Source organism: Pristiophorus japonicus, chromosome Y (assembly GCF_044704955.1).
Source record: "Pristiophorus japonicus isolate sPriJap1 chromosome Y, sPriJap1.hap1, whole genome shotgun sequence".
In the NCBI taxonomy this organism is placed as follows: Eukaryota; Metazoa; Chordata; class Chondrichthyes; family Pristiophoridae; genus Pristiophorus; species Pristiophorus japonicus.
The window spans coordinates 1,964,345-2,036,433 of record NC_092011.1 but is presented as its reverse complement, the minus strand read 5'-3'; positions in this window follow the sequence as shown (position 1 = coordinate 2,036,433).

Genomic DNA, 72,089 nt, shown 5'->3' with positions numbered 1-72,089 from the left:
AAATATACCAGAAACACAGAGGGTAAATACAATCGTAACACTGGGAGAGTAAGTAAACTGGGAATACTAGGGGAGTAAACGCACTGGGAGAACTCGGAAAGAGAATATATGCTGGGAACACCGGATGACATTAAATGTACCGCGAAAGCTCTGAGAGTTAATACACTGGGAGTCAGTAAGTATATTGGGAACACTGAAAAAGTAAATACACTAGGCACACTGGGAGGGAAGAAATAGACTGGGAACACTGGGAGAATAAATAAACTTGGAACCGTGGGAGAGAGGAAACGCACTGGGAACACTGGGAGAGCAAATACACTGGGCACAATGTGACAGCAAATATAATGGGAACGCTGGAAGATTAATTGGGAACAAAGGGAGGTTAATTACACTGGAAACATCGGGAGAGAGTAAATATGCTGGGAACATGGAATAAATACACTGAAAACACTGGGGGAGAGTAAATACACTGGGAAAACTGGGAGAGAGTAAATGCACTTGGAAAACTGAGAGTATAAATATATTGGGAAAACTGGAGAGCAAATACAAATGGAACACTGGGAGAATAAAATTCAGTGGGAGCACTGGGGGCATAAATAAACTGGGAACATTCGGAGAGTAAATACACTGGGAATACTGGGAGAGTAAATATACTGGGTACACTGGGAGAGTAAATATACTGGGAACTCTGGGAGAGTAAATTGAATGGGAACACTGAGAGAGAAAATGCACTGGAAACACTGAGAGAGAGTGAATACACTCGCAACACCGCCAGAGTAAATGCACTGGGAACAGTGGGAGAATATAAATACACTGGGAACAGAGGGTGAGAAAATACACTGGAACACTGGGAGAGTAAATAAACTGGGAAACTGGGAGCGAGTAAATACACTGGGAACATAAATCGGGTAACTATGCTGGCTACACAAGGTGAATAATTATGATGAAAACACGAGAACATTAAATACATTGGGAACACTGGGAGAGTAAATATGCTGGGAACATTGGGAGAATAAATATGATGGATACAGTGGATCAGACAATTCACTGAGAACACTGCGAGAGTAAATGCATTGGAAAAACTACTAGAGAGTAATACTCTGGGAAACACGGGAGACAGTATATACACTGGAAACAATGGGAGAATAAATACACTGGGATCATTGGGAGCGCAAATGCACTGGCAACAGTGGAACAGAGTAAATACACTAGGAACACAGCGAGAGTAAATATACTGGGAGAACTAGGAGTGTAAATACAACTGGAATACTTGGAGAATAAATACACAGGGAAAACTGGGAGAGTAATTACAATGGGAACACTGGGAGAGTAAATAAACTGGGGACATTGGGAGAGAGTAAATACATTGGGAACAATGGGAGAGTAAATAGACTGGGATCACTGGGAAAGCAAATACTCTGGGAACACTGGGAGAATAGATCCACTGGGAACACTGGGAGAGTAAATTGATTGGGAACACTGGGAGAGCAAATACACTGGGATCACTGAGAGAGAGTAAATAGACTCGCAACACTGGGGGATTAAATACACTGGGAACACTGGGAGAGAGGAAATACACTGGGAACAATGGGAGAGTTAATAGACTGGGATCACTGGGAGAGCAAATACTCTGGGAACACTGGGAGAATAGATCCACTGGGAACACTGGGAGAGTAAATTGATTGAGAACACTGGGAGAGCAAATGCACTGGGAACACTGAGAGATAGTAAATACACTCGCAACACTGGGGGATTAAATACACTGGGAACAGAGGGAGAGTGTAAATATACTGGGAACACTGGGAGAACAAATAAACTGCGTAGACTAGGAGAATGAATACACTGGGAAACTGGGAGCGAGTAAATACACTAGGAACACAGAGAAGGTAACTACGCTGGCAACATAAGGTGAATAATTACGGTGGAAACACTGGAACATTAAATACATTGGGAACACTGGGAGAGTAAATACATTGCGAAAATAGGAGAGAGTAAAACTGTGGGAACAGTGGGACAGAGTTATACACTGGGAACATTGAAAGTGTAAATACACTGCAATCATTGGGAGTGCAAATAGAGTGGCAACATTGGGAGAGAGTAAATGCAATGGCAACACTGGCACAGAATAAATGCACTGGCAACTGGGAGAGTAAATATACTGGGAACACTGGGAGAATTATTAAACTGGGGATACTAGGACAGTAAATACACTGGGAACACTGGGAGAGAGTAAATACACTGGGTACACTGGGAGAAATTAAATGCACTGGGCAAACTGGGAGAGTAAATACGATGTAGACAGTAATTAAACTGGGAACATGTTGAGCGCAAATACACTAGGAACACTGGGAGAGTAAATACACTGGGAACACTTGGAAAGTAAAGACAATGGGTCGACTAGGAGGAAGTAAATACAATGGGAACTCAGGGAGAGTAAACATTCTGGGAGGGAGAAAATGCACTGAGAACACTGGGAGAGTAAATACACTGTGAGAGTAGATATACTGGGAAAACTGGTAGATTAAATACATTGGGAACACAGGGAAAATAAATATACTGGGAAAACTAGGAGAGTAAATGCACCTTGAACACTGGGTGAATAAATACACAGGGAAAACTGGGAGTGTAAATATACTGGGAACATTGGGAGAGTAAATAAACTGGGGACACTGGGAGAGAGTAAATAAACTGGGAACACTGGAAGAGGAAATACATTGGGAACATGGACAGTAAGTACACTGGGAGCATTGGAGAAGGAAACACACTGGGAATACTGGCAGAGTAAATCAACTGGGAACTCTGGGAGAGAGGACATTCACTGGGAACAATGGGAGAGTAAATAAACAGGGATCACTAGCAGAGCAAATACTCTGGGAACACTGGGAGAATAAAGCCACTGGGAACAATGGGAGAGTAAATTGATTTGGAACACTGGGAGAGTAAAAACACTGGGAACACTGAGAGAGAGTAAATAAACATTGAACACTGGGAGAATAATTAAACTGGGGATAGTAGGACAGTAAATACGCTGGGAACACTGGGAGAGAGTGAATACACTGGGAACACTGGGAGAAATTAAATGCACTGGGCAACGTGGGAGAGTAAACAAAGTGTAGACAGTAATTACACTGGGAACATGTTGAGCATTAATACACTGGAAACACTGGGAGAGTAAATACACTGGTAACACTGGGAGAGTAAATGCACTGCAAACACTGCGAGAGAGTAAATGTACTGGGAATACTTGGAAGTAAAGACAATGGGTAGACTAGGAGGGAGTAAATACAGCTGGAACTTTGGGAGAGTGAACATTCTGGGAGGGAGAAAATGCACTGAGAACACTGGGAGAGTAAATACACTGGGAACACTGGGAGAGAGCAGATACACTGGGAGTACAGGGAAAGTAAAAACGATGGAACACTGGGAGAGTACCTACACTGGGAACACTGCGAGAGTAAATACACTGGGAACACTGGGAGATTAAATAGACTTGGAACACTGTGAGAGTAGGTAAACTGGGAACACCGGGAGAGTAAATAAACTGGGAACACTGGGAGAGTAATTACAATGGGAGCATGGGGAGAGTAAATATACCAGGAACACAGAGAGTAAATACAATCGTAACACTGGGAGAGTAAGTAAACTGAGAACACTATGTGAGTAAACGCACTGGGAGAACTCGGAAAGAGTAAATACGCTGGGGACACTGGATGACATTAAATGTACCGGGAAAGCTGTGAGAGTTAATACACTGGGAAAAAGTAAGTACACTGGGGACAGTATGTACACTGGGAGAGTAAATGCATTGGAAAACTCGGAGAAGGTAAATACACTCGGAACATTGTAAATTAAAAACATTGGAAAAACTGGGAGAATAAATACACAGTGAGCACGAGCAGAAAGTAAATGTAACGGGAACACTGGGAGAGTAAATCCTCTAGAAACACTGGGATGGAGTAAAACACTGGGAATTCTGGGGGAGAGAGGAAGTACACTAGGAGAGAGTGGAAACATTGAGCTTACTGGGTGAGTGGATATACTGGGAACACTGGGAGAGTAAATACGAGTAAAACACTGAGCATTAAATACACAGTGAACACTCAGCGAGTAAATACACTGGAAAAACTAGGAGGAAAAGTACACTGGGAACACAGAGACAAAATACACAAGGAACAATGGGAGAATAAATACACTGGGAACACTGGGAGAGTAAACACACAGGGAACACTGTGCGCGTAAATGCACTTGGAAGACAGGGAGAGTAAATACATTGGGAACACAGGGAAAGTAAATATACTGGGAAAACTAGGAGAGTAAATGCACCTTGAACACTGGGTGAATAAATACACAGGGAAAACTGGGAGTGTAAATATACTGGGAACACTGGGAGGATAAATAAACTGGGGACACTGGGAGAGAGTAAATAAACTGGGAACACTGGAAGAGTAAATACATTGGGGACATGGACAGTAAGTACACTGGGAGCATTGCAGAAGGAAACATACTGGGAATACTGGCAGAGCAAATCAACTGGGAACTCTGGGAGAGAGGACATTCACTGGGAACAATGGGAGAGTAAATAAACAGGGATCACTATGAGAGCAAATACTCTGGGAACACTGGGAGAATAAAGCCACTGGGAACAATGGGAGAGTAAATTGACTGGGAACACTGGGAGAGTAAATACACTGGGAACACTGAGAGAGAGTAAATAAACATGGAACACTGGGAGAATAATTAAACTGGGGATAGTAGGACAGTAAATACACTGGGAACACTGGGAGAGAGTGAATACACTGGGAACACTGGGATAAATTAAATGCACTGGGCAACGTGGGAGAGTAAATAAAGTGTAGACAGCAATTACACTGGGAACATGTTTAGCATTAATACACTGGAAACACTGGGATAGTAAATACACTGGTAACACTGGGAGAGTAAATGCACTGCAAACACTGCGAGAGAGTAAATGTACTGGGAATACTTGGAAGTAAAGACAGTGGGTAGACTAGGAGGGAGTAAATACAGCTGGAACTTTGGGAGAGTGAACATTCTGGGAGGGAGAAAATGCACTGAGAACACTGGGAGAGTAAATACACTGGGAACACTGGGAGAGAGCAGATACACTGGGAGTACAGGGAAAGTAAAAACGGTGGAACACTGGGAGAGTACATACACTGGGAACACTGCGAGAGTAAATACACTGGGAACACTGGGAGATTAAATAGACTTGGAACACTGTGAGAGTAGGTAAACTGGGAACACCGGGAGAGTAAATAAACTGGGAACACTGGGAGAGTAATTACAATGGGAGCATGGGGAGAGTAAATATACCAGGAACACAGAGAGTAAATACAATCGTAACACTGGGAGAGTAAGTTAACTGAGAACACTATGTGAGTAAACGCACTGGGAGAACTCGGAAAGAGTAAATACGCTGGGGACACTGGATGACATTAAATGTACCGGGAAAGCTGTGAGAGTTAATACACTGGGAAAAAGTAAGTATACTGGTGGACAGTATGTACACTGGGAGAGTAAATGCATTGGAAAACTCGGAGAAGGTAAATACACTCGGAACATTGTAAATTAAAAACAATGGAAAAACTGGGAGTGTAAATACACAGTGAGCACGAGCAGAAAGTAAATGTAACGGGAACACTGGGAGAGTAAATCCTCTAGAAACACTGGGATGGAGTAAAACACTGGGAATTCTGGGGGAGAGAGGAAGTACACTAGGAGAGAGTGGAAACATTGAGATTACTGGGTGAGTGGATATACTGGGAACACTGGGAGAGTAAATACGAGTAAAACACTGAGCATTAAATACACAGTGAACACTCAGCAAGTAAATACACTGGAAAAACTAGGAGGATAAGTACACTGGGAACACAGAGACAAAATACACAAGGAACACTTGGAGAATAAATACACTGGGAACACTGGGAGAGTAAACACACAGAGAACACTGTGCGCGTAAATGCACTTGGAAGACAGGGAGAGTAAATACATTGGGAACACAGAGAAAGTAAATATACAGGGAAAACTAGGAGAGTAAATGCACCTTGAACACTGGGTGAATAAATACACAGGGAAAACTGGGAGTGTAAATATACTGGGAACACTGGGAGAGTAAATAAACTGGGGGCACTGGGAGAGAGTAAATAAACTGGGAACACTGGAAGAGTAAATACATTGGGAACATGGACAGTAAGTACACTGGGAGCATTGGAGAAGGAAACACACTGGGACTACTGGCAGAGCAAATCAACTGGGAACTCTGGAAGAGAGGACATTCACTGGGAACAATGGGTGAGTAAATAAACAGGGATCACTAGGAGAGCAAATATTCTGGGAACACTGGGAAAATAAAGCCACTGGGAACAATGGGAGAGTAAATTGACTGGGAACACTGGGAGAGTAAATACACTGGGAACACTGGGAGAGAGTGAATACACTGGGAACACTGGGAGAAATTAAATGCACTGGGCAACGTGGGAGAGTAAATAAAGTGTAGACAGTAATTACACTGGGAACATGTTGAGCATTAATACACTGGAAACACTGGGAGAGTAAATACACTGGTAACACTGGGAGAGTAAATGCACTGCAAACACTGCGAGAGAGTAAATGTACTGGGAATACTTGGAAGTAAAGACAATGGGTAGACTAGGAGGGAGTAAATACAGCTGGAACTTTGGGAGAGTGAACATTCTGGGAGGGAGAAAATGCACTGAGAACACTGCGAGAGTAAATACACTGGGAACACTGGGAGAGAGCAGATACACTGGGAGTACAGGGAAAGTAAAAACGGTGGAACACTGGGAGAGTACATACACTGGGAACACTGCGAGAGTAAATACACTGGGAACACTGGGAGATTAAATAGACTTGGAACACTGTGAGAGTATGTAAACTGGGAACACCGGGAGAGTAAATAAACTGGGAACACTGGGAGAGTAATTACAATGGGAGCATGGGGAGAGTAAATATACCAGGAACACAGAGAGTAAATACAATCGTAACACTGGAAGAGTAAGTAAACTGAGAACACTATGTGAGTAAACGCACTGGGAGAACTCGGAAAGAGTAAATACGCTGGGGACACTGGATGACATTAAATGTACCGGGAAAGCTGTGAGAGTTAATACACTGGGAAAAAGTAAGTACACTGGGGGACAGTATGTACACTGGGAGAGTAAATGCATTGGAAAACTCGGAGAAGGTAAATACACTCGGAACATTGTAAATTAAATACATTGGAAAAACTGGGAGTGTAAATACACAGTGAGCACGAGCAGAAAGTAAATGTAACGGGAACACTGGGAGAGTAAATCCTCTAGAAACACTGGGATGGAGTAAAACACTGGGAATTCTGGGGGAGAGAGGAAGTACACTAGGAGAGAGTGGAAACATTGAGATTACTGGGTGAGTGGATATACTGGGAACACTGGGAGAGTAAATACGAGTAAAACACTGAGCATTAAATACACAGTGAACACTCAGCAAGTAAATACACTGGAAAAACTAGGAGGATAAGTACACTGGGAACACAGAGACAAAATACACAAGGAACACTTGGAGAATAAATACACTGGGAACACTGGGAGAGTAAACACACAGAGAACACTGTGCGCGTAAATGCACTTGGAAGACAGGGAGAGTAAATACATTGGGAACACAGGGAAAGTAAATATACTGGGAAAACTAGGAGAGTAAATGCACCTTGAACACTGGGTGAATAAATACACAGGGAAAACTGGGAGTGTAAATATACTGGGAACACTGGGAGAGTAAATAAACTGGGGACACTGGGAGAGAGTAAATAAACTGGGAACACTGGAAGAGTAAATACATTGGGAACATGGACAGTAAGTATACTGGGAGCATTGGAGAAGGAAACACACTGGGACTACTGGCAGAGCAAATCAACTGGGAACTCTGGAAGAGAGGACATTCACTGGGAACAATGGGTGAGTAAATAAACAGGGATCACTAGGAGAGCAAATACTCTGGGAACACTGGGAAAATAAAGCCACTGGGAACAATGGGAGAGTAAATTGACTGGGAACACTGGGAGAGTAAATACACTGGGAACACTGGGAGAGAGTGAATACACTGGGAACACTGGGAGAAATTAAATGCACTGGGCAACGTGGGAGAGTAAATAAAGTGTAGACAGTAATTACACTGGGAACATGTTGAGCATTAATACACTGGAAACACTGGGAGAGTAAATACACTGGTAACACTGGGAGAGTAAATGCACTGCAAACACTGCGAGAGAGTAAATGTACTGGGAATACTTGGAAGTAAAGACAATGGGTAGACTAGGAGGGAGTAAATACAGCTGGAACTTTGGGAGAGTGAACATTCTGGGAGGGAGAAAATGCACTGAGAACACTGCGAGAGTAAATACACTGGGAACACTGGGAGAGAGCAGATACACTGGGTGTACAGGGAAAGTAAAAACGGTGGAACACTGGGAGAGTACATACACTGGGAACACTGCGAGAGTAAATACACTGGGAACACTGGGAGATTAAATAGACTTGGAACACTGTGAGAGTAGGTAAACTGGGAACACCGGGAGAGTAAATAAACTGGGATCACTGGGAGAGTAATTACAATGGGAGCATGGGGAGAGTAAATATACCAGGAACACAGAGAGTAAATACAATCGTAACACTGGGAGAGTAAGTAAACTGAGAACACTATGTGAGTAAACGCACTGGGAGAACTCGGAAAGAGTAAATACGCTGGGGACACTGGATGACATTAAATGTACCGGGAAAGCTGTGAGAGTTATTACACTGGGAAAAAGTAAGTACACTGGGGGACAGTATGTACACTGGGAGAGTAAATGCATTGGAAAACTCGGAGAAGGTAAATACACTCGGAACATTGTAAATTAAATACATTGGAAAAACTGGGAGTGTAAATACACAGTGAGCACGAGCAGAAAGTAAATGTAACGGGAACACTGGGAGAGTAAATCCTCTAGAAACACTGGGATGGAGTAAAACACTGGGAATTCTGGGAGAGAGAGGAAGTACACTAGGAGAGAGTGGAAACATTGAGAATACTGGGTGAGTGGATATACTGGGTACACTGGGAGAGTAAATACGTGTAAAACATTGAGCATTAAATACACAGTGAACACTCAGCGAGTAAATACACTGGAAAAACTAGGAGGATAAATACACTGGGAACACAGAGACAAAATACACAAGGAACACTTGGAGAATAAATACACTGGGAACACTGGGAGAGTAAACACACAGGGAACACTGTGCGCGTAAATGCACTTGGAAGACAGGGAGAGTAAATACACTGGGAACACTAGAAGAGAAGAAATATATTGGGAGCACTGGGAAAGTAAATATGCTGGAACACTGGGAGAGTACAAACGCTGGGAACACTGGGAGAGTAAATACACTGGGAACTCTGGGACAATAAATACACTGGGAATACTGTGAGAGTAAATGTACTGGGATCACTGGCAGACTATATACATTAGGAACACAAGGAGATTAAATACATTGGGAACACTGGGGAATAAATACACTGGGGACATTGGAAGCGAGCAAAAAACGCAGGAAACACAGAGTAAATACACTGGGATCACTGGCTGAGAGTAAAAACTCTGGCAGCACTGGGAGAGAGTAAATGCACTCGGAAGAGTGTGAGAGGAAATATACTGGGAGAACTGGGGGAGTAACTACAATGGGAACACTGGGAGAGAAAATAAACTGGCAACACTGCGAGAGTAAATAAACTGGGAACACTGGGAGAATAAATACAATGGGAGCATTGGGAGAGTAAATATACCATGAACACAGAGAGTAAATACAATCGTAACACTGGGAGAGTAAGTAAACTGGGAACACTAGGTGTGTAAACGCCATGGGAGAACTCGGAAAGAGTAAATACGCTGGGGACACCGGATGCCATTAAATGTACCGGGAAAGCTCTGAGAGTTAATACACTCGGAGACAGTAAGTAGACTGGGGGACAGTAAGTATATTGGAAAACTCGGAGAGGGTAAATACACTGGGAACATTGTAAATTAAATACATTGGAAACACTGGGAATGTAAATACACAGTGAGCACTAGCAGAAAGTAAATGTAACGGGAACACTGGGAGAGTAAATCCTTTAGAAACACTGGGTTGGAGTAAAACACTGGGAATTCTGGGGGAGAGAGGAAGTACCCTGGGAGAGAGTGGAAACACTGAGAATACTGGGAGAGTAAATAAACTGCGAATACTGGGATAGTAAATACGCTGGGAACACAGAGTGTAAATACACTGGAAACATTGGGAGAAATAAATGCACTGGGAACACTGGGAGAGTAAATACACTGGGAGCGCTGGGAGCATAACTGCACTGGTAAGACTGGGCGAGTAAATGCACAAGGAACACTAGCAGAGTAATTACACTGAGAACACTGGGAGATAGTAAATACACTGGGGACACAGAAAGGGTAAATACGCTGGTAAAACTGCCAGAATAAATACACTGCGAACACTGGGAGAGTAAATACGAGTAAAACACTGAGCATTAAATACACAGTGAACACTCAGCAAGTAAATACACTGGAAAAACTAGGAGGATAAATACACTGGGAACACAGAGACAAAATACACTAGGAACACTGGGAGAATAATTACACTGGGAATATTGGGAGAGTAAATAAACTGGGAACACTGAGCGCATAAATGCACTTGGAAGACAGGGAGAGTAAATTAACTGGGAACACTGGGAGAGAAGAAATACATTGGGAACACTGGGAAAGTAAATATGCTGGAACACTGAGAGAGTACAAACGCTGGGAACACTGGGAGAGTAAATACACTCGGAACCCTGGGACAATAAATACATTGGGAATACTGTGAGAGTAAATATACGGGGTTCACTGGCAGACTAAATACATTGGAACACAGGGAGATTAATATACTGGGATCACTGGGGAATAAATACACTGGGGACATTGGAAGTGAGCAATAACGCAGGAAACACAGAGTAAATAAACTGGGATCAATGGGTGAGAATAAATATTCTGGCAGCACTGGGAGAGAGCAAATGCACTCGGAAGAATGTGAGAGGAAATATACTGGGAGAACTGGGGGAGTAACTACAATGGGAACACTGGGAGAGAAAATAAACTTGGAACACTGGGAGAGTAAATAAACTGGGAACACTGGGAGAGTAAATACAATGGGAGCATTGGGAGAGTAAATAAACTGGGAACACTGTGAGAGTAAATACAATGGAAGCATTGGGAGAGTAAATATACCAGAAACACAGAGGGTAAATACAATCGCAACACTGGGAGAGTAAGTAAACCGGGAACACTAGGGGAATAAACGCACTGGGAGAACTCTGAAAGAGTAAATACGCTGGGGAGACCGGATGACATTAAATGTAACGCGAAAGCTCTGAGAGTTAATACACTGGAAGACAGTAAGTACACTGGGGGACAGTAAGTAGACTGGGAGAGTAACTGCATTGGAAAACTCGGAGAGGGTAAATGCACTGGGAACATTGTAAAGTAAATACATTGGAAACACTGGGAGAGTAAATACACAGTCAGCACTAGCACAAAGTAAATGTAACGGTAACACTGGGAGTGTAAATCCTCTAGAAACACTGGGATGGAGTAAAACACTGGGAATTCTGGGGGAGAGAGGAAGTACACTGGGAGAGAGTGGAAACACTGAGAATACTGGGACAGTAGATACACTGGGAACACTGGGAGAGTAAATAGCCTTGGAACACAGAGTGTAAATACACTGGAAATATTGGGAGAATAAATGCACTGGGAACACTGGGAGAGAAAAATGACACTGTAAAACTGGGAAAGAAAACACGCTAGAACACAAGGAGAGTACATACGCTGGGAACACTGGGAGATTGAATACATTGGGAGTACTGCGAGCATTAATACACTGGCAAGACTGTGAGAGTAAATGTACTGGGAACACTGGTAGATTAAATACATTGGGAACACCTGAAGATTAAATACAATGGCAGCACTGGGGAATAATTGCACTGTGAACATTGGGAGAGAGCTAATAAGCTGGGAACACTGCGTCACCATTTTGTGAACACTGGGAGAGTAAATACACTGGGAACACTAAGAGAGTAAAAAAAACTGGGAATCCTGGGAGATAGTAAATAATCTGGCAACAGTGAAAGAGTAAATATATTGGGACCACAGGGAGAATAAATACACATGGAACACTGGGAGAGTAAATAAACTGCAACCACGGGGAGAGAGTAAAAACTCTGGGAACACTGGGAGGGTTAATACACTGGGAATATTGTGAGAGGAAAAACGCTAGGAACCTCGGAGAGAATAAATAATATCGGAACACTGGGAGAGTAAATCAACTGGGAAAACTGGGAGAGAGTAAATAAACTGGGAACACTGGGAGAGATTAAATCAACTGGGAACACTGGAAGAGTAAATATATTGGGAACACTAAAAAAGTAAATACACTAGGAACACTGGGAGGGAAGAAATAGACTGGGAACACTGGGAGAATAAATAAACTTGGAACCGTGGGAGAGAGGAAACGCACTGGGAACACTGGGAGAGCAAATACACTGGGCACAATGTGAGAGCAAATATAATGGGAACGCTGGAAGATTAATTGGGAACAAAGGGAGGTTAATTACACTGGGAACATCGGGAGAGAGTAAATATGCTGGGAACGTGGAATAAATACACTGGGAACACTGGGGGAGAGTAAATACACTGGGAAAACTGGGAGAGAGTAAATGCACTGGGAAAACTGGGAGTATAAATATATTGGGAAAACTGGAGAGCAAATACAAATCGAACACTGGGAGAATAAATTCAGTGGGAACACTGGGGGCATAAATAAACTGGGAACACTCGGAGAGTAAATACACTGGGAATACTGGGAGAGTAAATATACTGGGAACACTGGGAGAGTAAATATACTGGAAACACTGGGAGAGTAAATTGTCTGGAACACTGAGAGAGAAAATGCACTGGAAACACTGAGAGAGAGTGAATACACTCGCAACACCGCCAGAGTAAATGCACTGGGAACAGTGGGAGAATGTAAATCCACTGGGAACAGAGGGTGAGAAAATACATTGGAACACTGGGAGAGTAAATAAACTGGGAAACTGGGAGCGAGGAAATGCACTGGGAACATAAATCGGGTAACTACGCTGGCAACACAAGGTGAATAATTATGATGAAAACACGAGAACATTAAATACATTGGAAACACTGGGAGAGTAAATATGCTGGGAACACTGGGAGAATAAATATGATGGAAACACTGGATCAGAAAATTCACTGAGAACACTGCGAGAGTAAATGCATTGGAAAAACTACTAGAGAGTAATACTCTGGGAAACACGGGAGACAGTATATACACTGGAAACATTTGGAGAATAAATACACTGGGATCATTGGGAGCGCAAATACACTGGCAACAGTGGAACAGAGTAAATACACTAGGAACACAGCGAGAGTAAATATACTGGGAGAACTAGGGGTGTAAATGCAACTGGAACACTTGGAGAATAAATACACAGGGAAAACTGGGAGAGTAATTACAATGGGAACACTGGGAGAGTAAATAAACTGGGGACATTGGGAGAAAGTAAATAAACTGGGAATACTGGAAGATTAAACATATTTGGAACACGGACAGTAAATACACCTGGAGCATTGGAGAAGGAAACACACTGGGAATACTGGCAGCGTAAATAAACTGGGAACACTGGGAGAGAGGAAATACATTGGGAACAATGGGAGAGTAAATAGACTGGGATCACTGGGAGAGCAAATACTCTGGGAATACTGGGAGAATAGATCCATTGGGAACACTGGGAGAGTAAATTGATTGAGAACACTGGAAGAGCAATACACTGGGAACACTGAGAGAGAGTAAATACACTCGCAACACTGGGGGATTAAATACACTGGGAACAGTGGGAAAGAGTAAATATACTTGGAACACTGGGAGAACAAATACACTGCGTAGACTAGGAGAATAAATACACTTGGAAACTGGGAGCGATTAAATACACTAGGAACACAGAGAAGGTAACTACGCTGGCAACATAAGGTGAATAATTATGGTGGAAACACTGGAACATTAAATACATTGGGAACACTGGGAGAGTAAATACATTGCGAAAATAGGAGAGAGTAAAACTGTGGGAACAGTGGGGCAGAGTTATACACTGGGAACATTGAAATTGTAAATACACTGCGATCATTGGGAGTGCAAATAGAGTGACAACATTGGGAGAGAGAAATGCAATGGCAACACTGGCACAGAATAAATGCACTGGCAACTGGGAGAGTAATATACTGGGAACACTGGGAGAATAATTAAACTGGGGATACTAGGACAGTAAATACACTGGGAACACTGGGAGAGAGTAAATACACTGGGAACACTGGGAGAAATTAAATGCACTGGGCAAACTGGGAGAGTAAATGCGATGTAGACAGTAATTACACTGGGAACATGTTGAGCGTAAATACACTTGGAACACTGGGAGAGTAAATACACTGGGAACACTTGGAAAGTAAAGACAATGGGTCGACTAGGAGGGAGTAAATACATTGCGAACTCAGGGAGAGTAAGCATTCTGGGAGGGAGAAAATGCACTGAGAACACTGGGAGAGTAAATACACTGGGAACACTGAGAGAGAGAATCAATAGACTCTCAACACTTGGAGAGTAAATACACTGGGAACAGTGGAAGAGAGTAACTAAACATGGAACACTGGGAGAATAATTAAACTGGGGATAGTAGGACAGTAATTACACTGGGAACACTGGGAGAGAGTGAATACACTGGAACACTGGGAGAAATTAAATGCACTGGGCAACGTGGGAGAGTAAATAAAGTGTAGACAGTAATTACACTGGGAACATGTTGAACATTAATACACTAGAAACACTGGGAGAGTAAATACGCTGGGAACACTTGGAAAGTAAAGACAATGGGTCGACTGGGAGGAAGTAAATACAATGGGAACTCAGGGAGAGTAAACATTCTGGGAGGGAGAAAATGCACTGAGAACACTGGGAGAGTAAATGCACTGGGAACACTGGGAGAGAGCACATATACTGGAATATTTGGAAAGTAAATACGCTGGAACACTGGGAGGGAACATACGCTGGGAACACTGCGAGAATAAATACACTGGGAACACTGGGAGATTCAATAGTCTGGGAACACTGTGAGAGTAGATATACTGGGAACACTGGTAGATTACATACATTGGGAACAAAGGGAAAGTAAATATACTGGGAAAACTAGGAGAGTAAATGCACCTTGAACACTGGGTGAATAAATGCAAAGGGAAAACTGGGAGAGTAAATACACTGGGAACACTGGGAGAGAGTAAATGTACTGGGAATACTTGGAAGTAAAGACAATGGGTAGACTTGGAGGGAGTAAATACAGCTGGAACTCTGGGAGAGTGAACATTCTGGGAGGGAGAAAATGCACTGAGAACACTGGGAGAGTAAATATACTGAGAACACTGGGAGAGAGCATACACTGGGAATACAGGGAAAGTAAAAACGCTGGAACACTGGGAGAGTACATACACTGGGAACACTGCGAGAGTAAATACACTGGGAATACTGGGAGATTAAATAGTCTGGGAACACTGTGAGAGTAGATAAACTGGGAACACCGGGAGAGTAAATAAACTGGGAACACTGGGAGAGTAAAAACAATGGGAGCATTGGGAGATTAAATATACCAGGAACACAGAGAGTAAATACAATCGTAACACTGGGAGAGTACGTAAAGTGAGAACACTAGGGGAGCAAACGCACTGGGAGAACTCGGAAATAGTAAATACGCTGGGGACACCAGATGACATTAAATATACCGGGAAAGCTGTGAGAGTTAATACACTGGGAAACAGTAAGTACACTGAGAGAGTAAATGCATTGGAAAACTCGGAGAGGGTAAATACACTGGGAACATTGTAAATTAAATACATTGGAAACACTGGGAGAGTAAATACACAGTGAGCACTAGCAGAAAGTAAATGTAACGGCAACACTGGGAGAGTAAATCCTCTGGAAACACTGGGATGAAGTAAAACACTGGGAATTCTGGGGGAGTGAGGAAGTACACTGGTCGAGCGTGGAAACATTGAGAATACTGGGTGAGTGGATACACTGGGAACACTGGGAGAGTAAATATGCTGGGAACACAGAGTGTAAATACACTGGAAACATTGGGTGAATAAATGAACTGGGAACACTGGGAGAGTAAATACACTGGGAGTACTGGGAGCATAACTGCACTGGTAAGACTGGGCGAGTAAATGCACAGGGAACACTAGGAGAGTAATTGCACTGGGAACACTGGGAGATAGTAAATACACTGGGAACACAGAAAGTTTAAATACGCTGGTAAAACTGCCAGAATAAATATACTGCGAACACTGGGAGAGTAAATACGAGTAAAACACTGAGCATTAAATACACAGTGAACACTCAGCGAGTAAATACACTGTAAAAACTAGGAGGATAAATACACTGGGAACACAGAGACAAAATACACAAGGAACACTGGGAGAATAAATACACTGGGAACTCTGGGAGAGTAAATAAACTGGGGACACTGCGAGAGAGTAAATGTACTGGGAATACTTGGAAGTAAAGACAAATGGTAGACTAGGATGGAGTAAATACAGCTGGAACTCTGGGAGATTGAACAGTCTGGGAGGGAGAAATTAAACTGAGAACACTGGGAGAGTAAATATACTGAGAACATCGGGAGAGAGCACATATACTGGGAGTACAAGGAAAGTAAAAACGATGGAACACTGGGAGAGTACATACACTGGGAACACTGCGAGAGTAAATACACTGGGAACACTGGGAGATTAAATAGACTGGGAACACTTGGAAAGTAAAGACAATGGGTCGACTAGGAGGGAGTAAATACATTGCGAACTCAGGGAGAGTAAACATTCTGGGAGGGAGAAAATGCACTGAGAACACTGGGAGAGTAAATACACTGGGAACACTGGGAGAGAGCACATATACTGGAATACTTGGAAAGTAAATACGCTGGTAACACTGGGAGAGTACATACGCTGGGAACACTGGGAGAGTAAATACACTCGGAACCCTGGGACAATAAATACATTGGGAATACTGTGAGAGTAAATATACGGGGTTCACTGGCAGACTAAATACATTGGAACACAGGGAGATTAATATACTGGGATCACTGGGGAATAAATACACTGGGGACATTGGAAGTGAGCAATAACGCAGGAAACACAGAGTAAATAAACTGGGATCAATGGGTGAGAATAAATATTCTGGCAGCACTGGGAGAGAGCAAATGCACTCGGAAGAATGTGAGAGGAAATATACTGGGAGAACTGGGGGAGTAACTACAATGGGAACACTGGGAGAGAAAATAAACTTGGAACACTGGGAGAGTAAATAAACTGGGAACACTGGGAGAGTAAATACAATGGGAGCATTGGGAGAGTAAATAAACTGGGAACACTGTGAGAGTAAATACAATGGAAGCATTGGGAGAGTAAATATACCAGAAACACAGAGGGTAAATACAATCGCAACACTGGGAGAGTAAGTAAACCGGGAACACTAGGGGAATAAACGCACTGGGAGAACTCTGAAAGAGTAAATACGCTGGGGAGACCGGATGACATTAAATGTAACGCGAAAGCTCTGAGAGTTAATACACTGGAAGACAGTAAGTACACTGGGGGACAGTAAGTAGACTGGGAGAGTAACTGCATTGGAAAACTCGGAGAGGGTAAATGCACTGGGAACATTGTAAAGTAAATACATTGGAAACACTGGGAGAGTAAATACACAGTCAGCACTAGCACAAAGTAAATGTAACGGTAACACTGGGAGTGTAAATCCTCTAGAAACACTGGGATGGAGTAAAACACTGGGAATTCTGGGGGAGAGAGGAAGTACACTGGGAGAGAGTGGAAACACTGAGAATACTGGGACAGTAGATACACTGGGAACACTGGGAGAGTAAATAGCCTTGGAACACAGAGTGTAAATACACTGGAAATATTGGGAGAATAAATGCACTGGGAACACTGGGAGAGAAAAATGACACTGTAAAACTGGGAAAGAAAACACGCTAGAACACAAGGAGAGTACATACGCTGGGAACACTGGGAGATTGAATACATTGGGAGTACTGCGAGCATTAATACACTGGCAAGACTGTGAGAGTAAATGTACTGGGAACACTGGTAGATTAAATACATTGGGAACACCTGAAGATTAAATACAATGGCAGCACTGGGGAATAATTGCACTGTGAACATTGGGAGAGAGCTAATAAGCTGGGAACACTGTGTCACCATTTTGTGAACACTGGGAGAGTAAATACACTGGGAACACTAAGAGAGTAAAAAAAACTGGGAATCCTGGGAGATAGTAAATAATCTGGCAACAGTGAAAGAGTAAATATATTGGGACCACAGGGAGAATAAATACACATGGAACACTGGGAGAGTAAATAAACTGCAACCACGGGGAGAGAGTAAAAACTCTGGGAACACTGGGAGGGTTAATACACTGGGAATATTGTGAGAGGAAAAACGCTAGGAACCTCGGAGAGAATAAATAATATCGGAACACTGGGAGAGTAAATCAACTGGGAAAACTGGGAGAGAGTAAATAAACTGGGAACACTGGGAGAGATTAAATCAACTGGGAACACTGGAAGAGTAAATATATTGGGAACACTAAAAAAGTAAATACACTAGGAACACTGGGAGGGAAGAAATAGACTGGGAACACTGGGAGAATAAATAAACTTGGAACCGTGGGAGAGAGGAAACGCACTGGGAACACTGGGAGAGCAAATACACTGGGCACAATGTGAGAGCAAATATAATGGGAACGCTGGAAGATTAATTGGGAACAAAGGGAGGTTAATTACACTGGGAACATCGGGAGAGAGTAAATATGCTGGGAACGTGGAATAAATACACTGGGAACACTGGGGGAGAGTAAATACACTGGGAAAACTGGGAGAGAGTAAATGCACTGGGAAAACTGGGAGTATAAATATATTGGGAAAACTGGAGAGCAAATACAAATCGAACACTGGGAGAATAAATTCAGTGGGAACACTGGGGGCATAAATAAACTGGGAACACTCGGAGAGTAAATACACTGGGAATACTGGGAGAGTAAATATACTGGGAACACTGGGAGAGTAAATATACTGGAAACACTGGGAGAGTAAATTGTCTGGAACACTGAGAGAGAAAATGCACTGGAAACACTGAGAGAGAGTGAATACACTCGCAACACCGCCAGAGTAAATGCACTGGGAACAGTGGGAGAATGTAAATCCACTGGGAACAGAGGGTGAGAAAATACATTGGAACACTGGGAGAGTAAATAAACTGGGAAACTGGGAGCGAGGAAATGCACTGGGAACATAAATCGGGTAACTACGCTGGCAACACAAGGTGAATAATTATGATGAAAACACGAGAACATTAAATACATTGGAAACACTGGGAGAGTAAATATGCTGGGAACACTGGGAGAATAAATATGATGGAAACACTGGATCAGAAAATTCACTGAGAACACTGCGAGAGTAAATGCATTGGAAAAACTACTAGAGAGTAATACTCTGGGAAACACGGGAGACAGTATATACACTGGAAACATTTGGAGAATAAATACACTGGGATCATTGGGAGCGCAAATACACTGGCAACAGTGGAACAGAGTAAATACACTAGGAACACAGCGAGAGTAAATATACTGGGAGAACTAGGGGTGTAAATGCAACTGGAACACTTGGAGAATAAATACACAGGGAAAACTGGGAGAGTAATTACAATGGGAACACTGGGAGAGTAAATAAACTGGGGACATTGGGAGAAAGTAAATAAACTGGGAATACTGGAAGATTAAACATATTTGGAACACGGACAGTAAATACACCTGGAGCATTGGAGAAGGAAACACACTGGGAATACTGGCAGCGTAAATAAACTGGGAACACTGGGAGAGAGGAAATACATTGGGAACAATGGGAGAGTAAATAGACTGGGATCACTGGGAGAGCAAATACTCTGGGAATACTGGGAGAATAGATCCATTGGGAACACTGGGAGAGTAAATTGATTGAGAACACTGGAAGAGCAATACACTGGGAACACTGAGAGAGAGTAAATACACTCGCAACACTGGGGGATTAAATACACTGGGAACAGTGGGAAAGAGTAAATATACTTGGAACACTGGGAGAACAAATACACTGCGTAGACTAGGAGAATAAATACACTTGGAAACTGGGAGCGATTAAATACACTAGGAACACAGAGAAGGTAACTACGCTGGCAACATAAGGTGAATAATTATGGTGGAAACACTGGAACATTAAATACATTGGGAACACTGGGAGAGTAAATACATTGCGAAAATAGGAGATAGTAAAACTGTGGGAACAGTGGGGCAGAGTTATACACTGGGAACATTGAAATTGTAAATACACTGCGATCATTGGGAGTGCAAATAGAGTGACAACATTGGGAGAGAGAAATGCAATGGCAACACTGGCACAGAATAAATGCACTGGCAACTGGGAGAGTAATATACTGGGAACACTGGGAGAATAATTAAACTGGGGATACTAGGACAGTAAATACACTGGGAACACTGGGAGAGAGTAAATACACTGGGAACACTGGGAGAAATTAAATGCACTGGGCAAACTGGGAGAGTAAATGCGATGTAGACAGTAATTACACTGGGAACATGTTGAGCGTAAATACACTTGGAACACTGGGAGAGTAAATACACTGGGAACACTTGGAAAGTAAAGACAATGGGTCGACTAGGAGGGAGTAAATACATTGCGAACTCAGGGAGAGTAAGCATTCTGGGAGGGAGAAAATGCACTGAGAACACTGGGAGAGTAAATACACTGGGAACACTGAGAGAGAGAATCAATAGACTCTCAACACTTGGAGAGTAAATACACTGGGAACAGTGGAAGAGAGTAACTAAACATGGAACACTGGGAGAATAATTAAACTGGGGATAGTAGGACAGTAATTACACTGGGAACACTGGGAGAGAGTGAATACACTGGAACACTGGGAGAAATTAAATGCACTGGGCAACGTGGGAGAGTAAATAAAGTGTAGACAGTAATTACACTGGGAACATGTTGAACATTAATACACTAGAAACACTGGGAGAGTAAATACGCTGGGAACACTTGGAAAGTAAAGACAATGGGTCGACTGGGAGGAAGTAAATACAATGGGAACTCAGGGAGAGTAAACATTCTGGGAGGGAGAAAATGCACTGAGAACACTGGGAGAGTAAATGCACTGGGAACACTGGGAGAGAGCACATATACTGGAATATTTGGAAAGTAAATACGCTGGAACACTGGGAGGGAACATACGCTGGGAACACTGCGAGAATAAATACACTGGGAACACTGGGAGATTCAATAGTCTGGGAACACTGTGAGAGTAGATATACTGGGAACACTGGTAGATTACATACATTGGGAACAAAGGGAAAGTAAATATACTGGGAAAACTAGGAGAGTAAATGCACCTTGAACACTGGGTGAATAAATGCAAAGGGAAAACTGGGAGAGTAAATACACTGGGAACACTGGGAGAGAGTAAATGTACTGGGAATACTTGGAAGTAAAGACAATGGGTAGACTTGGAGGGAGTAAATACAGCTGGAACTCTGGGAGAGTGAACATTCTGGGAGGGAGAAAATGCACTGAGAACACTGGGAGAGTAAATATACTGAGAACACTGGGAGAGAGCATACACTGGGAATACAGGGAAAGTAAAAACGCTGGAACACTGGGAGAGTACATACACTGGGAACACTGCGAGAGTAAATACACTGGGAATACTGGGAGATTAAATAGTCTGGGAACACTGTGAGAGTAGATAAACTGGGAACACCGGGAGAGTAAATAAACTGGGAACACTGGGAGAGTAAAAACAATGGGAGCATTGGGAGATTAAATATACCAGGAACACAGAGAGTAAATACAATCGTAACACTGGGAGAGTACGTAAAGTGAGAACACTAGGGGAGCAAACGCACTGGGAGAACTCGGAAATAGTAAATACGCTGGGGACACCAGATGACATTAAATATACCGGGAAAGCTGTGAGAGTTAATACACTGGGAAACAGTAAGTACACTGAGAGAGTAAATGCATTGGAAAACTCGGAGAGGGTAAATACACTGGGAACATTGTAAATTAAATACATTGGAAACACTGGGAGAGTAAATACACAGTGAGCACTAGCAGAAAGTAAATGTAACGGCAACACTGGGAGAGTAAATCCTCTGGAAACACTGGGATGAAGTAAAACACTGGGAATTCTGGGGGAGTGAGGAAGTACACTGGTCGAGCGTGGAAACATTGAGAATACTGGGTGAGTGGATACACTGGGAACACTGGGAGAGTAAATATGCTGGGAACACAGAGTGTAAATACACTGGAAACATTGGGTGAATAAATGAACTGGGAACACTGGGAGAGTAAATACACTGGGAGTACTGGGAGCATAACTGCACTGGTAAGACTGGGCGAGTAAATGCACAGGGAACACTAGGAGAGTAATTGCACTGGGAACACTGGGAGATAGTAAATACACTGGGAACACAGAAAGTTTAAATACGCTGGTAAAACTGCCAGAATAAATATACTGCGAACACTGGGAGAGTAAATACGAGTAAAACACTGAGCATTAAATACACAGTGAACACTCAGCGAGTAAATACACTGTAAAAACTAGGAGGATAAATACACTGGGAACACAGAGACAAAATACACAAGGAACACTGGGAGAATAAATACACTGGGAACTCTGGGAGAGTAAATAAACTGGGGACACTGCGAGAGAGTAAATGTACTGGGAATACTTGGAAGTAAAGACAAATGGTAGACTAGGATGGAGTAAATACAGCTGGAACTCTGGGAGATTGAACAGTCTGGGAGGGAGAAATTAAACTGAGAACACTGGGAGAGTAAATATACTGAGAACATCGGGAGAGAGCACATATACTGGGAGTACAAGGAAAGTAAAAACGATGGAACACTGGGAGAGTACATACACTGGGAACACTGCGAGAGTAAATACACTGGGAACACTGGGAGATTAAATAGACTGGGAACACTTGGAAAGTAAAGACAATGGGTCGACTAGGAGGGAGTAAATACATTGCGAACTCAGGGAGAGTAAACATTCTGGGAGGGAGAAAATGCACTGAGAACACTGGGAGAGTAAATACACTGGGAACACTGGGAGAGAGCACATATACTGGAATACTTGGAAAGTAAATACGCTGGTAACACTGGGAGAGTACATACGCTGGGAACACTGCGAGAGTAAATACACTGGGAACACTGGGAGATTAAATAGTCTGGGAACACTGTGAGAGTAGATATACTGGGATAACTGGTAGATTAAATACATTGGGAACACAGGGAAAGTAAATATACTGGGAAAACTAGGAGAGTAAATGCACCTTGAACACTGGGTGAATAAATACACAGGGAAACTGGGAGAGTAAATAAACAGGGGACACTGGGCGAGAGTAAATAAACTGGGAACACTGGAAGAGTAAATACATTGGGAACATGGACAGTAAGTACACTGGGAGCATTGGAGAAGGAAATACACTGGGAATACTGGCAGAGTAAATCAACTGGGAATACTGGGAGAGACGACATTCACTGGGAACAATGGGAGAGTAAATTGACTGGGAACACTGGGAGAGTAAATACACTGGGAACACTGAGAGAGAGAATCAATAGACTCTCAACACTGGGAGAGTAAATACACTGGGAACAGTGGATGAGAGCAACTAAACATGGAACACTGGAAGAATAATTAAACTGGGGATAGTAGGACAGTAATTACACTGGGAACACTGGGAGAGAGTGAATATACTGGGAACACTGGGAGAAATTAAATGCACTGGGCAACGTGGGAGAGTAAATAAAGTGTAGACAGTAATTACACTGGGAACATGTTGAGCATTAATACATGGAAACACTGGGAGAGTAAATACACTGGGAACACTTGGAAAGTAAAGACAATGGGTCGACTAGGAGGGAGTAAATATAATGGGAACTCAGGGAGAGTAAACATTCTGGGAGGGAGAAAATGCACTGAGAACACTGAGAGAGTAAATACACTGGGAACACTGGGAGAGAGCACATATACTGGAATATTTGGAAAGTAAATACGCTGGAACACTGGGAGGGAACATACGCTGGGAACACTGCGAGAATAAATACACTGGGTACACTGGGAGATTAAATAGTCTGGGAACACTGTGAGAGTAGATATACTGGGAACACTGGTAGATTAAATACATTGGGAACACAGGGAAAGCAAATATACTGGGAAAACTAGGAGATTAAATGCACCTTGAACATTGGGTGAATAAATGCAAAGGGAAAACTGGGAGAGTAAGTACACTGGGAACACTGGGAGAGAGAAATTGTACTGGGAATACTTGGAAGTAAAGACAATGGGTAGACTAGGAGGGAGTAAATACAGCTGGAACTCTGGGAGAGTGAACATTCTGGGAGGGAGAAAATGCACTGAGAACACTGGGAGAGTAAATATACTGAGAACACTGGGAGAGAGCATACACTGGGAGTACAGGGAATGTAAAAACGCTGGAACACTCGGAGAGTACATACACTGGGAACACTGCGAGAGTAAATACACTGGGAATATTGGGAGATTAAATAGTCTGGGAACAATGTGAGAGTAGATAAACTGGGAACACCGGGAGAGTAAATAAACTGGGAACACTGGGAGAGTAAATACAATGGGAGCATTGGGAGAGTAAATATACCAGGAACACAGAGAGTAAATACAATCGTAACACTGGGAGAGTACGTAAACTGAGAACACTAGGGGAGTAAATGCAATGGGAGAACTCGGAAAGAGTAAATACGCTGGGGCCACCAGATGACATTAAATGTAACGGGAAAGCTGCGAGAATTAATACACTGGGAAACAGTAAGTACACTGAGAGAGTAAATGCATTGGTAAACTCGGAGAGGGTAAATACACTGGGAACATTGTAAATTAAATACATTGGAAACACTGGGAGAGTAAATACACAGTGAGCACTAGCAAAAAGTAAATATAACGGCAACACTGGGAGAGTAAATCCTCTGGAAACACTGGGATGAAGTAAAAACACTGGGAATTCTGGGGGAGAGAGGAAGTACACTGGGCGAGCGTGGAAACATTGAGAATATTGGGTGAGTGGATACAGTGGGAACACTGGGAGAGTAAATACGCTGGGAACACAGAGTGTAAATACACTGGAAACATTGGGTGAATAAATGAACTGGGAACACTGGGAGAGTAAATACACTGGGATTACTGGGAGCTTAACTGCACTGGTAAGACTGGGCGAGTAAATGCACAGGGAACACTAGGAGAGTAATTACACTGGAAACACTGGGAGATAGTACATACACTGGGAACACAGAAAGGTTAAATACGCTGGTAAAACTGCCAGAATAAATACACTGTGAACACTGGGAGAGTAAATACGAGTAAAACACTGAGCATTAAATACACAGTGAACACTCAGCGAGTAAATACACTGTAAAAACTAGGAGGATAAATACACTGGGAACACAGAGACAAAATACACAAGGAACACTGGGAGAATAAATACACTGGGAACTCTGGGAGGGTAAATAAACTGGGGACACTGCGAGAGAGTAAATGTACTGGGAATACTTGGAAGTAAAGACAAATGGTAGACTAGGAGGGAGTAAATACAGCTGGAACTCTGGGAGAGTGAACACACTGGGAGGGAGAAAATGCACTGAGAACACTGGGAGAGTAAATATACTGAGAACATCGGGAGAGAGCACATAAACTGGGAGTACAAGGAAAGTAAAAACGATGGAACACTGGGAGAGTACATACACTGGGAACACTGGGAGATTAAATAGACTGGGAACACTGTGAGAGTAGATAAACTGGGAACACCGGGAGAGTAAATAAACTGGGAACACTGGGAGAATAATTACAATGGGAGCATTGGGAGAGTAAATATACCAGGAACACAGAGAGTAAATACAATCGTAACACTGGGAGAGTAAGTAAACTGAGAACACTATGTGAGTAAACGCACTGGGAGAACTCGGAAAGAGTAAATACGCTGAGGACACCGGATGACATTAAATGTACTGGGAAAGCTGTGAGAGTTAATACACTGGGAAAAAGTAAGTACACTGGGGGACAGTAAGTACACTGGGAGAGTAAATGCATTGGAAAACTCGGAGAAGGTAAATACACTCGGAACATTGTAAATTAAATACATTGGAAAAACTGGGAGTGTAAATACACAGTGAGCACTAGCAGAAAGTAAATGTAACGGGAACACTGGGAGAGTAAATCCTCTAGAAATACTGCGAATGAGTTAAAAACTGTGAATTCTGGGGGAGAGAGGAAGTACACTAGGAGAGAGTGGAAACATTGAGAATACTGGGTGAGTGGAGTCACTGGGAACACTAGGAGAGTAAATACGAGTAAAACACTGAGCATTAAATACACAGTGAACACTCAGCGAGTAAATACACTGGAAAAACTAGGAGGATAATTACACTGGGAACACATAGACAAAATACACAAGGAACACTGGGAGAATAAATACACTGGGAACACTGGGAGACTAAACACACAGGGAACACTGTGCACGTAAATGCACTTGGAAGACAAGGAGAGTATTACACTGGGAACACTAGGAGAGAAGAAATATATTGGGAACACTGGGAAAGTAAATATGCTGGAACACTGGGAGAGTACAAACGCTGGGAACACTGGGAGAGTAAATACACTGGGAACAGTGGAAGAGAGTAAATAAACATGGAACACTGGGAGAATAATTAAACTGGGGATAGTAGAACAGTAAATACACTGGTTACACTGGGAGAGAATGAATACCCTGGGAACACTGTGAGAAATTAAATGCACTGGGCAACGTGGGAGAGTAAATAAAGTGTAGACAGTAATTACACTGGAAACATGTTGAGCATTAATACACTGGAAACACTGGGAGAGTAAATACACTCGTAACACTGGGAGAGTAAATGCACGGCAAACACTGCGAGAGAGTAAATGTACTGGGAATACTTGGAAGTAAAGTAAATAGGTAGACTAGGAGGGAGTAAATACAGCTGGAACTCTGGGAGAGTGAACATTCTGGGAGGGAGAAAATACACTGAGAACACTGGGAGAGTAAATATACTGAGAACACTGGGAGAGAGCACGTACACTGGGAGTACAGGGAAAGTAAAAACGCTGGAACACTGGGAGAGTACATACACTGGGAACACTGCGAGAGTAAAAACACTGGGAATACTTTGAGATTAAATAGTCTGGGAACACTGTGAGATTAGATAAACTGGGAACACCGGGAGAGTAAATAAACTGGGAACACTGGGAGAGTAAATACAATGGGTGCATTGGGAGAGTAAATATACCAGGAACACAGAGAGTAAATACAATCGTAACACTGGGAGAATACGTAAACTGAGAACACTAGGGGAGTAAACGCAGTGGGAGAACTCGGAAAGAGTAAATACGCTGGGGACACCAGATGACATTAAATGTACCGGGAAAGCTGTGAGTGTTAATACACTGGGAAACAGTAAGTACACTGGGAGAGTAAATGCATTGTAAAACTCGGAGAGGGTAAATACACTGGGAACTTTGTAAATTAAATACATTGGAAACACTGGGAGAGTAAATACACAGTGAGCACTAGCAGAAAGTAAATGTAACGGCAACACTGGGAGAGTAAATCCTCTGGAAACACTGGGATGGAGTAAAAACACTTGTAATTCTGGGGGAGAGAGGAAGTACACTGGGCGAGCGTGGAAACATTGAGAATACTTGGTGAGTGGATACAGTGGGAACACTGGGAGAGTAAATACGCTGGGAACACAGAGTGTAAATACACTGGAAACATTGGGTGAATAAATGAACTTGGAACACTGGGAGAGTAAATACACTGGGAGTACTGGGAGCATAACTGCACTGGTAAGACTGGGCGAGTAAATGCACAGGGAACACTAGGAGAGTAATTACACTGGGAACACTGGGAGATAGTAAATACACTGGGAACACAGAAAGGATAAATACACAGGTAAAACTGCCAGAATAATTACACTGCGAACACTGGGAGAGTAAATACGAGTAAAACACTGAGCATTAAATACACAGTGAACACTCAGCGAGTAAATACACTGTAAAAACTAGGAAAATAAATACACTGGGAACACAGAGACAAAATACACAAGGAACACTGGGAGAATAAATACACTGGGAACTCTGGGAGAGTACTTAAACTGTGAACACTGCGAGAGAGTAAATGTACTGGTAATACTTGGAAGTACAGACAATGGGTAGACTAGGAGGGAGTAAATACAGCTGGAACTCTGGGAGAGTGAACATTCTGGGAGGGAGAAAATGCACTGAGAACACTGGGAGAGTAAATATACTGAGAACACTGGGAGAGAGCATACACTGGGAGTACAGGGAAAGTAAAAACGATGGAACACTGGGAGAGTACATACACTGGGAACACTGCGAGAGTAAATACACTGGGAACACTGGGAGATTAAATAGACTGGGAAAACTGTGAGAGTAGATAAACTGGGAACACCGGGAGAGTAAATAAACTGGGAACACTGGGAGAGTAAATACCATGGGACCATTGGGAGAGTAAATATACCAGGAACACAGAGGATAAATACAATGGTAACACTGGGAGCGTAAGTAAACTGGGAACACTAGGGGATTAAACGCACTGGGAGAACTCGGAAAGAGTAAATACACTGGGGACACCGGATGACATTAAATGTACTGGGAAAGCTGTGAGAGTTAATTCACTGGGAAAAAGTAAGTACACTGGGGGATAGTAAGTACACTGGGAGAGTAAATGCATTGGAAAACTCGGAGAAGGTAAATACACTCGGAACATTGTAAATTAAATACATTGGAAAAACTGGGAGTGTAAATACACAGTGAGCACTAGCAGAAAGTAAATGTAACGGGAACATTGGGAGAGTAAATCCTCTATAAACACTGTGATGGAGTAAAACACTGGGAATTCTGGGAGAGAGAGGAAGTACACTAGGAGAGAGTGGAAACATTGAGAATACTGGGTGAGTGGATATACTGGGTACACTGGGAGAGTAAATACGTGTAAAACATTGAGCATTAAATACACAGTGAACACTCAGCGAGTAAATACACTGGAAAAACTAGGAGGATAAATACACTGGAAACATAGAGACAAAATACACAAGGAACACTTGGAGAATAAATACAGTGGGAATACTGGGAGTGTAAACACACAGGGAACACTGTGCACGTAAATGCACTTGGAAGACAGGGAGAGTAAATACACTTGGAACACTAGGAGAGAAGAAATATATTGGGAACACTGGGAAAGTAAATATGCTGGAACACTGGGAGAGTACAAACGCTGGGAACACTGGGAGAGTAAATACACTGGGAACTCTGGGACAATAAATACACTGGGAATACTGTGAGAGTAAATGTACTGGGATCACTGACAGACTATATACATTGGGAACACAAGGAGATTAAATAAATTGGGAACACTGGGGAATAAATAGACTGGGGACATTGGAAGTGAGCAAAAACGCAGGAAACACAGAGTAAATACACTGGGAACACTGGGTGAGAGTAAAAACTCTGGCAGCACTGGGAGAGAGTAAATGCACTCGGAAGAGTGTGAGAGGAAATATACTGGGAGAACTGGGGGAGTAACTACAATGGGAACACTGGGAGAGAAAATAAACTTGGAACACTGGGAGAGTAAATAAACTGGGAACACTGGGAGAGTAAATACAATGGGAGCATTGGGAGAGTAAATATATCAGGAACACAGAGAGTAAATACAATCGTAACACTGGGAGAGTAAGTTAACTGGGAACACTAGGTGTGTAAACGCAATGGGAGAACTCGGAAAGAGTAAATACGCTGGGGACACCGGATGCCATTAAATGTACCGGGAAAGCTCTGAGAGTTGTTATACTGGGAGACAGTAGGTAGACTGGGGGACAGTAAGTATACTGGGAGAGTAAATGCATTGGAAAACTCGGAGAGGGTAAATACACTGGGAACATTGTAAATGTAATACATTGGAAAACACTGGGAATGTAAATACACAGTGAGCACTAGCAGAAAGTAAATATAACGGGAACACTGGGAGAGCATATCCTTTAGAAACACTGGGATGGAGTAAAACACTGGGAAATTTGGGGGATAGAGGAAGTAACCTGGGAGAGAGTGCACACATTGAGAATACTGGTAGATTGATAAACTGGGAATACTGGGATAGTAAATACGCTGGGAACACAGAGTGTAAATACACTGGAAACATTGGAAGAATAAATGCACTGGGAACACTGGGAGAGTAAATACACTGGGAGCGCTGGGAGCATAACTGCACTGGTAACACTGGGCGAGTAAATGTATAAGGAACACTAGCAGAGTAATTACACTGAGAACACTGCGAGATAGTAAATACACTGGGAACAGAGAAAGGGTAAATACGCTGGTAAAACTGCCAGAACAAATACACTGCGAACACTGGGAGAGTAAATACGAGTAAAACACTGAGCATTAAATACACAGTGAACACTCAGCAAGTAAATACACTGGAAAAACTAGGAGGATAAATAAACTGGTAACACAGAGACAAAATAGACTAGGAACACTGGGAGAATAAATACACTGGGAATACTGGGAGAGTAAATAAACTGGGAACACTGAGCGCATAAATGCAATTGGAAGACAGGGAGAGTAAATTAACTGGGAACACTGGGAGAGAAGAAATATATTGGGAACACTGGGAAAGTAAATATGCTGGAACACTGAGAGAGTACAAACGCTGGGAACACTGGGAGAGTAAATACACTCGTAACCCTGGGACAATGAATACATTGGGAATACTGTGAGAGTAAATGTACGGGGTTCACTGGCAGACTAAATACATTGGAACACAGGGAGATTAAATGCACTGGGATCACTGGGGAATAAATACACTGGGGACATTAGAAGTGAGCAAAAACGCAGGAAACCCAGAGTAAATACACTGGGATCAATGGGTGAGAGTAAGTACTCTGGCAGCACTGGGAGAGAGCAAATGCACTCGGAAGAATGTGAGAAGAAATATACTGGGAGAACTGGGGGAGTAACTACAATGGGAACACTGGGAGAGCAAATAAACTGGGAACTCCGAGAGAGTAAATGAACTGGGAACACTGGGAGAGTAAATACAATGGAAGCATTGGGAGAGTAAATATACCAGAAACACAGAGGGTAAATACAATCGTAACACTGGGAGAGTAAGTAAACTGGGAACACTAGGGGAGTAAACGCACTGGGAGAACTCGAAAAGAGTAAATACGCTGGGGACACCGGATGACATTAAATGTACCGCGAAAGCTCTGAGAGTTAATACACTGGAAGACAGTAAGTACACTGGGGGACAGTAAGTAGACTGGGAGAGTAACTGCATTGGAAAACTCGGAGAGGGTAAATACACTGGGAACATTGTAAAGTAAATACATTGGAAACACTGGGAGAGTAAATACACAGTCAGCACTAGCACAAAGTAAATGTAACGGTAACACTGGGAGAGTAAATCCTCTAGAAAAACTGGGATGGAGTAAAACACTGGGAATTCTGGGGGAGAGAGGAAGTACTCTGGGAGAGAGTGGAAACACTGAGAATACTGGGACAGTAGATACACTGGGAACACTGGGAGAGTAAATACCCTTGGAACACAGAGTGTAAATACACTGGAAGCATTGGGAGAATAAATGCACTGGTAACAATGGGAGAGAAAAAAGACACTGTAAAACTGGGAAAGAAAATACGCTAGAACACAAGGAGAGTACATACGCTGGGAACACTGGGAGATTGAATACATTGGGAGTACTGCGAGCATTAATACACTGGCAAGACTGTGAGAGTAAATGTACTGGGAACACTGGTAGATTAAATACATTGGGAACACCTGAAGATTAAATACAATGGCAGCACTGGGGAATAATTACACTGTGAACATTGGGAGAGAGCTAATAAGCAGGGATCACTGAGTCACCATATTGGGAACACTGGGAGAGTAAATACACTGGGAACACTAAGAGAGTAAAAAAAACTGGGAATCCTGGGAGATAGTAAATAAACTGGCAACAGTGAAAGAGTAAATATATTGGGACCACAGGGAGAATAAATACACATGGAACACTGGGAGAGTAAATAAACTGCAACCACTGGGAGAGAGTAAATACACTGGGAACACTGGGAGGGTTAATACACTGGGAATATTGTGAGAGGTAAAACGCTAGGAACCTCGGAGAGAATAAATACAATCGGAACACTGGGAGAGGAAATAAACTGGTAAAACTGGGAGAGAGTAGATAAACTGGGAACACTGGGAGAAAGTAAATCAACTGGGAACACTGGAAGAGTAAATATATTGGGAACACTGGGAAAGTAAATACACTAGGAACACTGGGAGGGAAGAAATAGACTGGGAACACTGGGAGAATAAATAAACTTGGAACCGTGGGAGAGAGACAATGCACTGGAAACACTGGGAGAGCAAATACACTGGGCACAATGTGAGAGCAAATATAATGGGAACGCTGGAATATTCATTGGGAACAAAGGGAGGTTAATTACACTGGAAACATCTGGAGAGAGTAAATATGCTGCGAACGTGGAATAAATACACTGGGAACACTGGGGGAGAGTAAATACACTGGGAAAACTGGGAGAGAGTAAATGCACTGGGAAAACTGGGAGTATAAATATATTGGGAAAACTGGACAGCAAATACAAATCGAACACTGGGAGAATAAATTCAGTGGGAACACTGGGGGCATAAATAAACTGGGAACACTCGGAGAGTAAATACACTGGGAATACTGGGAGAGTAAATATATTGGGAACACTGGGAGAGTAAATTGTCGGGAACACTGAGAGAGAAAATGCACTGGAAAAACTGAGAGAGAGTGAATACACTCGCAACACCGCCAGAGTAAATGCACTGGGAACAGTGGGAGAATATAAATACACTGGGAACAGAGGGGGAGAAAATATACTGGAACACTGGGAGAGTAAATAAACTGGGAAACTGGGAGCGAGTAAATACACTGGGAACATAAGGTGAATAATTATGATGAAAACACGAGAACATTAAATACATTGGGAACACTGGAAGAGTAAATATGCAGGGAACACTGGGAGAATAAATATGATGGAAACACTGGATCAGAAAATTCACTGAGAACACTGCGAGAGTAAATGCATTGGAAAAACTACTAGAGAGTAATACTCTGGGAAACACGGGAGACAGTATATATACTGGAAACAATGGGAGAATAAATACACTGGGATCATTGGGAGCGCAAATACACTGGCAACAGTGGAACAGAGTAAATACACTAGGAACACAGCGAGAGTCATATACTGGGAGAACTAGGAGTGTAAATACAACTGGAACACTTGGAGAATAAATACACAGGGAAAACTGGGAGAGTAATTACAATGGGAACACTGGGAGAGTAAATAAACTGGGGACATTGGGAGAGATCAAATATACTGGGAATACTGGAAGAGTAAACACATTGGGAACACGGACAGTAAATACAACTGGAGCATTGGAGAAGGAAACACGCTGGGAATACTGGCAGAGTAATTAAACTGGGAACACTGGGAGAGTGGAAATACATTGGGAACAATGGGAGAGTAAATAGACTGGGATCACTGGGAGAGCAAATACTCTGGGAACACTGGGAGAATAGATCCACTGGGAACACTGGGAGAGTTAATTGACTGGAACACTGGGAGAGCAAACACACTGGGATCACTGAGAGAGAGTAAATAGACTCGCAACACTGAGGGATTAAATACACTGGGAACACTGGGAAGAGGAAATACACTGGGAACAATGGGAGAGTAAATAGACTGGGATCACTGGGAGAGCAAATACTCTGGGAACACTGGGAGAATAGATCCACAGGGAACACTGGGAGAGTAAATTGATTGAGAACACTGGGAGAGCAAATACACTGGGAACACTGAGAGAGAGTAAATACACTCGCAACACTGGGGGATTAAATACACTGGGATCATTGGGAGCGCAAATACACTGGCAACAGTGGAACAGAGTAAATACACTAGGAACACAGCGAGAGTAAATATACTGGGAGAACTAGGAGTGTAAATACACTTGGAGAATAAATACACAGGGAAAACTGGGAGAGTAATTACAATGGGAACACTGGGAGTGTAAACAAACTGGGGACATTGGGAGAGAGTAAATAAACTGGGAATACTGGAAGAGTAAACACATTGGGAACACGGACAGTAAATACACCTGGAGCATTGGAGAAGGAAACACACTGGGAATACTGGCAGAGTAAATAAACTGGGAACACTGGGAGAACGGAAATACATTGGGAACAATGGGAGAGTAAATAGACTGGGATCACTGGGAGAGCAAATACTCTGGGAACACTGGGAAAATAGATCCACAGGGAACACTGGGAGAGTAAATTGATTGGGAACACTGGGAGAGCAAATAAACTGGGAACACTGAGAGAGAGTAAATACACTCGCAACACTGGGGGATTAAATACACTGGGAACAGTGGGAGAGAGTAAATATACTGGGAACACTGGGAGAACAAATACACTGCGTAGACTAGAAGAATAAATACACTGGGAAACTGGGAGCGAGTAAATACACTAGGAACACAGAGAAGGTAACTACGCTGGCAACATAAGGTGAATAATTACGGTGGAGACACTGGGACATTAAATACATTGGGAACACTGGGAGAGTAAATACATTGCGAAAATAGGAGAGAGTAAAACTGTGGGAACAGTGAGACAGAGTTATACACTGGGAACATTGGGAGTGCAAATAGAGTGGCAACATTGGGAGAGAGTAAATGCAATCGCAACACTGGTACAGAATAAATGCACTGGCAACTGGGAGAGTACATATACTGGGAACACTGGGAGAATAATTCAACTGGGGATACTAGGACAGTAAATGCACTGGGAACACTGGGAGAAATTAAATGCACTGGGCAAACTGGGAGAGTAAATATGATGTAGACAGTAATTACACTGGGAACATGTTGAGCGTAAATACACCGGGAACACTGGGAGAGTAAATACACGGGGAACACTTGAAAAGTAAAGACAATGGGTCGACTAGGAGGAAGTAAATACAATGGGAACTCAGGTAGAGTAAACATTCTGGGAGGGAGAAAATGCACTGAGAACGCTGGGAGAGTAAATTCACTGGGAACACTGGGAGAGAGCACATATACTGGAATACTTGGAAAGTAAATACGCTGGAACACTGGGAGAGTACATACGCTGGGAACACTGCGAGAGTAAATACACTGGGAACACTGGGAGACTAAATAGTCTGGGAACACTGTGAGTGTAGATATATTGGGAAACTGGTAGATTAAATGCATTGGGAACACAAGGAAAGTAAATATACTGGGAAAACTAGGAGAGTAAATGCTCCTTGAACACTGGGTGATTAAATACACAGAGAAAACTGGAAGAGTAAATATACTGGGAACACTGGGAGAGTAAATAAACTGGGGACACTGGGAGAGAGTAAATAAACTGGGAACACTGGAAGAATAAAAAAATTGGGAACATGGACAGTAAGTACACTGGGAGCATTGGAGAAGGAAACACACTGGGAATACTGGCAGAGTAAATCAACTGGGAACACTGGGAGAAACGACATTCACTGGGAACAATGGGAGAGTAAATAAACAGGGATCACTAGGAGAGTAAATACTCTGGGAACACTGGGAGAATAAAGCCACTGGGAACAATGGGAGAGTAAATTGACTGGGAACACTGGGAGAGTAAATACACTGGGAACAGTGGAAGAGAGTAAATAAACCTGGAACACTGGGAGAATAATTAAACTGGGGATAGTAGGACAGTAAATACACTGGGAACACTGGGAGAGAGTGAATACACTGGGAACACTGGGAGAAATTAAATGCACTGGGCAACGTGGGAGAGTAAATAAAGTATAGACAGTAACTACACTGGGAATATGTTGAGCATTAACACACTGGAAACACTGGGAGAGTAAATACACTGGTAACACTGGGAAAGTAAATGCACTGCAAACACTGCGAGAGAGTGAATGTACTGGGAATACTTGGAAGTAAAGACAATGTGTAGACTAGGAAGGAGTAAATACAGCTGGAACTCAGGGAGAGTGAACATTCTGGGAGGGAGAAAATGCACTGAGAACACTGGGAGAGCAAATACACTGGGCACAATGTGACAGCAAATATAATGGGAACGCTGGAAGATTAATTGGGAACAAAGGGAGGTTAATTACACTGGAAACATCGGGAGAGAGTAAATATGCTGGGAACATGGAATAAATACACTGAGAACACTGGGGGAGAGTAAATACACTGGGAAAACTGGGAGAGAGTAAATGCACTTGGAAAACTGAGAGTATAAATATATTGGGAAAACTGGAGAGCAAATACAAATGGAACACTGGGAGAATAAATTCAGTGGGAGCACTGGGGGCATAAATAAACTGGGAACACTCGGAGAGTAAATACACTGGGAATACTGGGAGAGTAAATATACTGGGTACACTGGGAGAGTAAATATACTGGGAACTCTGGGAGAGTAAATTGAATGGGAACACTGAGAGAGAAAATGCACTGGAAACACTGAGAGAGAGTGAATACACTCGCAACACCGCCAGAGTAAATGCACTGGGAACAGTGGGAGAATATAAATACACTGGGAACAGAGGGTGAGAAAATACACTGGAACACTGGGAGAGTAAATAAACTGGGAAACTGGGAGCGAGTAAATACACTGGGAACATAAATCGGGTAACTACGCTGGCTACACAAGGTGAATAATTATGATGAAAACACGAGAACATTAAATACATTGGGAACACTGGGAGAGTAAATATGCTGGGAACATTGGGAGAATAAATATGATGGAAACAGTGGATCAGACAATTCACTGAGAACACTGCGAGAGTAAATGCATTGGAAAAACTACTAGAGAGTAATACTCTGGGAAACACGGGAGACAGTATATACACTGGAAACAATGGGAGAATAAATACACTGGGATCATTGGGAGCGCAAATACACTGGCAACAGTGGAACAGAGTAAATACACTAGGAACACAGCGAGAGTAAATATACTGGGAGAACTAGGAGTGTAAATACAACTGGAATACTTGGAGAATAAATACACAGGGAAAACTGGGAGAGTAATTACAATGGGAACACTGGGAGAGTAAATAAACTGGGGACATTGGGAGAGAGTAAATAAACTGGGAATACTGGAAGAGTAAACACATTGGGAACACGGACAGTAAATACACCTGGAGCATTGGAGAAGGAAACACACTGGGAATACTGGCAGAGTAAATAAACTGGGAACACTGGGAGAGAGGAAATACATTGGGAACAATGGGAGAGTAAATAGACTGGGATCACTGGGAAAGCAAATACTCTGGGAACACTGGGAGAATAGATCCACTGGGAACACTGGGAGAGTAAATTGATTGGGAACACTGGGAGAGCAAATACACTGGGATCACTGAGAGAGAGTAAATAGACTCGCAACACTGGGGGATTAAATACACTGGGAACACTGGGAGAGAGGAAATACACTGGGAACAATGGGAGAGTTAATAGACTGGGATCACTGGGAGAGCAAATACTCTGGGAACACTGGGAGAATAGATCCACTGGGAACACTGGGAGAGTAAATTGATTGAGAACACTGGGAGAGCAAATGCACTGGGAACACTGAGAGATAGTAAATATACTCGCAACACTGGGGGATTAAATACACTGGGAACAGAGGGAGAGTGTAAATATACTGGGAACACTGGGAGAACAAATAAACTGCGTAGACTAGGAGAATGAATACACTGGGAAACTGGGAGCGAGTAAATACACTAGGAACACAGAGAAGGTAACTACGCTGGCAACATAAGGTGAATAATTACGGTGGAAACACTGGAACATTAAATACATTGGGAACACTGGGAGAGTAAATACATTGCGAAAATAGTAGAGAGTAAAACTGTGGGAACAGTGGGACAGAGTTATACACTGGGAACATTGAAAGTGTAAATACACTGCAATCATTGGGAGTGCAAATAGAGTGGCAACATTGGGAGAGAGTAAATGCAATGGCAACACTGGCACAGAATAAATGCACTGGCAACTGGGAGAGTAAATATACTGGGAACACTGGGAGAATTATTAAACTGGGAAAATAGGACAGTAAATACACTGGGAAAACTGGGAGAGAGTAAATACACTGGGAACACTGGGAGAAATTAAATGCACTGGGCAAACTGGGAGAGTAAATACGATGTAGACAGTAATTAAACTGGGAACATGTTGAGCGCAAATACACTAGGAACACTGGGAGAGTAAATACACTGGGAACACTTGGAAAGTAAAGACAATGGGTCGACTAGGAGGAAGTAAATACAATGGGAACTCAGGGAGAGTAAACATTCTGGGAGGGAGAAAATGCACTGAGAACACTGGGAGAGTAAATACACTGGGAACACTGGGAGAGAGCACATATACTGGAATACTTGGACAGTAAATACGCTGGAACACTGGGAGAGTACATACGCTGCGAACACTGCGAGAGTAAATACACTGGGAACACTGGGAGATTAAATAGTCTGGGCACACTGTGAGAGTAGATATACTGGGAAAACTGGTAGATTAAATACATTGGGAACACAGGGAAAGTAAATATACTGGGAAAACTAGGAGAGTAAATGCACCTTGAACACTGGGTGAATAAATACACAGGGAAAACTGGGAGTGTAAATATACTGGGAACACTGGGAGAGTAAATAAACTGGGGACACTGGGAGAGAGTAAATAAACTGGGAACACTGGAAGAGGAAATACATTGGGAACATGGACAGTAAGTACACTGGGAGCATTGGAGAAGGAAACACACTGGGAATACTGGCAGAGTAAATCAACTGGGAACTCTGGGAGAGAGGACAGTCACTGGGAACAATGGGAGAGTAAATAAACAGGGATCACTAGCAGAGCAAATACTCTGGGAACACTGGGAGAATAAAGCCACTGGGAACAATGGGAGAGTAAATTGATTTGGAACACTGGGAGAGTAAAAACACTGGGAACACTGAGAGAGAGTAAATAAACATTGAACACTGGGAGAATAATTAAACTGGGGATAGTAGGACAGTAAATACGCTGGGAACACTGGGAGAGAGTGAATACACTGGGAACACTGGGAGAAATTAAATGCACTGGGCAACGTGGGAGAGTAAACAAAGTGTAGACAGTAATTACACTGGGAACATGTTGAGCATTAATACACTGGAAACACTGGGAGAGTAAATACACTGGTAACACTGGGAGAGTAAATGCACTGCAAACACTGCGAGAGAGTAAATGTACTGGGAATACTTGGAAGTAAAGACAATGGGTAGACTAGGAGGGAGTAAATACAGCTGGAACTTTGGGAGAGTGAACATTCTGGGAGGGAGAAAATGCACTGAGAACACTGGGAGAGTAAATACACTGGGAACACTGGGAGAGAGCAGATACACTGGGAGTACAGGGAAAGTAAAAACGATGGAACACTGGGTGAGTACCTACACTGGGAACACTGCGAGAGTAAATACACTGGGAACACTGGGAGATTAAATAGACTTGGAACACTGTGAGAGTAGGTAAACTGGGAACACCGGGAGAGTAAATAAACTGGGAACACTGGGAGAGTAATTACAATGGGAGCATGGGGAGAGTAAATATACCAGGAACACAGAGAGTAAATACAATCGTAACACTGGGAGAGTAAGTAAACTGAGAACACTATGTGAGTAAACGCACTGGGAGAACTCGGAAAGAGTAAATACGCTGGGGACACTGGATGACATTAAATGTACCGGGAAAGCTGTGAGAGTTAATACACTGGGAAAAAGTAAGTACACTGGGGGACAGTATGTACACTGGGAGAGTAAATGCATTGGAAAACTCGGAGAAGATAAATACACTCGGAACATTGTAAATTAAAAACATTGGAAAAACTGGGAGTATAAATACACAGTGAGCACGAGCAGAAAGTAAATGTAACGGGAACACTGGGAGAGTAAATCCTCTAGAAACACTGGGATGGAGTAAAACACTGGGAATTCTGGGGGAGAGAGGAAGTACACTAGGAGAGAGTGGAAACATTGAGATTACTGGGTGAGTGGATATACTGGGAACACTGGGAGAGTAAATACGAGTAAAACACTGAGCATTAAATACACAGTGAACACTCAGCGAGTAAATACACTGGAAAAACTAGGAGGATAAGTACACTGGGAACACAGAGACAAAATACACAAGGAACAATGGGAGAATAAATACACTGGGAACACTGGGAGAGTAAACACACAGGGAACACTGTGCGCGTAAATGCACTTGGAAGACAGGGAGAGTAAATACATTGGGAACACAGGGAAAGTAAATATACTGGGAAAACTAGGAGAGTAAATGCACCTTGAACACTGGGTGAATAAATACACAGGGAAAACTGGGAGTGTAAATATACTGGGAACACTTGGAGGATAAATAAACTGGGGACACTGGGAGAGAGTAAATAAACTGGGAACACTGGAAGAGGAAATACATTGGGGACATGGACAGTAAGTACACTGGGAGCATTGCAGAAGGAAACATACTGGGAATACTGGCAGAGCAAATCAACTGGGAACTCTGGGAGAGAGGACATTCACTGGGAACAATGGGAGAGTAAATAAACAGGGATCACTATGAGAGCAAATACTCTGGGAACACTGGGAGAATAAAGCCACTGGGAACAATGGGAGAGTAAATTGACTGGGAACACTGGGAGAGTAAATACACTGGGAACACTGAGAGAGAGTAAATACACATGGAACACTGGGAGAATAATTAAACTGGGGATAGTAGGTCAGTAAATACACTGGGAACACTGGGAGAGAGTGAATACACTGGGAACACTGGGAGAAATTAAATGCACTGGGCAACGTGGGAGAGTAAATAAAGTGTAGACAGTAATTACACTGGGAACATGTTGAGCATTAATACACTGGAAACACTGGGAGAGTAAATACACTGGTAACACTGGGAGAGTAAATGCACTGCAAACACTGCGAGAGAGTAAATGTACTGGGAATACTTGGAAGTAAAGACAATGGGTAGACTAGGAGGGAGTAAATACAGCTGGAACTTTGGGAGAGTGAACATTCTGGGAGGGAGAAAATGCACTGAGAACACTGCGAGAGTAAATACACTGGGAACACTGGGAGAGAGCAGATACACTGCGAGTACAGGGAAAGTAAAAACGGTGGAACACTGGGAGAGTACATACACTGGGAACACTGCGAGAGTAAATACACTGGGAACACTGGGAGATTAAATAGACTTGGAACACTGTGAGAGTAGGTAAACTGGGAACACCGGGAGAGTAAATAAACTGGGAACACTGGGAGAGTAATTACAATGGGAGCATGGGGAGAGTAAATATACCAGGAACACAGAGAGTAAATACAATCGTAACACTGGGAGAGTAAGTAAACTGAGAACACTATGTGAGTAAACGCACTGGGAGAACTCGGAAAGAGTGAATACGCTGGGGACACTGGATGATATTAAATGTACCGGGAAAGCTGTGAGAGTTAATACACTGGGAAAAAGTAAGTACACTGGGGGACAGTATGTACACTGGGAGAGTAAATGCATTGGAAAACTCGGAGAAGGTAAATACACTCGGAACATTGTAAATTAAATACATTGGAAAAACTGGGAGTGTAAATACACAGTGAGCACGAGCAGAAAGTAAATGTAACGGGAACACTGGGAGAGTAAATCCTCTAGAAACACTGGGATGGAGTAAAACACTGGGAATTCTGGGAGATAGAGGAAGTACACTAGGAGAGAGTGGAAACATTGAGAATACTGGGTGAGTGGATATACTGGGTACACTGGGAGAGTAAATACGTGTAAAACATTGAGCATTAAATACACAGTGAACACTCAGCGAGTAAATACACTGGAAAAACTAGGAGGATAAATACACTGGGAACACAGAGACAAAATACACAAGGAACACTTGGAGAATAAATACACTGGGAACACTGGGAGAGTAAACACACAGGGAACACTGTGCGCGTAAATGCACTTGGAAGACAGGGAGAGTAAATACACTGGGAACACTAGGAGAGAAGAAATATATTGGGAGCACTGGGAAAGTAAATATGCTGGAACACTGGGAGAGTACAAACGCTGGGAACACTGGGAGAGTAAATACACTGGGAACTCTGGGACAATAAATACACTGGGAATACTGTGAGAGTAAATGTACTGGGATCACTGGCAGACTATATACATTGGGAACACAAGGAGATTAAATACATTGGGAACACTGGGGAATAAATACACTGGGGACATTGGAAGCGAGCAAAAAACGCAGGAAACACAGAGTAAATACACTGGGATCACTGGCTGAGAGTAAAAACTCTGGCAGCACTGGGAGAGACTAAATGCACTCGGAAGAGTGTGAGAGGAAATATACTGGGAGAACTGGGGGAGTAACTACAATGGGAACACTGGGAGAGAAAATAAACTGGCAACACTGCGAGAGTAAATAAACTGGGAACACTGGGAGAATAAATACAATGGGAGCATTGGGAGAGTAAATATACCATGAACACAGAGAGTAAATACAATCGTAACACTGGGAGAGTAAGTAAACTGGGAACACTAGGTGTGTAAATGCCATGGGAGAACTCGGAAAGAGTAAATACGCTGGGGACACCGGATGCCATTAAATGTACCGGGAAAGCTCTGAGAGTTAATACACTCGGAGACAGTAAGTAGACTGGGGGACAGTAAGTATATTGGAAAACTCGGAGAGGGTAAATACACTGGGAACATTGTAAATTAAATACATTGGAAACACTGGGAATGTAAATACACAGTGAGCACTAGCAGAAAGTAAATGTAACGGGAACACTGGGAGAGTAAATCCTTTAGAAACACTGGGTTGGAGTAAAACACTGGGAATTCTGGGGGAGAGAGGAAGTACCCTGGGAGAGAGTGGAAACACTGAGAATACTGGGAGAGTAAATAAACTGCGAATACTGGGATAGTAAATACGCTGGGAACACAGAGTGTAAATACACTGGAAACATTGGGAGAAATAAATGCACTGGGAACACTGGGAGAGTAAATACACTGGGAGCGCTGGGAGCATAACTGCACTGGTAAGACTGGGCGAGTAAATGCACAAGGAACACTAGCAGAGTAATTACACTGAGAACACTGGGAGATAGTAAATACACTGGGGACACAGAAAGGGTAAATACGCTGGTAAAACTGCCAGAATAAATACACTGCGAAACTGGGAGAGTAAATACGAGTAAAACACTGAGCATTAAATACACAGTGAACACTCAGCAAGTAAATACACTGGAAAAACTAGGAGGATAAATACACTAGGAACACAGAGACAAAATACACTAGGAACACTGGGAGAATAATTACACTGGGAATATTGGGAGAGTAAATAAACTGGGAACACTGAGCGCATAAATGCACTTGGAAGACAGGGAGAGTAAATTAACTGGGAACACTGGGAGAGAAGAAATACATTGGGAACACTGGGAAAGTAAATATGCTGGAACACTGAGAGAGTACAAACGCTGGGAACACTGGGAGAGTTAATACACTCGGAACCCTGGGACAATAAATACATTGGGAATACTGTGAGAGTAAATATACGGGGTTCACTGGCAGACTAAATACATTGGAACACAGGGAGATTAATATACTGGGATCACTGGGGAATAAATACACTGGGGACATTGGAAGTGAGCAATAACGCAGGAAACACAGAGTAAATAAACTGGGATCAATGGGTGAGAATAAATATTCTGGCAGCACTGGGAGAGAGCAAATGCACTCGGAAGAATGTGAGAGGAAATATACTGGGAGAACTGGGGGAGTAACTACAATGGGAACACTGGGAGAGAAAATAAACTTGGAACACTGGGAGAGTAAATAAACTGGGAACACTGGGAGAGTAAATACAATGGGAGCATTGGGAGAGTAAATAAACTGGGAACACTGTGAGAGTAAATACAATGGAAGCATTGGGAGAGTAAATATACCAGAAACACAGAGGGTAAATACAATCGCAACACTGGGAGAGTAAGTAAACCGGGAACACTAGGGGAATAAACGCACTGGGAGAACTCTGAAAGAGTAAATACGCTGGGGAGACCGGATGACATTAAATGTAACGCGAAAGCTCTGAGAGTTAATACACTGGAAGACAGTAAGTACACTGGGGGACAGTAAGTAGACTGGGAGAGTAACTGCATTGGAAAACTCGGAGAGGGTAAATGCACTGGGAACATTGTAAAGTAAATACATTGGAAACACTGGGAGAGTAAATACACAGTCAGCACTAGCACAAAGTAAATGTAACGGTAACACTGGGAGAGTAAATCCTCTAGAAACACTGGGATGGAGTAAAACACTGGGAATTCTGGGGGAGAGAGGAAGTACACTGGGAGAGAGTGGAAACACTGAGAATACTGGGACAGTAGATACACTGGGAACACTGGGAGAGTAAATAGCCTTGGAACACAGAGTGTAAATACACTGGAAATATTGGGAGAATAAATGCACTGGGAACACTGGGAGAGAAAAATGACACTGTAAAACTGGGAAAGAAAACACGCTAGAACACAAGGAGAGTACATACGCTGGGAACACTGGGAGATTGAATACATTGGGAGTACTGCGAGCATTAATACACTGGCAAGACTGTGAGAGTAAATGTACTGGGAACACTGGTAGATAAAATACATTGGGAACACCTGAAGATTAAATACAATGGCAGCACTGGGGAATAATTGCACTGTGAACATTGGGAGAGAGCTAATAAGCTGGGAACACTGAGTCACCATTTTGGGAATACTGGGAGAGTAAATACACTGGGAACACTAAGAGAGTAAAAAAAACTGGGAATCCTGGGAGATAGTAAATAATCTGGCAACAGTGAAAGAGTAAATATATTGGGACCACAGGGAGAATAAATACATATGGAACACTGGGAGAGTAAATAAACTGCAACCACGGGGAGAGAGTAAAAACTCTGGGAACACTGGGAGGGTTAATACACTGGGAATATTGTGAGAGGAAAAACGCTAGGAACCTCGGAGAGAATAAATAATATCGGAACACTGGGAGAGTAAATCAACTGGGAAAACTGGGAGAGAGTAAATAAACTGGGAACACTGGGAGAGATTAAATCAACTGGGAACACTGGAAGAGTAAATATATTGGGAACACTGAAAAAGTAAATACACTCGGAACACTGGGAGGGAAGAAATAGACTGGGAATACTGGGAGAATAAATAAACTTGGAACCGTGGGAGAGAGGAAACGCACTGGGAACACTGGGAGAGCAAATACACTGGGCACAATGTGAGAGCAAATATAATGGGAACGCTGGAAGATTAATTGGGAACAAAGGGAGGTTAATTACACTGGGAACATCGGGAGAGAGTAAATATGCTGGGAACGTGGAATAAATACACTGGGAACACTGGGGGAGAGTAAATACACTGGGAAAACTGGGAGAGAGTAAATGCACTGGGAAAACTGGGAGTATAAATATATTGGGAAAACTGGAGAGCAAATACAAATCGAACACTGGGAGAATAAATTCAGTGGGAACACTGGGGGCATAAATAAACTGGGAACACTCGGAGAGTAAATACACTGGGAATACTGGGAGAGTAAATATACTGGGAACACTGGGAGAGTAAATATACTGGAAACACTGGGAGAGTAAATTGTCTGGAACACTGAGAGAGAAAATGCACTGGAAACACTGAGAGAGAGTGAATACACTCGCAACACCGCCAGAGTAAATGCACTGGGAACAGTGGGAGAATGTAAATCCACTGGGAACAGAGGGTGAGAAAATACATTGGAACACTGGGAGAGTAAATAAACTGGGAAACTGGGAGCGAGGAAATGCACTGGGAACATAAATCGGGTAACTACGCTGGCAACACAAGGTGAATAATTATGATGAAAACATGAGAACATTAAATACATTGGAAACACTGGGAGAGTAAATATGCTGGGAACACTGGGAGAATAAATATGATGGAAACACTGGATCAGAAAATTCACTGAGAACACTGCGAGAGTAAATGCATTGGAAAAACTACTAGAGAGTAATACTCTGGGAAACACGGGAGACAGTATATACACTGGAAACATTTGGAGAATAAATACACTGGGATCATTGGGAGCGCAAATACACTGGCAACAGTGGAACAGAGTAAATACACTAGGAACACAGCGAGAGTAAATATACTGGGAGAACTAGGGGTGTAAATGCAACTGGAACACTTGGAGAATAAATACACAGGGAAAACTGGGAGAGTAATTACAATGGGAACACTGGGAGAGTAAATAAACTGGGGACATTGGGAGAAAGTAAATAAACTGGGAATACTGGAAGATTAAACATATTTGGAACACGGACAGTAAATACACCTGGAGCATTGGAGAAGGAAACACACTGGGAATACTGGCAGCGTAAATAAACTGGGAACACTGGGAGAGAGGAAATACATTGGGAACAATGGGAGAGTAAATAGACTGGGATCACTGGGAGAGCAAATACTCTGGGAATACTGGGAGAATAGATCCATTGGGAACACTGGGAGAGTAAATTGATTGAGAACACTGGAAGAGCAAATACACTGGGAACACTGAGAGAGAGTAAATACACTCGCAACACTGGGGGATTAAATACACTGGGAACAGTGGGAAAGAGTAAATATACTTGGAACACTGGGAGAACAAATACACTGCGTAGACTAGGAGAATAAATACACTTGGAAACTGGGAGCGATTAAATACACTAGGAACACAGAGAAGGTAACTACGCTGGCAACATAAGGTGAATAATTATGGTGGAAACACTGGAACATTAAATACATTGGGAACACTGGGAGAGTAAATACATTGCGAAAATAGGAGAGAGTAAAACTGTGGGAACAGTGGGGCAGAGTTATACACTGGGAACATTGAAATTGTAAATACACTGCGATCATTGGGAGTGCAAATAGAGTGACAACATTGGGAGAGAGAAATGCAATGGCAACACTGGCACAGAATAAATGCACTGGCAACTGGGAGAGTAATATACTGGGAACACTGGGAGAATAATTAAACTGGGGATACTAGGACAGTAAATACACTGGGAACACTGGGAGAGAGTAAATACACTGGGAACACTGGGAGAAATTAAATGCACTGGGCAAACTGGGAGAGTAAATGCGATGTAGACAGTAATTACACTGGGAACATGTTGAGCGTAAATACACTGGGAACACTGGGAGAGTAAATACACTGGGAACACTTGGAAAGTAAAGACAATGGGTCGACTAGGAGGGAGTAAATACATTGCGAACTCAGGGAGAGTAAGCATTCTGGGAGGGAGAAAATGCACTGAGAACACTGGGAGAGTAAATACACTGGGAACACTGAGAGAGAGAATCAATAGACTCTCAACACTTGGAGAGTAAATACACTGGGAACAGTGGAAGAGAGTAACTAAACATGGAACACTGGGAAAATAATTAAACTGGGGATAGTAGGACAGTAATTACACTGGGAACACTGGGAGAGAGTGAATACACTGGAACACTGGGAGAAATTAAATGCACTGGGCAACGTGGGAGAGTAAATAAAGTGTAGACAGTAATTACAATGGGAACATGTTGAACATTAATACACTAGAAACACTGGGAGAGTAAATACGCTGGGAACACTTGGAAAGTAAAGACAATGGGTCGACTTGGAGGAAGTAAATACAATGGGAACTCTGGGAGAGTAAACATTCTGGGAGGGAGAAAATGCACTGAGAACACTGGGAGAGTAAATGCACTGGGAACACTGGGAGAGAGCACATATACTGGAATATTTGGAAAGTAAATACGCTGGAACACTGGGAGGGAACATACGCTGGGAACACTGCGAGAATAAATACACTGGGAACACTGGGAGATTAAATAGTCTGGGAACACTGTGAGAGTAGATATACTGGGAACACTGGTAGATTAAATACATTGGGAACAAAGGGAAAGTAAATATACTTGGAAAACTAGGAGAGTAAATGCACCTTGAACACTGGGTGAATAAATGCAAAGGGAAAACTGGGAGAGTAAATACACTGGGAACACTGGGAGAGAGTAAATGTACTGGGAATACTTGGAAGTAAAGACAATGGGTAGACTAGGAGGGAGTAAATACAGCTGGAACTCTGGGAGAGTGAACATTCTGGGAGGGAGAAAATGCACTGAGAACACTGGGAGAGTAAATATACTGAGAACACTGGGAGAGAGCATACACTGGGAATAAAGGGAAAGTAAAAACGCTGGAACACTGGGAGAGTACATACACTGGGAACACTGCGAGAGTAAATACACTGGGAATACTGGGAGATTAAATAGTCTGGGAACACTGTGAGAGTAGATAAACTGGGAACACCGGGAGAGTAAATAAACTGGGAACACTGGGAGAGTAAAAACAATGGGAGCATTGAGAGATTAAATATACCAGGAACACAGAGAGTAAATACAATCGTAACACTGGGAGAGTACGTAAAGTGAGAACACTAGGGGAGTAAACGCACTGGGAGAACTCGGAAAGAGTAAATACGCTGGGGACACCAGATGACATTAAATATACCGGGAAAGCTGTGAGAGTTAATACACTGGGAAACAGTAAGTACACTGAGAGAGTAAATGCATTGGAAAACTCGGAGAGGGTAAATACACTGGGAACATTGTAAATTAAATACATTGGAAACACTGGGAGAGTAAATACACAGTGAGCACTAGCAGAAAGTAAATGTAACGGCAACACTGGGAGAGTAAATCCTCTGGAAACACTGGGATGAAGTAAAATACTGGGAATTCTGGGGGAGTGAGGAAGTACACTGGGCGAGCGTGGAAACATTGAGAATACTGGGTGAGTGGATACACTGGGAACACTGGGAGAGTAAATATGCTGGGAACACAGAGTGTAAATACACTGGAAACATTGGGTGAATAAATGAACTGGGAACACTGGGAGAGTAAATACACTGGAAGTACTGGGAGCATAACTGCACTGGTAAGACTGGGCGAGTAAATGCACAGGGAACACTAGGAGAGTAATTACACTGGGAACACTGGGAGATAGTAAATACACTGGGAACACAGAAAGTTTAAATACGCTGGTAAAACTGCCAGAATAAATATACTGCGAACACTGGGAGAGTAAATACGAGTAAAACACTGAGCATTAAATACACAGTGAACACTCAGCGAGTAAATACACTGTAAAAACTAGGAGGATAAATACACTGGGAACACAGAGACAAAATACACAAGGAACACTGGGAGAATAAATACACTGGGAACTCTGGGAGAGTAAATAAACTGGGGACACTGCGAGAGAGTAAATGTACTGGGAATACTTGGAAGTAAAGACAAATGGTAGACTAGGATGGAGTAAATACAGCTGGAACTCTGGGAGATTGAACAGTCTGGGAGGGAGAAATTAAACTGAGAACACTGGGAGAGTAAATATACTGAGAACATCGGGAGAGAGCACATATACTGGGAGTACAAGGAAAGTAAAAACGATGGAACACTGGGAGAGTACATACACTGGGAACACTGCGAGAGTAAATACACTGGGGACACTGGGAGATTAAATAGACTGGGAACACTGTGAGAGTAGATAAACTGGGAACACCGGGAGAGTAAATAAACTGGGAACACTGGGAGAGTAAATACACTGGGAACACTTGGAAAGTAAAGACAATGGGTCGACTAGGAGGGAGTAAATACATTGCGAACTCAGGGAGAGTAAACATTCTGGGAGGGAGAAAATGCACTGAGAACACTGGGAGTGTAAATACACTGGGAACAGTGGGAGAGAGCACATATACTGGAATACTTGGAAAGTAAATACGCTGGTAACACTGGGAGAGTACATACGCTGGGAACACTGCGAGAGTAAATACACTGGGAACACTGGGAGATTAAATAGTATGGGAACACTGTGAGAGTAGATATACTGGGATAACTGGTAGATTAAATACATTGGGAACACAGGGAAAGTAAATATACTGGGAAAACTAGGAGAGTAAATGCACCTTGAACACTGGGTGAATAAATACACAGGGAAAACTGGGAGAGTAAATATACTGGGAACACTGGGAGAGTAAATAAACAGGGGACACTGGGCGAGAGTAAATAAACTGGGAACACTGGAAGAGTAAATACATTGGGAACATGGACAGTAAGTACACTGGGAGCATTGGAGAAGGAAATACACTGGGAATACTGGCAGAGTAAATCAACTGGGAATACTGGGAGAGACGACATTCACTGGGAACAATGGGAGAGTAAATTGACTGGGAACACTGGGAGAGTAAATACACTGGGAACACTGAGAGAGAGAATCAATAGACTCTCAACACTGGGAGAGTAAATACACTGGGAACAGTGGATGAGAGCAACTAAACATGGAACACTGGAAGAATAATTAAACTGGGGATAGTAGGACAGTAATTACATTGGGAACACTGGGAGAGAGTGAATGTACTGGGAACACTGGGAGAAATTGAATGCACTGGGCAACGTGGGAGAGTAAATAAAGTGTAGACAGTAATTACACTGGGAACATGTTGAGCATTAATACATGGAAACACTGGGAGAGTAAATACACTGGGAACACTTGGAAAGTAAAGACAATGGGTCGACTAGGAGGGAGTAAATATAATGGGAACTCAGGGAGAGTAAACATTCTGGGAGGGAGAAAATGCACTGAGAACACTGAGAGAGTAAATACACTGGGAACACTGGGAGAGAGCACATATACTGGAATATTTGGAAAGTAAATACGCTGGAACACTGGGAGGGAACATACGCTGGGAACACTGCGAGAATAAATACACTGGGTACACTGGGAGATTAAATAGTCTGGGAACACTGTGAGAGTAGATATACTGGGAACACTGGTAGATTAAATACATTGGGAACAAAGGGAAAGCAAATATACTGGGAAAACTAGGAGATTAAATGCACCTTGAACATTGGGTGAATAAATGCAAAGGGAAAACTGGGAGAGTAAGTACACTGGGAACACTGGGAGAGAGAAATTGTACTGGGAATACTTGGAAGTAAAGACAATGGGTAGACTAGGAGGGAGTAAATACAGCTGGAACTCTGGGAGAGTGAACATTCTGGGAGGAAGAAAATGCACTGAGAACACTGGGAGAGTAAATATACTGAGAACACTGGGAGAGAGCATACACTGGGAGTACAGGGAATGTAAAAACGCTGGAACACTGGGAGAGTACATACACTGGGAACACTGCGAGAGTAAATACACTGGGAATACTGGGAGATTAAATAGTCTGGGAACAATGTGAGAGTAGATAAACTGGGAACACCGGGAGAGTAAATAAACTGGGAACACTGGGAGAGTAAATACAATGGGAGCATTGGGAGAGTAAATATACCAGGAACACAGAGAGTAAATACAATCGTAACACTGGGAGAGTACGTAAACTGAGAACACTAGGGGAGTAAATGCAATGGGAGAACTCGGAAAGAGTAAATACGCTGGGGCCACCAGATGACATTAAATGTACCGGGAAAGCTGCGAGAATTAATACACTGGGAAACAGTAAGTACACTGAGAGAGTAAATGCATTGGAAAACTCGGAGAGGGTAAATACACTGGGAACATTGTAAATTAAATACATTGGAAACACTGGGAGAGTAAATACACAGTGAGCACTAGCAGAAAGTAAATATAACGGCAACACTGGGAGAGTAAATCCTCTGGAAACACTGGGATGAAGTAAAAACACTGGGAATTCTGGGGGAGAGAGGAAGTACACTGGGCGAGCGTGGAAACATTGAGAATACTGGGTGAGTGGATACAGTGGGAACACTGGGAGAGTAAATACGCTGGGAACACAGAGTGTAAATACACTGGAAACATTGGGTGAATAAATGAACTGGGAACACTGGGAGAGTAAATACACTGGGATTACTGGGAGCATAACTGCACTGGTAAGACTGGGCGAGTAAATGCACAGGGAACACTAGGAGAGTAATTACACTGGAAACACTGGGAGATAGTACATACACTGGGAACACAGAAAGGTTAAATACGCTGGTAAAACTGCCAGAATAAATACACTGCGAACACTGGGAGAGTAAATACGAGTAAAACACTGAGCATTAAATACACAGTGAACACTCAGCGAGTAAATACACTGTAAAAACTAGGAGGATAAATACACTGGGAACACAGAGACAAAATACACAAGGAACACTGGGAGAATAAATACACTGGGAACTCTGGTAGGGTAAATAAACTGGGGACACTGCGAGAGAGTAAATGTACTGGGAATACTTGGAAGTAAAGACAAATGGTAGACTAGGAGGGAGTAAATACAGCTGGAACTCTGGAAGAGTGAACACACTGGGAGGGAGAAAATGCACTGAGAACACTGGGAAGTAAATATACTGAGAACATCGGGAGAGAGCACATAAACTGGGAGTACAAGGAAAGTAAAAATGATGGAACACTGGGAGAGTACATACACTGGGAACACTGGGAGATTAAATAGACTGGGAACACTGTGAGAGTAGATAAACTGGGAACACCGGGAGAGTAAATAAACTGGGAACACTGGGAGAATAATTACAATGGGAGCATTGGGAGAGTAAATATACCAGGAACACAGAGAGTAAATACAATCGTAACACTGGGAGAGTAAGTAAACTGAGAACACTATGTGAGTAAACGCACTGGGAGAACTCGGAAAGAGTAAATACGCTGGGGACACCGGATGACATTAAATGTACTGGGAAAGCTGTGAGAGTTAATACACTGGGAAAAAGTAAGTACACTGGGGGACAGTAAGTACACTGGGAGAGTAAATGCATTGGAAAACTCGGAGAAGGTAAATACACTCGGAACATTGTAAATTAAATACATTGGAAAAACTGGGAGTGTAAATACACAGTGAGCACTAGCAGAAAGTAAATGTAACGGGAACACTGGGAGAGTAAATCCTCTAGAAATACTGCGAATGAGTTAAAAACTGTGAATTCTGGGGGAGAGAGGAAGTACACTAGGAGAGAGTGGAAACATTGAGAATACTGGGTGAGTGGAGTCACTGGGAACACTAGGAGAGTAAATACGAGTAAAACACTGAGCATTAAATACACAGTGAACACTCAGCGAGTAAATACACTGGAAAAACTAGGAGGATAATTACACTGGGAACACATAGACAAAATACACAAGGAACACTGGGAGAATAAATACACTGGGAACACTGGGAGACTAAACACACAGGGAACACTGTGCACATAAATGCACTTGGAAGACAAGGAGAGTATTACACTGGGAACACTAGGAGAGAAGAAATATATTGGGAACAATGGGAAAGTAAATATGCTGGAACACTGGGAGAGTACAAACGCTGGGAACACTGGGAGAGTAAATACACTGGGAACAGTGGAAGAGAGTAAATAAACATGGAACACTGGGAGAATAATTAAACTGGGGATAGTAGAACAGTAAATACACTGGTTACACTGGGAGAGAATGAATACCCTGGGAACACTGTGAGAAATTAAATGCACTGGGCAACGTGGGAGAGTAAATAAAGTGTAGACAGTAATTACACTGGAAACATGTTGAGCATTAATACACTGGAAACACTGGGAGAGTAAATACACTCGTAACACTGGGAGAGTAAATGCACGGCAAACACTGCGAGAGAGTAAATGTACTGGGAATACTTGGAAGTAAAGTAAATAGGTAGACTAGGAGGGAGTAAATACAGCTGGAACTCTGGGAGAGTGAACATTCTGGGAGGGAGAAAATACACTGAGAACACTGGGAGAGTAAATATACTGAGAACACTGGGAGAGAGCACGTACACTGGGAGTACAGGGAAAGTAAAAACGCTGGAACACTGGGAGAGTACATACACTGGAAACACTGCGAGAGTAAAAACACTGGGAATACTTTGAGATTAAATAGTCTGGGAACACTGTGAGATTAGATAAACTGGGAACACCGGGAGAGTAAATAAACTGGGAACACTGGGAGAGTAAATACAATGGGTGCATTGGGAGAGTAAATATACCAGGAACACAGAGAGTAAATACAATCGTAACACTGGGAGAGTACGTAAACTGAGAACACTAGGGGAGTAAACGCACTGGGAGAACTCGGAAAGAGTAAATACGCTGGGGACACCAGATGACATTAAATGTACCGGGAAAGCTGTGAGAGTTAATACACTGGGAAACAGTAAGTACTCTGGGAGAGTAAATGCATTGTAAAACTCGGAGAGGGTAAATACACTGGGAACTTTGTAAATTAAATACATTGGAAACACTGGGAGAGTAAATACACAGTGAGCACTAGCAGAAAGTAAATGTAACGGCAACACTGGGAGAGTAAATCCTCTGGAAACACTGGGATGGAGTAAAAACACTGGGAATTCTGGGGGAGAGAGGAAGTACACTGGGCGAGCGTGGAAACATTGAGAATACTTGGTGAGTGGATACAGTGGGAACACTGGGAGAGTAAATACGCTGGGAACACAGAGTGTAAATACACTGGAAACATTGGGTGAATAAATGAACTTGGAACACTGGGAGAGTAAATACACTGGGAGTACTGGGAGCATAACTGCACTGGTAAGACTGGGCGAGTAAATGCACAGGGAACACTAGGAGAGTAATTACACTGGGAACACTGGGAGATAGTAAATACACTGGGAACACAGAAAGGATAAATACGCAGGTAAAACTGCCAGAATAATTACACTGCGAACACTGGGAGAGTAAATACGAGTAAAACACTGAGCATTAAATACACAGTGAACACTCAGCGAGTAAATACACTGTAAAAATTAGGAAAATAAATACACTGGGAACACAGAGACAAAATACACAAGGAACACTGGGAGAATAAATACACTGGGAACTCTGGGAGAGTAATTAAACTGTGAACACTGCGAGAGAGTAAATGTACTGGTAATACTTGGAAGTACAGACAATGGGTAGACTAGGAGGGAGTAAATACAGCTGGAACTCTGGGAGAGTGAACATTCTGGGAGGGAGAAAATGCACTGAGAACACTGGGAGAGTAAATATACTGAGAACACTGGGAGAGAGCATACACTGGGAGTACAGGGAAATAAAAAGGATGGAACACTGGGAGAGTACATACACTGGGAACACTGCGAGAGTAAATACACTGGGAACACTGGGAGATTAAATAGACTGGGAAAACTGTGAGAGTAGATAAACTGGGAACACCGGGAGAGTAAATAAACTGGGAACACTGGGAAAGTAAATACCATGGGACCATTGGGAGAGTAAATATACCAGGAACACAGAGGGGAAATACAATGGTAACACTGGGAGAGTAAGTAAACTGGGAACACTAAGGGATTAAACGCACTGGGAGAACTCGGAAAGAGTAAATACACTGGGGACACCGGATGACATTAAATGTACCGGGAAAGCTGTGAGAGTTAATACACTGGGAAAAAGTAAGTACACTGGGGGATAGTAAGTACACTGGGAGAGTAAATGCATTGGAAAACTCGGAGAAGGTAAATACACTCGGAACATTGTAAATTAAATACATTGGAAAAACTGGGAGTGTAAATACACAGTGAGCACTAGCAGAAAGTAAATGTAACGGGAACACTGGGAGAGTAAATCCTCTATAAACACTGTGATGGAGTAAAACACTGGGAATTCTGGGAGAGAGAGGAAGTACACTAGGAGAGAGTGGAAACATTGAGAATACTGGGTGAGTGGATATACTGGGTACACTGGGAGAGTAAATACGTGTAAAACATTGAGCATTAAATACACAGTGAACACTCAGCGAGTAAATACACTGGAAAAACTAGGAGGATAAATACACTGGAAACATAGAGACACAATCCACAAGGAACACTTGGAGAATAAATACAGTGGGAATACTGGGAGTGTAAACACACAGGGAACACTGTGCACGTAAATGCACTTGGAAGACAGGGAGAGTAAATACACTTGGAACACTAGGAGAGAAAAAATATATTGGGAACACTGGGAAAGTAAATATGCTGGAACACTGGGAGAGTACAAACGCTGGGAACACTGGGAGAGTAAATACACTGGGAACTCTGGGACAATAAATACACTGGGAATACTGTGAGAGTAAATGTACTGGGATCACTGACAGACTATATACATTGGGAACACAAGGAGATTAAATAAATTGGGAACACTGGGGAATAAATAGACTGGGGACATTGGAAGTGAGCAAAAACGCAGGAAACACAGAGTAAATACACTGGGAACACTGGGTGAGAGTAAAAACTCTGGCAGCACTGGGAGAGAGTAAATGGACTCGGAAGAGTGTGAGAGGAAATATACTGGGAGAACTGGGGGAGTAACTACAATGGGAACACTGGGAGAGAAAATAAACTTGGAACACTGGGAGAGTAAATAAACTGGGAACACTGGGAGAGTAAATACAATGGGAGCATTGGGAGAGTAAATATATCAGGAACACAGAGAGTAAATACAATCGTAACACTGGGAGAGTAAGTTAACTGGGAACACTAGGTGTTTAAACGCAATGGGAGAACTCGGAAAGAGTAAATACGCTGGGGACACCGGATGCCATTAAATGTACTGGGAAAGCTCTGAGAGTTAATATACTGGGAGACAGTAGGTAGACTGGGGGACAGTAAGTATACTGGGAGAGTAAATGCATTGGAAAACTCGGAGAGGGTAAATACACTGGGAACATTGTAAATGTAATACATTGGAAAACACTGGGAATGTAAATACACAGTGAGCACTAGCAGAAAGTAAATATAACGGGAACACTGGGAGAGTATATCCTTTAGAAACACTGGGATGGAGTAAAACACTGGGAAATTTGGGGGATAGAGGAAGTAACCTGGGAGAGAGTGCACACATTGAGAATACTGGTAGATTGATAAACTGGGAATACTGGGATAGTAAATACGCTGGGAACACAGAGTGTAAATACACTGGAAACATTGGAAGAATAAATGCACTGGGAACACTGGGAGAGTAAATACACTGGGAGCGCTGGGAGCATAACTGCACTGGTAACACTGGGCGAGTAAATGTATAAGGAACACTAGCAGAGTAATTACACTGAGAACACTGCGAGATAGTAAATACACTGGGAACACAGAAAGGGTAAATACGCTGGTAAAACTGCCAGAATAAATACACTGCGAACACTGGGAGAGTAAATACGAGTAAAACACTGAGCATTAAATACACAGTGAACACTCAGCAAGTAAATACACTGGAAAAACTAGGAGGATAAATAAACTGGGAACACAGAGACAAAATAGACTAGGAACACTGGGAGAATAAATACACTGGGAATACTGGGAGAGTAAATAAACTGGGAACACTGAGCGCATAAATGCACTTGGAAGACAGGGAGAGTAAATTAACTGGGAACACTGGGAGAGAAGAAATATATTGGGAACACTGGGAAAGTAAATATGCTGGAACACTGAGAGAGTACAAACGCTGGGAACACTGGGAGAGTAAATACACTCGTAACCCTGGGACAATAAATACATTGGGAATACTGTGAGAGTAAATGTACGGGGTTCACTGGCAGACTAAATACATTGGAACACAGGGAGATTAAATGCACTGGGATCACTGGGGAATAAATACACTGGGGACATTAGAAGTGAGCAAAAACGCAGGAAACCCAGAGTAAATACACTGGGATCAATGGGTGAGAGTAAGTACTCTGGCAGCACTGGGAGAGAGCAAATGCACTCGGAAGAATGTGAGAAGAAATATACTGGGAGAACTGGGGGAGTAACTACAATGGGAACACTGGGAGAGCAAATAAACTGGGAACTCCGAGAGAGTAAATGAACTGGGAACACTGGGAGAGTAAATACAATGGAAGCATTGGGAGAGTAAATATACCAGAAACACAGAGGGTAAATACAATCGTAACACTGGGAGAGTAAGTAAACTGGGAACACTAGGGGAGTAAACGCACTGGGAGAACTCGAAAAGAGTAAATACGCTGGGGACACCGGATGACATTAAATGTACCGCGAAAGCTCTGAGAGTTAATACACTGGAAGACAGTAAGTACACTGGGGGACAGTAAGTAGACTGGGAGAGTAACTGCATTGGAAAACTCGGAGAGGGTAAATACACTGGGAACATTGTAAAGTAAATACATTGGAAACACTGGGAGAGTAAATACACAGTCAGCACTAGCACAAAGTAAATGTAACGGTAACACTGGGAGAGTAAATCCTCTAGAAAAACTGGGATGGAGTAAAACACTGGGAATTCTGGGGGAGAGAGGAAGTACACTGGGAGAGAGTGGAAACACTGAGAATACTGGGACAGTAGATACACTGGGAACACTGGGAGAGTGAATACCCTTGGAACACAGAGTGTAAATACACTGGAAGCATTGGGAGAATAAATGCACTGGTAACAATGGGAGAGAAAAAAGACACTGTAAAACTGGGAAAGAAAATACGCTAGAACACAAGAAGAGTACATACGCTGGGAACACTGGGAGATTGAATACATTGGGAGTACTGCGAGCATTAATACACTGGCAAGACTGTGAGAGTAAATGTACTGGGAACACTGGTAGATTAAATACATTGGGAACACCTGAAGATTAAATACAATGGCAGCACTGGGGAATAATTACACTGTGAACATTGGGAGAGAGCTAATAAGCTGGGATCACTGAGTCACCATATTGGGAACACTGGGAGAGTAAATACACTGGGAACACTAAGAGAGTAAAAAAAACTGGGAATCCTGGGAGATAGTAAATAAACTGGCAACAGTGAAAGAGTAAATATATTGGGACCACAGGGAGAATAAATACACATGGAACACTGGGAGAGTAAATAAACTGCAACCACTGGGAGAGAGTAAATACACTGGGAACACTGGGAGGGTTAATACACTGGGAATATTGTGAGAGGTAAAACGCTAGGAACCTCGGAGAGAATAAATACAATCGGAACACTGGGAGAGTAAATAAACTGGTAAAACTGGGAGAGAGTAGATAAACTGGGAACACTGGGAGAGAGTAAATCAACTGGGAACACTGGAAGAGTAAATATATTGGGAACACTGGGAAAGTAAATACACTAGGAACACTGGGAGGGAAGAAATAGACTGGGAACACTGGGAGAATAAATAAACTTGGAACCGTGGGAGAGAGACAATGCACTGGAAACACTGGGAGAGCAAATACCCTGGGCACAATGTGAGAGCAAATATAATGGGAACGCTGGAATATTCATTGGGAACAAAGGGAGGTTAATTACACTGGAAACATCTGGAGAGAGTAAATATGCTGGGAACGTGGAATAAATACACTGTTAACACTGGGGGAGAGTAAATACACTGGGAAAACTGGGAGAGAGTAAATGCACTGGGAAAACTGGGAGTATAAATATATTGGGAAAACTGGACAGCAAATACAAATCGAACACTGGGAGAATAAATTCAGTGGGAACACTGGGGGCATAAATAAACTGGGAACACTCGGAGAGTAAATACACTGGGAATACTGGGAGAGTAAATATACTGGGAACACTGGGAGAGTAAATTGTCGGGAACACTGAGAGAGAAAATGCACTGGAAACACTGAGAGAGAGTGAATACACTCGCAACACCGCCAGAGTAAATGCACTGGGAACAGTGGGAGAATATAAATACACTGGGAACAGAGGGGGAGAAAATATACTGGAACACTGAGAGAGTAAATAAACTGGGAAACTGGGAGCGAGTAAATACACTGGGAACATAAATCGGGTAACTACGCTGGCAACACAAGGTGAATAATTATGATGAAAACACGAGAACATTAAATACATTGGGAACACTGGAAGAGTAAATATGCAGGGAACACTGGGAGAATAAATATGATGGAAACACTGGATCAGAAAATTCACTGAGAACACTGCGAGAGTAAATGCATTGGAAAAACTACTAGAGAGTAATACTCTGGGAAACACGGGAGACAGTATATACACTGGAAACATTGGGAGAATAAATACACTGGGATCATTGGGAGCGCAAATACACTGGCAACAGTGGAACAGAGTAAATACACTAGGAACACAGCGAGAGTCATATACTGGGAGAACTAGGAGTGTAAATACAACTGGAACACTTGGAGAATAAATACACAGGGAAAACTGGGAGAGTAATTACAATGGGAACACTGGGAGAGTAAATAAACTGGGGACATTGGGAGAGATTAAATATACTGGGAATACTGGAAGAGTAAACACATTGGGAACACGGACAGTAAATACAACTGGAGCATTGGAGAAGGAAACACGCTGGGAATACTGGTAGAGTAATTAAACTGGGAACACTGGGAGAGTGGAAATACATTGGGAACAATGGGACAGTAAATAGACTGGGATCACTGGGAGAGCAAATACTCTGGGAACACTGGGAGAATAGATCCACTGGGAACACTGGGAGAGTAAATTGACTGGAACACTGGGAGAGCAAACACACTGGGATCACTGAGAGAGAGTAAATAGACTCGCAACACTGAGGGATTAAATACACTGGGAACACTGGGAAGAGGAAATACACTGGGAACAATGGGAGAGTAAATAGACTGGGATCACTGGGAGAGCAAATACTCTGGGAACACTGGGAGAATAGATCCACAGGGAACACTGGGAGAGTAAATTGATTGAGAACACTGGGAGAGCAAATACACTGGGAACACTGAGAGAGAGTAAATACACTCGCAACACTGGGGGATTAAATACACTGGGATCATTGGGAGCGCAAATACACTGGCAACAGTGGAACAGAGTAAATACACTAGGAACACAGCGAGAGTAAATATACTGGGAGAACTAGGTGTGTAAATACACTTGGAGAATAAATACACAGGGAAAACTGGGAGAGTAATTACAATGGGAACATTGGGAGTGTAAACAAACTGGGGACATTGGGAGAGAGTAAATAAACTGGGAATACTGGAAGAGTAAACACATTGGGAACACGGACAGTAAATACACCTGGAGCATTGGAGAAGGAAACACACTGGGAATACTGGCAGAGTAAATAAACTGGGAACACTGGGAGAACGGAAATACATTGGGAACAATGGGAGAGTAAATAGACTGGGATCACTGGGAGAGCAAATACTCTGGGAACACTGGGAGAATAGATCCACAGGGAACACTGGGAGAGTAAATTGATTGGGAACACTGGGAGAGCAAATAAACTGGGAACACTGAGAGAGAGTAAATACACTCGCAACACTGGGGGATTAAATACACTGGGAACAGTAGGAGAGAGTAAATATACTGGGAACACTGGGAGAACAAATACACTGCGTAGACTAGAAGAATAAATACACTGGGAAACTGGGAGCGAGTAAATACACTAGGAACACAGAGAAGGTAACTACGCTGGCAACATAAGGTGAATAATTACGGTGGAGACACTGGGACATTAAATACATTGGGAACACTGGGAGAGTAAATACATTGCGAAAATAGGAGAGAGTAAAACTGTGGGAACAGTGAGACAGAGTTATACACTGGGAACATTGGGAGTGCAAATAGAGTGGCAACATTGGGAGAGAGTAAATGCAATGGCAACACTGGTACAGAATAAATGTACTGGCAACTGGGAGAGTAAATATACTGGGAACACTGGGAGAATAATTCAACTGGGGATACTAGAACAGTAAATGCACTGGGAACACTGGGAGAAATTAAATGCACTGGGCAAACTGGGAGAGTAAATATGATGTAGACAGTAATTACACTGGGAACATGTTGAGCGTAAATACACTGGGAACACTGGGAGAGTAAATACACGGGGAACACTTGAAAAGTAAAGACAATGGGTTGACTAGGAGGGAGTAAATACAATGGGAACTCAGGTAGAGTAAACATTCTGGGAGGGAGAAAATGCACTGAGAACGCTGGGAGAGTAAATTCACTGGGAACACTGGGAGAGAGCACATATACTGGAATACTTGGAAAGTAAATACGCTGGAACACTGGGAGAGTACATACGCTGGGAACACTGCGAGAGTAAATACACTGGGAACACTGGGAGACTAAATAGTCTGGGAACACTGTGAGTGTAGATATACTGGGGAAACTGGTAGATTAAATGCATTGGGAACACAGGGAAAGTAAATATACTGGGAAAACTAGGAGAGTAAATGCTCCTTGAACACTGGGTGATTAAATACACAGAGAAAACTGGAAGAGTAAATATACTGGGAACACTGGGAGAGTAAATAAACTGGGGACACTGGGAGAGAGTAAATAAACTGGGAACACTGGAAGAATAACAAAATTGGGAACATGGACAGTAAGTACACTGGGAGCATTGGAGAATGAAACACACTGGGAATACTGGCAGAGTAAATCAACTGGGAACACTGGGAGAAACGGCATTCACTGGGAACAATGGGAGAGTAAATAAACAGGGATCACTAGGAGAGCAAATACTCTGGGAACACTGGGAGAATAAAGCCACTGGGAACAATGGGAGAGTAAATTGACTGGGAACACTGGGAGAGTAAATACACTGGGAACACTGAGAGAGAGAATCAATAGACACACAACACTGGGAGAGGAAATACACTGGGAACAGTGGAAGAGAGTAAATAAACCTGGAACACTGGGAGAATAATTAAACTGGGGATAGTAGGACAGTAAATACACTGGGAACACTGGGAGAGAGTGAATACACTGGGAACACTGGGAGAAATTAAATGCACTGGGCAACGTGGGAGAGTAAATAAAGTATAGACAGTAACTACACTGGGAATATGTTGAGCATTAACACACTGGAAACACTGGGAGAGTAAATACACTGGTAACACTGGGAAAGTAAATGCACTGCAAACACTGCGAGAGAGTGAATGTACTGGGAATACTTGGAAGTAAAGACAATGGGTAGACTAGGAAGGAGTAAATACAGCTGGAACTCAGGGAGAGTGAACATTCTGGGAGGGAGAAAATGCACTGAGAACACTGGGAGAGTAAATATACTGAGAACACTGGGAGAGAGCACATACACTGGGAGTACAGGGAAAGTAAAAAGGCTGGAACACTGGGAGATTAAATAGTCTGGGAACACTGTGAGAGTAGATAAACTGGGAACACCGGGAGAGTAAATAAACTGGGAACACTGGGAGAGTAAATACAATGGGAGCATTGGGAGAGTAAATATACCAGGAACACAGAGAGTAAATACATTCGTAACACAGGAAGAGTACGTAAACTGAGAACACTAGAGGAGTAAACGCACTGGGAGAACTCGGAAAGAGTAAATATGCTGGGGACACCAGATGACATTAAGTGTAACTGGAAAGCTGTGAGAGTTAATACACTGGGAAACAGTAAGTACACTGGGAGAGTAAATGCATTCGAAAACTCGGAGAGGGTAAATACACTCGGAACATTGTAAATTAAATACATTGGAAAGACTGGGAGAGTAAATACACAGTGAGCACTAGCAGAAAGTAAATATAACGGCAACACTGGGAGAGTAAATCCTCTGGAAACACTGGGGTGGAGTAAAATCACTGGGAATTCTGGGGGAGAGAGGAAGTACACTGGGAGAGAGTGGAAACATTGAGAATACTGGGTGAGTGGATACACTGGGAACACTGGGAGAGTAAATACGCTGGGAACACAGAGTGTAAATACACTGGAAACATTGGGTGAATAAATGAACTGGGAACACTGGGAGAATAAATACACTGGGAGTACTGGGAGCATAACTGCACTGGTAAGACTGGGAGGGTAAATGCACAGGGAACACTAGGAGAGTAATTACACTGGGAACACGGGGAGATAGTAAATACACTAGGAACACAGAAAGGTTAAATACGCTGGTAAAACTGCCAGAATAAATACACTGCGAACACTGGGAGAGTAAATACGAGTATAACACTGACCATTAAATACACAGTGAACACACAGCGAGTAAATACACTGTAATAACTAGGAGGATAAATACACTGGGAACACAGAGACAAAATACACAAGGAACACTGGGAGAATATATACACTGGGAACTCTGGGAGAGTAAATAAACTGCGAACACTGCGAGAGAGTAAATGTATTGGGAATACTTGGAAGTAAAGACAATGGGTAGACTAGGAGGGAGTAAATAAAGCTGGAACTCTGGGAGAGTGAACATTCTGGGAGGGAGAAAATGCACTGAGAACACTGGGAGAGTAAATATACTGAGAACATTGGGAGAGAGCACATACACTGGGAGTACAGGGAAAGTAAAAAGGATGGAATACTGGGAGTGTACATACACTGGGAACACTGCGAGAGTAAATACACTGGGAAAACTGGGAGATTAAATAGACTGGGAACACTGTGAGAGTAGATAAACTGGGAACACCGGGAGAGTAAATAAACTGGGAACACTGGGAGAGTAATTACAATGGGAGCATTGGGAGAGTAAATATACCAGGAACACAGAGAGTAAATACAATCGTAACACTGTGAGAGTAACTAAACTGAGAACACTATGTGAGTAAACGCACTGGGAGAACTCTTAAAGAGTAAATACGCTGGGGACACCGGATGACATTAAATGTACCGGGAAAGCTGTGAGAGTTAATACACTTGGAAAAAGTAAGTACACTGGGGGACAGTAAGTACACTGGGAGAGTAAATGCATTGGAAAACTCGGAGAGGGTAAATACACTCAGAACATTGTAAAATAAATACATTGGAACCACTGGGAGAGTAAATACACAGTGAGCACTAGCAGAAAGTAAATGCAACGGGAACACTGGGAGAGTAAATACTCTAGAAACACTGGGATGGAGTAAAACACTGGGAATTCTGCGGGAGAGAGGAAGTGCACTGGGACAGAGTGGAAACATTGAGAATACTAGGTAAGTGGATACACTGGGAACACTTGGAGAGTAAAACGTTGGAAAGACAGATTGTAAATACACTGGAAACATTGGGTGAATACATTCACTGGGAACACTGGGAGAGTAGATACACTGGGATTACTGGGAGCATAACTGCACTGGTAAGACTGGGCGAGTAAATGCACAGGGAACACTAGGAGAGTAATTACACTGGGAACACTGGGAGATAGTAAATACACTGGGAACACAGAAACGTTAAATACGCTGGTAAAACAGCCAGAATAAATACACTGCGAACACTGGGAGAGTAAATACGAGTAAAACACTGAGCATTAAATACATAGTGAACACTCAGCGAGTAAATACACTGTAAAAACTAGGAGGATAAATACACTGGGAACACAGAGACAAAATACACAAGGAACACTGGGAGAATAAATACACTGGGAACACTGGGAGAGTAAATAAACTGGGAACATTGAGCGCATAAATGCACTTGGAAGACAGGGAGAGTAAATATACTGGGAACACTGGGAGAGAGCAAATACACTGGGAGTACAGAGAAAGGAAAAACGATGGAACACTGGAAGAGTACATACACTGGGAACACTGCGAGAGTAAATACACTGGGAACACTGGGAGATTAAATAGAATGGGAACACTGTGAGTGTAGATAAACTGGGAACACCGGGAGAGTAAATAAACTGGGAACACTGGGAGAGTAATTACAATGGGAGCATTGGGAGAGTAAATATACCAGGAACACAGAGAGTAAATACAATCGTAACACTGTGAGAGTAAGTAAACTGAGAACACTATGTGAGTAAACGCACTGGGAGAACTCAGGAAGAGTAAATACGCTGGGGACACCGGATGACATTAAATGTACCTGGAAAGCTGTGAGAATTAATACACTGGGAAAAAGTAAGTCCATTGGGAGACAGTAAGTACACTGGGAGAGTAAATGCATTGGAAAACTCGGAGAAGGTAAATACACTCAGGACATTGTAAATTAAATACATTGGAAAAACTGGGAGTGTAAATACACAGTGAGCACTAGCAGAAAGTAAATGTAACGGGAACAGTGAGAGAGTAAATCCTCTAGAAACACTGGGATGGAGTAAAACACTGGGAATTCTGGGGGAGAGTGGAAGTGCACTAGGAGAGAGTGGAAACATTGAGAATACTGGGTGAGTGGATACACTGGGTACACTGGGAGAGTAAAACGCTGGGAAGACAGAGTGTAAATACACTGGAAACATTGGGTGAATAAATGCACTGGGAACACTGGGAGAGTAAATGCACTGGGAGTACTGGGAGCATGACTGCACTGGTAAGACTTGGCGAGTAAATGCACAGGGAACACTAGGAGAGTAATTACACTGGGAACACTGGGAGATAGTAAATACACTGGGAACACAGAAACGTTAAATACGCTGGTAAAACAGCCAGAATAAATACACTGCGAACACTGGGAGAGTAAATACGAGTAAAACATTGAGCATTAAATACACAGTGAACACTCAGCGAGTAAATACACTGGAAAAACTAGGAGGATAAATACACTGGGAACACAGAGACAAAATACACAAGGAGCACTGGGAGAATAAATACACTGGAATACTGGGAGAGTAAATAAACTGGGAACACTGAGCACATAAATGCACTTGGAAGACAGGGAGAGTAAATACACTGGGAACACTGGGAGAGAGCACATACACTGGGAGTACAGGGAAAGTAAAAACGCTGGAACAATTTGAGAGTACATACACTGGGAACACTGCGAGAGTAAATACACTGGGAACACTGGGCGATTAAATAGACTGGGAAAACTGTGAGAGTAGATTATCTGGGAACATCGGGAGAGTAAATAAACTGGGAGCATTGGGAGAGTAAATATACCAGGAACACAGAGAGTAAATACAATCGTAACACTGGGAAAGTAAGTAAACTGTGAACACTAGGGGAGTAAACGCACTGGGAGAACTCGGAAAGAGTAAATACGCTGGGGACACCAGATGACATTAAATGTACCGGGAAAGCTGTGAGAGTTAATACACTGGGAGACTGTAAGTACACTGGGGGACAGTAAGTACACTGGGAGAGTAAATGCATTGGAAAACTCGGAGAGGGTAAATACACTGGGAACATTGTAAATTAAATACATTGGAAACACTGGGAGAGTAAATACACAGTGAGCACTAGCAGAAAGTAAATGTAACGGCAACACTGGGAGAGTAAACCTTCTGGAAACACTGGGATGGAGTAAAAACACTGGGAATTCTGGGGGAGAGAGGAAGTACACTGGGAGAGACTGGAAAAATGATAACACTGGGAGAGGAAATACACTGGGAACACTGTGAGAGTAAATACGCTGGGAACACAGAGTGTAAATGCACTGGGAACATTGGGAGAATAAATGCAATGGGAACACTGGGTGAGTAAATACACTGGGAATACTGGGAGCATAAATGCACTTGTAAGACTGGGCGAGTAAATACACAGGGAACACTAGGAGAGTAATTACACTGGGAACACTGGGAGATAGTAAGTACACTGGGAACACAGAAAGGGTAAGTACACTGGTAAAACTGCCAGAGTAAATACACTGCGAACACTGGGAGAGTAAATACGAGTAAAACACTGAACATTAAATACACAGTGAACACTCAGCGAGTAAATACACTGGAAAAACTAGGAGGATAAATACACTGGGAACACAGAGACAAAATACACAAGGAACACTGTGCGCATAAATGCACTTGGAAGATAGGAAGAGTAAATACACTGGGAATACTAGGAGAGAAGAAATACATTGGGAACACTGGGAAAGTAAATATGCTGGAACACTGGGAGAGTACAAACGCTGGGAACACTGGGAGAGTAAATACACTCGGAACTCTGGGACAATAAATACACTGGGAATACTGTGAGAGTAAATGTACTGGGATCACTGGCAGACTATATACATTGGGAACACAAGGAGATTAAATACACTGGGAACACTGGGGAATAAATACAATGGGGACACTGGAAGTGAGCAAAAACGCAGGAAACCCAGAGTAAATACACTGGGATCACTGGGTGAGAGTAAATACTCTGGCAGCACTGGGAGAGAGTAAATGCACTCGGAAGAATGTGGGAGGAAATATACTGGGAGAACTGGGGGAGTAACTACAATGGGAACACTGGGAGAGAAAATAAACTGGGAACACCGGGAGACTAAATAAACTGGGAGCACTGGGAGAGTAAATACAACGGGAGCATTGGGAGAGTAAATATACCAGGAACACAGAGAGTAAATACAATCATAACACTGGGAGAGTAAGTAAACTGGGAACACTAGGGGAGTAAACGCTCTGGGAGAACTCGGAAAGAGTAAATACGCTGGGGACACCGGATGACATTAAATGTACCGGGAAAGCTCTGAGAGTTAATAAACTGGGAGACAGTAAGTACACTGGGGGACAGTAAGTATACTGGGAGAGTAAATGCATTGGAAAACTCGCAGAGGGTAAATACACTGGGAACATTGTAAATTAAATACATTGGAAACACTGGGAGTGTAAATACACAGTGAGCACTAGCAGAAAGTAAATGTAACGGGAACATTGGAGAGTAAATCCTCTACAAACACTGGGATGGAGTAAAACACTGGGAATTCTGGGGGAGAGAGGAAGTACACTGGGAGAGAGTGGAAACATTGAGAATACTGGGTGAGTGGATACACTGGGAACACTGGGAGAGTAAAACGCTGGGAAGACAGAGTGTAAATACTCTGGAAACATTGGGTGAATAAATGCACTGGGAACACTGGGAGAGTAAATGCACTGGGAATACTGGGAGCATGACTGCACTGGTAAGACTTGGCGAGTAAATGCACAGGGAACACTAGGAGAGTAATTACACTGGGAACACTGGGAGATAGTAAATACACTGGGAACACAGAAACGTTAAATACGCTGGTAAAACAGCCAGAATAAATACACTGCGAACACTGGGAGAGTAAATACGAGTAAAACATTGAGCATTAAATACACAGTGAACACTCAGCGAGTAAATACACTGGAAAAACTAGGAGGATAAATACACTGGGAACACAGAGACAAAATACACAAGGAACACTGGGAGAATAAATACACTGGAACACTGGGAGAGTAAATAAACTGGGAACACTGAGCACATGAATGCACTTGGAAGACAGGGAGAGTAAATACACTGGGAACACTGGGAGAGAGCACATACACTGGGAGTACAGGGAAAGTAAAAACGCTGGAACAATGGGAGAGTACGTACACTGGGAACACTGCGAGAGTAAATACACTGGGAACACTGGGCGATTAAATAGTCTGGGAAAACTGTGAGAGTAGATTATCTGGGAACATCGGGAGAGTAAATAAACTGGGAGCATTGGGAGAGTAAATATACCAGGAACACAGAGAGTAAATACAATCGTAACACTGGGAAAGTAAGTAAACTGTGAACACTAGGGGAGTAAACGCACTGGGAGAACTCGGAAAGAGTAAATACGCTGGGGACACCAGATGACATTAAATGTACCGGGAAAGCTGTGAGAGTTAATACACTGGGAGACTGTAAGTACACTGGGGGACAGTAAGTACACTGGGAGAGTAAATGCATTGGAAAACTCGGAGAGGGTAAATACACTGGGAACATTGTAAATTAAATACATTGGAAACACTGGGAGAGTAAATACACAGTGAGCACTAGCAGAAAGTAAATGTAACGGCAACACTGGGAGAGTAAACCTTCTGGAAACACTTGGATGGAGTAAAAACACTGGGAATTCTGGGGGAGAGAGGAAGTACACTGGGAGAGACTGGAAAAATGATAACACTGGGAGAGGAAATACACTGGGAACACTGTGAGATTAAATACGCTGGGAACACAGAGTGTAAATGCACTGGGAACATTGGGAGAATAAATGCAATGGGAACACTGGGTGAGTAAATACACTGGGAATACTGGGAGCATAAATGCACTTGTAAGACTGGGCGAGTAAATACACAGGGAACACTAGGAGAGTAATTACACTGGGAACACTGGGAGATAGTAAGTACACTGGGAACACAGAAAGGGTAAGTACACTGGTAAAACTGCCAGAGTAAATACACTGCGAACACTGGGAGAGTAAATACGAGTAAAACACTGAACATTAAATACACAGTGAACACTCAGCGAGTAAATACACTGGAAAAACTAGGAGGATAAATACACTGGGAACACAGAGACAAAATACACAAGGAACACTGTGCGCGTAAATGCACTTGGAAGATAGGAAGAGTAAATACACTGGGAATACTAGGAGAGAAGAAATACATTGGGGACACTGGGAAAGTAAATATGCTGGAACACTGGGAGAGTACAAACGCTGGGAACACTGGGAGAGTAAATACACTCGGAACTCTGGGACAATAAATACACTGGGAATACTGTGAGAGTAAATGTACTGGGATCACTGGCAGACTATATACATTGGGAACACAAGGAGATTAAATACATTGGGAACACTGGGGAATAAATACAATGGGGACACTGGAAGTGAGCAAAAACGCAGGAAACCCAGAGTAAATACACTGGGATCACTGGGTGAGAGTAAATACTCTGGCAGCACTGGGAGAGAGTAAATGCACTCGGAAGAATGTGGGAGGAAATATACTGGGAGAACTGGGGGAGTAACTACAATGTGAACACTGGGAGAGAAAATAAACTGGGAACACCGGGAGACTAAATAAACTGGGAGCACTGGGAGAGTAAATACAATGGGAGCATTGGGAGAGTAAATATACCAGGAACACAGAGAGTAAATACAATCGTAACACTGGGAGAGTAAGTAAACTGGGAACACTAGGGGAGTAAACGCTCTGGGAAAACTCGGAAAGAGTAAATACGCTGGGGACACCGGATGACATTAAATGTACCGGGAAAGCTCTGAGAGTTAATACACTGGGAGACAGTAAGTACACTGGGGGACAGTAAGTATACTGGGAGAGTAAATGCATTGGAAAACTCGCAGAGGGTAAATACACTCGGAACATTGTAAATTAAATACATTGGAAACACTGGGAGTGTAAATACACAGTGAGCACTAGCAGAAAGTAAATGTAACGGGAACATTGGAGAGTAAATCCTCTACAAACACTGGGATGGAGTAAAACACTGGGAATTCTGGGGGAGAGAGGAAGTACATTGGGAGAGAGTGGAAACATTGAGAATACTGGGTGAGTGGATACACTGGGAACACTGGGAGAGTAAAACGCTGGGAAGACAGAGTGTAAATACACTGGAAACATTGGGTGAATAAATGCACTGGGAACACTGGGAGAGTAAATGCACTGGGAGTACTGGGAGCATGACTGCACTGGTAAGACTTGGCGAGTAAATGCACAGGGAACACTAGGAGAGTAATTACACTGGGAACACTGGGAGATAGTAAATACACTGGGAGCACAGACACGTTAAATACGCTGGTAAAACAGCCAGAATAAATACACTGCGAACACTGGGAGAGTAAATACGAGTAAAACATTGAGCATTAAATACACAGTGAACACTCAGCGAGTAAATACACTGGAAAAACTAGGAGGATAAATACACTGGGAACACAGAGACAAAATACACAAGGAACACTGGGAGAATAAATACACTGGAACACTGGGAGAGTAAATAAACTGGGAACACTGAGCACATAAATGCACTTGGAAGACAGGGAGAGTAAATACACTGGGAACACTGGGAGAGAGCACATAC